At 39.1% G+C, this 65,672-nt stretch overlaps 2 protein-coding genes and 1 non-coding gene across 4 annotated transcripts; 2 read left to right on the forward strand and 1 right to left on the reverse strand.

The window, feature by feature from the left end:
- The first annotated feature begins 33,409 nt into the window (after positions 1–33,409).
- LOC141658248 (small nucleolar RNA R71) lies at positions 33,410–33,516 on the forward strand. The gene has a single exon (XR_012549144.1). It is a non-coding gene; the product is annotated as a small nucleolar RNA R71 (small nucleolar RNA).
- Positions 33,517–47,764: 14,248 nt separating this feature from the next.
- Positions 47,765–60,303, forward strand: LOC141657651 (pre-mRNA-splicing factor ATP-dependent RNA helicase DEAH7-like). 2 transcript variants are annotated; one of them, XM_074464947.1, is made up of 12 exons: positions 47,765–48,199; positions 48,882–48,971; positions 49,091–49,472; positions 52,821–52,982; positions 53,108–53,253; positions 53,412–53,506; positions 53,866–53,974; positions 56,177–56,248; positions 57,481–57,657; positions 57,741–57,802; positions 57,880–58,032; positions 58,504–60,303. In XM_074464947.1, the coding sequence occupies exons 3-12, from the start codon at positions 49,091–49,093 to the stop codon at positions 60,089–60,091; spliced, it is 2,946 nt and encodes a 981-aa protein (XP_074321048.1). In that variant the 5' UTR covers positions 47,765–48,199; positions 48,882–48,971; the 3' UTR covers positions 60,092–60,303. The 2 variants fall into 2 exon arrangements, with proteins under 2 accessions (XP_074321048.1, XP_074321049.1); XM_074464948.1 differs by lacking the exons at positions 47,765–48,199; positions 48,882–48,971; positions 49,091–49,472 and adding an exon at positions 52,584–52,673.
- Positions 60,304–61,639: 1,336 nt separating this feature from the next.
- Positions 61,640–62,690, reverse strand: LOC141655640 (uncharacterized). The gene is made up of 4 exons (XM_074462709.1): positions 62,562–62,690; positions 62,434–62,467; positions 62,223–62,333; positions 61,640–61,827 (listed from the first exon to the last, which is right to left on the reverse strand). The coding sequence occupies exons 1-4, from the start codon at positions 62,688–62,690 to the stop codon at positions 61,640–61,642; spliced, it is 462 nt and encodes a 153-aa protein (XP_074318810.1).
- Between the last annotated feature and the right edge of the window lie 2,982 nt (positions 62,691–65,672).

Consider the following 65,672-nt stretch of genomic DNA (forward strand, 5'->3'; position numbering starts at 1 on the left):
AACAAGGGTAAAGGTAAGGGCAAAGCTCCAGGCGACCTAAATGTAGGTAAGCCAAAGTTTAAGAAGCCAGGAAACGGTAAGAGTGGGCCCGGTGAGACTAGTGGCTCACAGGGCAAGGCAAAGAGCAAGGGCGGTGACATTGAGTGCCACCATTGTCACAAGACTGGACATTGGAGGAGGAACTGTCCCGTGTACCGTGAGGACATCAAAGCAGGCCGCGTCGTTCCTGTTGGTATGTCATCTTATATTCATATGATTGAGATTAACCATGCAAGTTTCGGAACTTGGGTACTTGATACTGGTTGTGGTTCTCATCTGTGTAATTATTTGCAGGACCTAAAGAACATCATACCTCTCGAAAAGGGTGATGTGGACCTGCGAGTCGGGAATGGAGCACGAGTTGCTGCAGTCTCGAAGGGAACATATGTAATCCAACTCCCTAGTGGTTTTGATTTATATTATATAACTGTTACTATGTACCCAGTTTATCTAAGAACATTATTTCTATTTCCGTCCTCGATATAGACGGTTTTGCATTTTCAATAAAGGATAATACCTATATTTCCTTTTAATGAAATGATTTACAAAAAGCGATTTCCATGAATGGAATTTACATCTTAGATCAAACCACGGAAGTATTACACGTGAATAATAAGAAATTAAAGGTTGGTGACAAAGATCAAACCTATCTATGGCATTGTCGAATGGGACACATAAATGAGAAACGCGTGAAGAAACTCGTCGATAATGGGACTATTCCCGCATTCGAATTTTCTACATATGGCACGTGTGAATCATGTCTCATTGGCAAAATGACTCGAATTTCCTTCAAAGGTGTTGGAATGCGCGCTAGTGACCTATTAGGACTCATACATACTGATGTTTGTGGACCTATGTCAATTACCGCTAGAGATGGCTATAGATATTTTATCACTTTCACGGACGATTTGAGTAGATACGGATATGTCTACTCAATGAAGCATAAAAGTAAGTCCTTTGAGAAATTCAAGGAATACCAGAACAGGGTTGAAAACCAACTGGGTAGAAAGGTTAAAGCACTCCGTTCAGATCGGGGTGGCGAACATCTTTCAAATGAGTTTGATCAACACCTTAAAGACGTGGAATCGTTTTGCGATTAACACCACCGGAACACCTCAATTAAATGGTGTGTCCGAACGGAGAAATCGAACCTTACTTGATATAGTTCGATCCATGATGAGTCACACGGTAGTGCCTGATTCATTATGGGGTTTTGCTCTTTTGTCAGCTGCTCTTATACTTAACCGAAGTCCGACCAAAGCTGTCGACAAGACTCCATATGAAATGTGGAAGGGAAAGGTACCTAACTTGTCCTTTATTCGGGTTTGGGGCTGCAAGGCTTATGTCAAGTGGAGACACGAGGATAAACTCGGCCCGCGATCGGTCAAGACATACTTTATAGGTTATCCAAAAGGAACATTTGGTCATTACTTCTATTCGCCTACCGAACATCGAGTTTTTGTTGCGGCTAGTGCGACGTTCTTAGAGAAAGAATTTCTCGAGAACAAGACGAGTAATAGAACCTTTGAGCTGTCGAAGATTCCAGAACCAACAACCGAGGAACGGATGGAGGAAGTTGTTCCTCCAACTGATGATACGGTTAATATTCCTGAGGAACCTAGGAGGTCGGGTAGAGTCTTTCATCCTCGGGACAGATACATTGGTATGGTCGAGGAGAATGACGTTTTACTCCTAGAGAGTAATGAACCCGCTACCTATAAAGGTGCTATGGTTTGTTCCGACTCAAAGCTATGGCTCGAAGCCATGCAATCCGAGATGGACTCCATGTATGAGAATGACGTATGGGATCTAGTTGATTTACCTAATAAGGTAAAACCTCTACAGTGCAAATGGCTTTACAAAATAAAGCGTTCTGTAGACGCGCAACCAGATACCTATAAGGCACGACTAGTGGCAAAAGGTTTCACTCAAGTGCACGGATTGCGATGATGAGATTTTTGCACCTGTAGTCATGCTACGTTCCATTCGGATAATCTTAGCGATTGCCGCTTTTCATGATTATGAAATTTGGCAAATGGATGTGAAAACCGCCTTCTTAAACGGTTATTGGGAGGAAGAGTTGTACATGGTGCAACCCGAAGGTTTCATATATCCTGAACATCCTAAGAAAGTATGCAAGCTTAAGCGTTCCATTTATGGACTTAAGCAAGCTTCTCGGAGTTGGAATCATCGTATCGACCAGGTGATAAAAGAGTATGGTTTCACTCGATCGGTCGAAGAACCATGCTTATATATCAAGTCGAGTGGGAGCAAGATTGTATTCTTGATATTATATGTCGATGACATACTATTGATTGGGAATGACATTCCTCTCCAATCTTCGGTTAAAGAATGGTTGAAGAACCATTTCCAGATGAAAGATCTGGGTGAGGCAAAACGCATATTGGGAATCCGTATCTACCGAGATTGATCACGACGGACGTTATCACTTAGTCAGGAGTATTATTTGGATAAGATTCTTGAGAAGTTCAGCATGACCAACTCCAAGAAGAGGAACCTTCCAATGACGTCTGGGATACAGTTGAGCAAGTCTCAGTCACCCACGACGCCTGAAGGGGTTGAGCGCATGAGTCGTGTTCCTTATGCATCAGCTATAGGATCAATCATGTATGCCATGATATGCACACGTCCAGACGTGGCATATGCATTGAGTATGACGAGTCGGTACCAAAATAATCCATGTACCTACGGAGGACTAAGGATTAGGTATTGACTTATGGAGGAGATACTAAGCTATGCGCAACCGGTTACGCAGATGCTAGCTTCCAAACGGATCGAGTTGATTAGAAATCTCAGTCTAGAGTCGTTCTTACTCTTAATGGTGCTGCGGTCAGCTGGAATAGTTCCAAACAGGAAGTTGTAGCAGATTCTACTATTGAGCCATTGAAGTATGATAAGCATGGAGGGCACGTTATTTCCATGAGAATTAAACGTGTTCCTGAGTTGTAATAGTTGATTATGAATTTGATACATTATCTTTTTCTTATACTATTTATAACTTCATCGTATTAATATAATATTTTGTTTTTCATGTGGATTGTACTGACAACTTTGAACGCCACAAAGTGAACTGAATTACATTATATTTTGTTTTGGTCCATAATCGCCTACAAGAGTTGATAACTCTGGCTATTATATTGTGCAGTCGGTTGATGGTGGGTTCAACGAGCCATAAGTCAAACTGTTGACTGATCGATCACAAATGCAAGATTATAACGATACCTCGTAGGACAAATTTTTGTGACAACGTAAGGGAGTCCTAAATGTTTAAAAACATTCGGTGCCAGGTCGTGGATAGGACATCCATTGTGTTCCTAGAGTCGATTCTTTTGACTATCGACTGTCTCTTGAGATTAAGGCAGTTTTTGGGTGACTTTGGTTTCTTTCTCACGGTCTGCCGTGAATCGGAGGCTAAGTAGATTTTTTCGGGTCATTTCATACTTGTGCTTACATCTGCAGGATTCGAGTTGAGGAAAATATCCAACCCTTATCAGGTATAGTTATTTCTCAGGGCCATCGAGGAGTTGTAACTGAAATGCATGGCCATGCTCAAATGTTGATTCGTTTATCAGTTAAGTTACTCTCTAGTCGGGGAAACCACTCTTGATAATGATCGCTTGTAAAATACGACCTTTGTGAATATGGATTTGCAAATTGTTTTACATTGAGTGGGAGAAATTTTAGGATATAAGAATCGGTTATCGCACATACACTTGTGAGGACAAGTGGGAGTTTGTTGGAGCTTGTGTCCTCCACAAATTAGTGTGATAACATTTGTAAATCTCTTACAGGTTCACAAGGGTATACTTCGTATTTTAATCAGTTGATTAACGATTACCTAATAATGTAGATACCTCGTTTCTGCACCTCCCGCAAACCACCCGGTGGTGATTGGGCCGCATGTTTGATACGCGGAACGATTTGTGACAGTTCGTAAGATTATCATCAAGTGATTGCTCAAATATTAATGCCTACCTCTTAGATGTCATCTACGTCCCGATACGGTCGTTTTGGCAGTAATTAGAGTACATTCAAAGTCCGGGTCAAAAACCGTCTCCATTTCCTGATAACTGTTAAATCCCGAGTCAGAATGTTCTGGAATGTTCCGGATATTTCTATTCCATATTTCATAAATTTTATCTTTTGGCAAATAATATCCCGTAATATTTATAAGATATTCGAATTATTTCCGTCCTACCATAACTCAAACGCGGAAATCTTTCTTGAGCGGGAGGAAACCTCCACGGGAATAAACGCGGCAGAGTGCGCCTCTTCCAAGAGACGCAGTGGCTGCTGCGTCTCTTCCCATGCCCTTTTCTGCATGTTTTACGTATCTTTTTCATATCTTTCCGAGATTCACTTCCAAAGAGTCTCCGAAACCCTAATCCCGTCGCGTGATTAGTATAAATAGGAGCCTTCGCTCCTCATATTTCTCACGCGAGTGTCCGCCCTTCTCTTCTCCCTTTGCATTCTAGACTTTGTTCTTACTTACTGGCGCCTACGTGCTTGAACTTTCGACCACGTAAGCTCGGATCTTCCGGTACCACCTCTCCGTTGCATGACCGACCAATTTGACCAACTACACTCAATCAACTTAATTAATCAATCGTTTTCCTCTTACGAGGGCACTTTCTTTGCATTCGCGTCGAGCATCACTAATCGATATCTTAGTCCTTCTCGTTCCGTCAACATGTAAGTCTGAGGGTGTATAATTCTCTTTATTTATTGTATTTATTTATTTATCATCATCCATTGTAAGGTTTATGTCGAAAGCACCATTAAAATCGATTTCTAAAACCCTTTGTTAAAACCTGTTTTTTGCGGATTTCCAGTAGATACCCGTCGAGAAAAGACGCAGCAACTGCTGCGCCTCTTCGAAGGAGCGCAGTTCCTGCTGCGCCTCTTCGTGAGGCTGCCGCAGTTCCTGCTTCTTTTCTTCTTCGTTTGTCCTCTGTAATTCGTGTCCAAATTCTTTCCTTTGTTTGTTTCGTCTGTTAATTCTTCGTCGTAATAGCATATAATCCACATGTATTATAATCATTCATCATGTTCATGTTTAATTTATCATAAATCCGACTTAAATCCTAAATAATCCAATATTTACGGGTTTTCGTCATAAAATTCAAACCCGGGTTTTAGGGATTCAATTTGTTCATATTGAGTTTCTGGAATTCGTCATTGATATAGTTTCATCTGTTTATTCGCATGTTCATCGCATATTCGTTGTATACCCGTCGTATTTAGTCTAATTGACTTATTTCAATAGAGGACTCATTAGTACTTCCTTCGTTTTCATCATAATTTCATGTAAATAATCCGTTTCCGATTCATCCCATCCATGTTTATCGCTTTTATGACCGTCATTCACATGTAATTAACCTATTAATCACTTCCATCCGAGTAAATATTTTAATCCATCATTAAATTCATCAATTCAAATTAACGATTTGCAGTTCCGGCTTCACAGCCAGAACTCACCCTTGGAACAGACGCATCAACTGATGCGCCTGTTCCAGGATGATTTCTGTCCCTGAACTCCGTTTCTGCCTTGACCTAGTTTGTTTAGACTACATATTAATTGACTATTATCCGTATTATCACTTTCTGTTTCGTTCGATTTATTTGTTTTCATTCTTTTATTTCTTTTTTCTCAAATTATCCGTTTTAAAGGTATTTTCGACATAAATCGCCTATTCCATTGTAATTAATGTAATTTTCATCGTTGTAATTTATAATTATTGTATTTCTTTTATTGCTTGTATGCTTTCACATGTAAATGAACATTAAATCCAACTTCGACATTAATTGTATGCTAAATTAATTGTTCACCGACTTAGTCTAATTCTCACATGCTAGGATTAAAACTTGGATGTTGCATTGCATGCATATAGCCGACGATATATCAAGTACGAATAACTTCCCTAATCATTAGTAGAGGCCGCTATCGAGGCGGGCGGGATTAGGTGTTCGATCAAAAGAGCTTCCTAATACGTACCCTCACCCCTTACTCCAGATCTCCGTGAGCACCCGTGTTCATTGGCATCCACGAGAGTCATTCTAGACATAGAATGCTAAGGGTAACGATTGCTTAGTGTTCATGTCACTACTTTGTGTCTTGACATGACACGAGGTATTCGAACGGTTCCAATTTCCCATAAAAATTGGTGGCGACTCCATACAAAATGCAAACGCTTGTTTTCGTTTCTTCACCAAAGCGCCCCGTGTGGGGCCCCCTGTCCACGGTTTGGCGACTCATTGGGAATATACACTTACGTGTAGCTAAGGGTGAAACTTGAACAAGGTTAGGGAATAAGTTTGTACAAGACAATTGTCGGTTTTCATAACTCGGTCTTCCTAGACTGTTTTACTCGGCCTTCCTAGGCCCAACCCAACCCATTCGACCGATCGTCCCGTCTAAACGGTCCTAATTCTTATTTGGGCCTAAGGATGGATAGCGATTGACGTCATCCATACCATGATGCTTACTCTTGTTTGTATCAAGGGCCTTCACTACTTGAGGAAATGGACTAGGAATCGGCCTTACTCTTGTTTGGCACGAGCCTCTCCACAGACTTCGGGTTTGATGGTTCGGTATGGCAACCCACCCTTTAAACCAAAACCCTTTTAAATGCACTCAGCATCCCGTTATAATGCTTGTAAAAATGTGTAAACCTTACGTGATCACCATTTCTAAACAAAATCATGACGAATTTTCAAAAATCAAAACCCAATTTCGAAAAAAAAAGGCCTTCAATTAGCGCAAAATCCGGTCAAAACTCTGTCCGTTTGTCGTGTCAAAATTCGGGCCACAAGCCCATTTCAAAACCTCACTTCGAGTCCACTCCTACAACTACACTACAGTTGACTAGGACACACATTTTCAAAGACCTTGTCTTTCTTCAAAACTCACTCAACACAAGTGGCACACACCCACTTCACGAGTCAAAACTTTTCCTCTTTAAGCAAGTGTGATAGATTGGTCGATCGTGTTTTGATTCGTCGCCGATCTCTTATCCAGTTTCCAAGATGCCCGGATCAAATGATGAAACGAATCTCCAGCAAATTCAAGATAGTAATGATCGAATCCTAGTCGCGCTAGCCCAAATGCAAGTTACCCAAGAGCAAACCTACGACCGCCTTGAGCACATCGAAAGCCGTATCTATGACGTAGAGGGAAGGTTGCCTCCCCTTAAAAGTGAAGTGCTACGTAATTCTGATGACGAGTCTAGGGATGAGAATCCTATCATAGGGACGACTGCAGCTGAGAAAAGACTCCAATACCTAGAGGAGCAATTGATGTACCTTAAGGGGGATGACATTTATAGGGAAAACAATCGCAAGTATGAAGCCGTCAATTCCAAATTGCCAACCAACTTTAGCATGACGGATATCCCTAAGTTCAAGGGGGATGAGAACCCTTTGAATCACATCCGCGCCTTCAAGGATTACATGTCTATCAAAGGCATCAAACCCGAGATGTTCTTAAGGATCTTGGGGATACGTACTCCAACACTCTAAAAAGGTTAATGAAGCAAGGTAAACTTGGAGTAAAACGTCAAGGACTTGATTTTTGGACATATAAGACTCGAAAACAAGAACTAACTTGAACAGAATTAGACTCAACAAAGGACTCGATTTGGACACTTAGATGGATTGTTTTAAGGACCAACAAGCTATATAAGGACACATTTAGAAGCTAATAAACGATTCAACCAAAGCAAGGCACGAAACAGCCTGTTTTGGACGAATATAAGATCCTAAATAGCTTGATAACTTTGAAAGAAAGCAATGGAAATAAGATTGTAACTTAAATGCTTATGAACTAAACATTCAAATAACAATTCCCACAATAACTTAAGGCAACAAAACAGAAACTTTGGGACTGTTTTGACACAAAACAATAACAAGACTCGGGATATGACTTGAGAAGATCACAAAGCAATCTCAAGACTCGGGATGTTGTTCAAGATCACAAAGCAAGAACTAATCCCCTTATGCACTTGGTCAGATCACAAAGCAAACCAAGATACACGACCCCAAACACTAAGTAATGGAGTTGTTCTAGCACTAAGCAAAGAACTAATCAAGGGTTTTGAGAAACCTCATAAAACTCATAATTTTCATTAACTCCAATCTGATTTTCTCATATGTCTAACTTGGTTTATATAGACCAAGGCTTACAATCTTGACCCTTGATTACAAGTTACATCTAAGGGCCACAAAATGAGCAGCTAAAAGGACATAAAAACAGCAGCCTAGGCCTCTTACAATGCTGAAATTGAAAATGACATAAAGCAAAGAAATGATAAAGTAAACTAATAGTCCAATCTTCCTTGTTTGTAGCTCAACTTCTTATTTATGATTATATGGACTGATTGGAGGCTTGTGGAACCGTGTATGACTCCTATTCAGCTCCCAAAAAGTCTCTTGAGCTTTGTTGGAACAAAAGAGGAAAGATTGATAGCGACATTTAGCTCATTGTTCAAAACCGGGTCCCCTTGTACCTTTGCTTTAGTTCTTCAAATAATTTCTGAATGGTAACCCTTGGAGATAAAAGATCCTACACAAAAACATCCTAAACTCACCAAAGATGTGAAATAGGGCGGTTGGAGGCATGACTTCTTAGACGGAATTGAAGTTGGACCTCGATTGTTGGTGGCGGTTCAAAACCGGGTTTGGAGAGCATCTTAGGAAATCAGACGCATTTTGGAAGAGGCATATCTCTTAGCTCAGGACGAATATCAGGGCCCATGATAGCTCATTTGAAAGCTAAGGGATCTAACTTTCACCTCCAAAAAGAATCAACCTTATACGTTGAGTAAATCTCGAGTTATTGAACTTTTAGTGCACGTAGGTCATCGGCTGTCCAGAAATGCGCAGTCTGTTTGCATCAGCCATATCTCAAGCTATAGACCTGATATGGAGGTGATTCAAAATCCATCGTTTTTCTAAGATCCCAAGCTTTCTAATGACATAATAATCATTGTATTTGCATGAGTAAAACTTGAGATATAGAGCTTGAAAGTTAGGCTTGATGTAATGACACTTCAAAAAGCGATGAAATGCATTCAATTGTGAACCGTTCCTTGGACTGTTTCTTTTGGCTTAAAAATGAATCACAATGCAACAAATTTTGTTGCAAACTCCCTTTCTTCAAAAGAATTTGCCCTCAAATTCTCGACATTGTCATCTTCAACCTCTTCACAATAAGACCACACACACCTCAAGAGATGGATTATCATGACTTCCTCCCGGATCATAGACTAGAATTGTGTATGGCAAGAGAGGTGTTGTTACTCTCTTGTCACCAAAGTTCTTGGACAAATCAGGCTCTAAGGACGTTTGAGGTTGCTCCTTACTCGGTTGGCATGCTCCCAAGATGTAGCTTTTGAAGCAAGAACCATGGCTGATGTAGGAGGTCGGATTTGGTACACTCGAGTATGGAACAACCCAAGACTCTCCTCTTGCTTTACCCTTGCTTGAATCCGAACAAGTTCCACCATTGAACATGACCATGGACTGTCCAAACTCCATGGTTTGAAGGCTAAGTAGTCCTTGGTTAACAATCACTTCTCTAGGCCCCAAATCAGTAGCTTGGTCATTATTGATGGCTCCATGGGTAAGGGTATGGCTACTCTCCTCCTCACTAGTAGGCTCATTTAATGAGTTGAAGGGGTTTTTGTTTCAAGACATGGGTTCTCAAAGATAGCACTACATGAGCTATTCATTTTAGCATAAGTGCTCATGACCTTTGGCTCAAGGGACTTAGACTTAGGACAAGCAATGTTTAAGCATGGCATGACAATTCCTTGGTCTAAACTCTCCTCTATCCCAACTGTTTTGGTTACCCCTAAACATTCCCTTTTAGCTAAAGCCTTATGGTTTTCAGGCCTTGCTAAGCTCTTCTCCACACACAAAGCCAACTCAAGAAATTCACCATATGAATGCATCATTTCTAATTTAATCCTCCTAGCAATTTCAGATTTCAAGCCATTGTAAAATCTGATTCCCTTAAGAAAAGAACTTACTTCATTGTCATACACAAAGTGTAATTCCTCAAATAATCTAGAATACTCATGAACACTCAAGGAATTTTGTTTAAGGGTCTTAAGTTCAACATAAATTATCCATGGTAGAAGAAGGTAGAAACTTTAATCTCATGTTCCTTTCAAGTTTAAACCAAGAACATATTCTACCCTTCCCTTCCATCCTCCTTGAAAATGTAAGAGTATTATACCACAACAAAGCAACACCCTTTAAAGAAGACACAACCAGTTTACACTTCTCTTTATCAGAAAAACACTTGTTCTCGAAATAGCATTCAACATCAAACAACCAAGACACAAATGCTCTACTGCTTTCACCATTAAAGGAAGGAAGTAATGGTGTGTTACCTTTGCTTCTAAGGGTAGGAGAGGAATTAGAACACTCATAGGGCAGGAGGTGTTCTCCTTGATACAAATCAAGAGGTTTTGGTTCCCTTGGAACCCCATGGGTGCTTGTTGCAATCCTTGTATGCACATCACCTTCATACCCTTTTGTTAGAGCTTGCAACTTCACCATAGCTGCTTTTAATGACTTGGAAATGGAAGCAAGATCACAAGGCTTCATCTTTGAGCATGGAACATAGGGTACAACACCAATAGCTACTGATTTTCCCATGAAAAATCAGAATGACAACAACTTAAGTAAAACTGATTTTTCAAGAAACAAACCAAAGCTTTGATAACCTCTCTTCACTCATTGGGTTGTTTTTTGTAGTTTTAGATGTAGTTAGGAAAGATGAACACTCAACCAAAGCTCTGATAACCAATTTGAACTAAAACTATCAGATTTGAGTTGATATAAGACACGAAATTCCCCAAATGACAAACAAAGAAAACTCAGCTTGTTTAGGACTCAAGGTATGACTTAATTCGAACACAAAGCAATGAATTAAGCCTAGGACTTGTCCAAGCACTTAGCAAAGGACTTATCCAACCTCCTAGCACTAAGCAAGGGAGTTTTATCAAGCACAAAGCAAAGATAAAGAAGAAAGAAAGCAGGTTGCTTCTTAGGGTTTTTTCATTCAAAATAATCTGATTTTGTCTAAGGGTTGTGCTTGCTTTTATAGGACAAGCAAGACAATCTCCTCCCTTCATCTAAGATAGCATCCTATGGCCACAAAAAGAGCTGCTAATACCACCAAACACGGCAGCCAATGACCTTACAAGAAATCAGAAAAGAAAAGGACATAAAGCATAAAAGATAGAAAGTAAACTAATAGTACAACAATCCCTTGTTTACTAGCTCAACTTCTTATTTATGATTATATGGACTGATTGGAGGCTTGTGGAACCGTGTATGACTCCTATTCAGCTCCCAAAAAGTCTCTTGAGCTTTGTTGGAACAAAAGAGGAAAGATTGATAGCGACATTTAGCTCATTGTTCAAAACCGGGTCCCCTTGTACCTTTGCTTTAGTTCTTCAAATAATTTCTGAATGGTAACCCTTGGAGATAAAAGATCCTACACAAAAACATCCTAAACTCACCAAAGATGTGAAATAGTGCGGTTGGAGGCATGACTTCTTAGACGGAATTGAAGTTGGACCTCGATTGTTGGTGGCGGTTCAAAACCGGGTTTGGAGAGCATCTTAGGAAATCAGACGCATTTTGGAAGAGGCATATCTCTTAGCTCAGGACGAATATCAGGGCCCATGATAGCTCATTTGAAAGCTAAGGGATCTAACTTTCACCTCCAAAAAGAATCAACCTTATACGTTGAGTAAATCTCGAGTTATTGAACTTTTAGTGCACGTAGGTCATCGGCTGTCCAGAAATGCGCAGTCTGTTTGCATCAGCCATATCTCAAGCTATAGACCTGATATGGAGGTGATTCAAAATCCATCGTTTTTCTAAGATCCCAAGCTTTCTAATTACATAAGAATCATTGTATTTGCATGAGTAAAACTTGAGATATAGAGCTTGAAAGTTAGGCTTGATGTAATGACACTTCAAAAAGCGATGAAATGCATTCAATTGTGAACCGTTCCTTGGACTGTTTCTTTTGGCTTAAAAATGAATCACAATGCAACAAATTTTGTTGCAAAACTCCAACCCATTGGACCTACTCCCGAACCCGAAAGGAAGTCCAAGTTTTGGGATGAAAATTCATACTGTGAATACCATAGGGGCAAAGGGCACGACACAGAAAAATGCTACAAGTTGAAACACGTGCTTCAAGATATGATTGAAGATGGTCGACTTCCAATTCCACCAGGAGGTAAGCCCAACAACACTCAGAATCCTCTTGGAGTTCTAGTGATTACAAGTGACGAATCTACCTTAGATTGCTCACACCTCATTTCTCCCACCGAAAATGAAATTCATGCAATTGAGAAGGAAAGGCTCTACTCTACTATCTCCCCTACCATTTCCGACTTCATCACATGGGCAAGGAGTGTAGATAGACAAGTGTGGGAACTAGAAAGCATGGTAACGACCTTGCGCAATCCCAACGCAATACCTAAAGAACGTGTGCCATTGATCTTCTCTCAAAATGCCACTATGCAAGAAGTAGTCACCGTGGTTGATAAACTAGTCGATCAAATCATACGACTAGAAGGTGACATCATGAGAATGAAGGAACTAGCTGCAGTTAATGGGGTTTGGGCCGATGATGATGAGGACGAATATCTCATTGAAAACTCCCTAGTCAAAGAAATAGTCCAAAATGGTGAAGACCAAGATGTGGATCACCTAACTCGTTCGGGTCGCCCATATCAAAGCACTACTCAAAACGGTCCAACCAACGTCATCACACCAAATGACAACGAAGATGACCCCACTGATCATTTGCTCAAGCAATTACAGAAGACCAAGGCTGATCTTTCAGTCTGGCAACTAGTGGCAAGCTCATTTCCACATCGCTAAGCTTTACTGCAAGCTTTGGCCAAATTGAATGTAGCACATAACTCCACTCCTGAAGATGTAGTCAACTTGGTCTTCCAAGAATCACCTAAGCTAAGTAATCCTATTACTTTCTCGGATGAAGACTTGCCACCTTTTGGCGCTAGTCACAACCTTGCTCTATACATCACTGTCATCTGTCTAAAGAAAAATGTGCCAATGACCTTGGTAGACGATGGCTCATGGTCAACGTCATACCCCTCAAAACGGCATACAAACTAGGCATGAAAGAGTCGGATTGGACTCCTACAAATCAAGGTGTTCGTGCATATGACGGTACGCGACGAAAAGTGGTAGGACTTGCTAGCCTAACCATTGCCACAGGACCAATCGAACGGAAGGTTAACTTCCAAATAGTGGACATCGAAGCTTCATTCAACATACTTCTGGGAAGGCCTTGTATTCATGCTTCCAAAGCGGTAACATCCACCCTTCATCAAAAGATCAAGATTCCACTAAATGGCAAAGTAGTGACGATCACTTCGTCACCCATCAAGGCAATAATCGAGAAGCAATCAAACAATCAAGTCCTTGCGGATCCCGTATACGAACTTGGGGGCTTCCAAAGTGTAAGTGTCATAGAAAGTGAGTTGGCACCCTTATACTATAATCCCTACTCTAACTTGGTGATCTAACTTGGACTAGGGTACAAAGCCACTAAAGAAGAGGTTCTCGAGATGCTCACCCAAGTCCAAAATCGCAAGCACGTGGGAGTACAAATGAGGCCATATCTCCCCACTTTAAATGGGTACTTTGTCCAAGAAGGAAGTTCAGAACTATTTCATGGATTTCCCGAACCTTGGCATTATCTTGAGAGGAAGTTAGCCGGAATCGAGATCTTTCACGATTGCTACTTCATTCCTCCAGAAACGGTTCCTACCGTCAAAACCCATCAAGCGCCTTGCTTAGACGAATAAGCTGTTAGCCTATTGTTTGGAGAAGATCGATTCGTTAGGGCCGCGCAGGATGAGATCATTACTATGATACTTCAGGACGATCGCTTCAACCCCACCGCGTTGATCACAGAAACCGACACAAAGCAGCAGAAAGGGTGGAGAAAATCTATCAAATGGACTAACAACCAAGGAAGACTCTTCAAGCTCACCACTGGAGAAGGAGAGATGTTCAAAGGAGAACCAGAAGACGACGAGTTCGAGTCGGAGTCGGAGTCGGAGTCAGAGTCAGAGCCTAGAGAAGTCATTAGAGAATCTACTCCTGTTGTCATCCCCACTCCCTTCGTTTCTCCTAGCTTAGCCTCGAGTAGTCACGAGTAGTTCGGAAATGCCCCACCATCGTCCTTTGCATGCCACCATGGATCGGTTGGCTTCTTTGTTTCAACTTTACTCAAATCTTAATATGAATAAATCGGGTTACGCTTACTCTTTGTGTTATCTTGAGTGCAATTCTGTTTACGATGATACGAGGATGACCAAGACCCGGACTTGACCAGAAATACCTCCCTACGTAGCCAAAGAAATACTACAGGAAGGGGAAGGGGGACCAGTAATAGAGGACACCGAACCCATCAATGTTGGAACCGAACTAGAACCCAAAGAATGTAGGATAGGGACTACCTTGAGCTCTACTGAAAGGGCCGATTTCATAGACCTCCTAAATGAATTCAAAGACGTTTTCGCTTGGTCCTACAAAGACATGCCAGGGATCGACAGGGATATTGCCGAACATAGGATTCCGATTAAGCCAGGTTTCAAACACAAAAAGAAAGCTTCGACGAATGAGAACAGAATGGGCTCTAAAGATTAAGGAAGAAGTTGACAAGCAATTCAAAGCCGGGTTCATCAAAGTTTCCGAGTATTCTGACTGGGTAGCTAACATAGTACCTGTACCCAAAAAGGATGGGAGAATCCGTGTTTGTGTTGATTTTAGGAACTTGAACAAAGCGAGTCCAAAAGATGACTTCCCTCTACCTCACATTGACATATTGGTAGACAATACTGCAGACCACGCATTACTATCCTTCATGGATGGATATGCGGGTTATAACCAAATCAAGATGGCCGTGGAAGATATGCATAAGACCGCGTTCGTCACCCAATGGGGAACATATTGTTATACAGTAATGCCGTTTGGATTGATCAACGCCGGAGCTACATACCAACGCACCGCAACTACACTCCTACATGACATGATGCACAGAGAAGTTGAGGTATACGTAGATGATATGATCGTCAAATCCAAGGAAAGAGAAGGACATATTGCGAACCTTCGCAAGTTCTTCGCAAGGCTACGAAAGTACAACATGAGACTCAATCCTCAGAAATGTACATTTGGGGTAACATCTGGCAAACTCCTAGGATACGTTGTTAGCCAACGGGGTATAGAAATAGATCCTTCCAAAATCAAAGCTCTGATCGAAATGCCACAACCTCAAACATAAAAAGAAATCAGAGGATTCCTGGGAAAAGTACAATACATAAGTCGATTCATATCAAAACTTACGATGATTTGTGAGCCTATCTTCAAGAAACTCAAGAAAACAGACCATACCATGTGGGATGATGATTGTCAAAAGGCGTTTGACCGAATCAAGGAGATATTGGCTAAACCACCAGTGCTCATGCCGCCGCAACGAGATCAACCTCTTGGTTTATATCTCACAAGAATGGCAAAAACCGCCATGGGTGCCATGCTAGCTCAAACCGTAGGAAGTGAAGAGAGAGCTATCTACTATCTTAGCAAGAAGTTCTTGGAGTACGAGTGCAAATACTCACAACTCGAAAAGACATGCCTCGCTCTTGTGTGGGCAACGAAGAAGCTACGTCATTATATGCTTAGCTACTCCGTCAAGATATACTCCAAAATGGACCCCGTCAAATACCTCTTCGAGAAACCCGTCCTCAACGGACGCCGGCAAGATGGACTCGATGCTCTCGAATTTGACCTCAAATATGTGCCACTGAAAGTTATAAAAGGTCGCGCCGTCGCCGAATTCTTCGCAGAAAATCCTATCAATGATGCACAAACCATAGATACTTGGTCATTTCCCGACGAGGACATACTCCAAACCGATGTAGACTCCTGGGACCTATACTTTGATGGAGCATCAAACTTAAAAGGGTTTGGAATAGGAGTGTTGCTCATTTCTCCTGAAGGTGAGCATACACCAATTGCTGTCAAACTCGACTTCGAGGTGACAAACAACGCCGCGAGAATCGACTTGTCTCATTGGACTACAAGCGGCAGTAAGCTTAGGCATCAAAAATCTCCGAGTACATGGGGACTCATCACTGATCATCAACCAAGTTACAGGATCTTGGAAAATCCGAAGCGAAAGCCTCGCACCCTATCAGGCTAGGATAGACCAAGTCGCTCAATTCTTCGATCACGTAACATACCTACACCTACCTCGGGAGGAAAATCAATTTGCAGACGCTCTTGCGAAACTTGCATCTTTGATAAATATGCCAGATCACATGATGGAAATGCCCTTGTGTATCGAACGACGGTCAGAGCCGGCTTATGTCCATCAAATCACCAATGAAGAAGAAATCGCACAGGAACCCTGGTTCCAAGCAATCCTGAATTTTAAGCTTAATGGTACCTATCCGCCGGATATGGACAAAAGGGGACAACGTGCTATACGCCTATTAGTTTCCCAATACATCCTGATGCAAGGAGAATTATACAAAAGAACACCTCTTGGTGTAGTCCTACGATGCCTTGATCATTCACAGGCACGAAAGGTGATGGAAGAAGTCCACGACGGAGAATGCGGTCCTCACATGAGTGGGCCCATGATGGCAAAGAAAATCACACGTTTGGGATATTATTGGACCACAATGGAATCCGATTGCATCAAATACGTGAGACATTGCCACAATTGTCAAATCTTCAGGAATGTACAACATGTCCCTCCTTCGTTGCTCTACACGATGACATCTCCTTGGCCATTCTCTGCATGGGGAATTGACATAATCGGGAAAATAACCCCAGCCGGAACAGGAGGTCACTGTTTCATTCTAGTGGCGATTGACTATTTCACCAAATGGGTAGAAGCGGCTTCCTACACTGGTCTTACGGCCAAAAATGTGGCCAAATTCATACAAAATAACATCATCTGTCGATATGGTTGCCCACATGAGATCATTAGCGATAATGGGTCACACTTCCAAGCTGAAACCGAGCAATTGCTAGCCAAATACAAGATTAAGCATCACCACTCTTCGCCCTATAGACCACAGACTAACGGCGCGGTAGAGGCAGCAAACAAGAATGTTGTCACAATTCTCTGGAAAATGATTGACAACTATAGAGATTGGCCAAGCAAGATACCTTTCGCCTTATGGGGGTACCGTACATCTGTCAGGACGCCCACTGGGGCTACTCCTTTCTATTTGACCTACGGAATGGAAGCTGTACAACCAGTCGAGCTAGAGATACCATCCTTGCGTATTCTACTAGAAAGTCAAATCCCGGAGGCCGATTGGAAGAGGGATAGGTATGAAGAACTCATCCTCCTGGATGAACGTAGGCTACGGGCCTTGCATAATGTCCAAACATATCAAGCACGTATCAAACGAGCTTTCAACAAAAGGGTTAGGCTAAGAAACATCAAAGAAGGAGACTTAGTACTCAAATCGGTTAGAGCTCTTTTGCAATAGACCCAAGGGGAAAATTCAAACCTAATTGGGCCGGACCATTTCTAGTCAAATCCATACTCCCAGGGGGTGCGGTTAGAATTACAGACCTAGATGGGAATGAGTTCTCCAACCCCACAAACCTTGACCAATTGAAACGGTACTATGCCTAGAATAGGACAAAAACGTGCCTCGCGTAAACCCATGTGTCGCTCTTGCGGCATTAAATAAACGGCCCCTGGCCAAGCTGAAATAAGCTAAATGTCACTGTGCTCTTGCATTTTGACAAGTTTGTCATCCTCATATCATCAAATAAACTAAATTTGCACCTCCAGAGTAAGCAAAAGCTCATGCTTATTTTCTATGTTCATTACAAGCTCTTACTTCGAACAATTATTCTTTTACATTTACTCGAACTACGCGCAAGGGTTTGATTTCGCTTTTCAAGTGAATACGTAGGCAATCCTTCACGGGATTCAACCCGTTATATCTAAAATGTAAATAGAAGGACATTTGCATTGCATTTGAAATTCGACAAGAATAATAAGTGGAAAATCTCAACGGTTTCATAACCATTTAACCTTTTTTATTTCATTCACTTTCTAATAATAATAGTAGTACGTTACATAATAAAAATAGAATAGGCTAGGATTCTAAAAATCCCTCCTTTTTATTACAACAATAATAATAATAATCAAATAATAAATAAAGACTCGGGCTATTCCTCCATTTTCCCCTTGCCCTTGTCATTCTTGTCATATTTCTTGTCACGACCTCGAGCCGGGCGCTCTTGCACCACTTCAGACCTAATCACCAACGGTCTTTCTCGAGGCCTAACTCTGCCATTCTTGCCAACCACCATTTCCGCGACAGGAGTAGTCTTTGATTTCTTCGAAGGATGAATGACCTGAAACCCAGCTTCTTCTTCTCCCTCTGTCAGATGCTTCTCCTTCTCTTTCTCTCCCTCGCGCACCTTGTAGTCAACAGGCTCGCGTTTCCTCAGTCTCTCGCGCTCTTCCAGAGTTGTAGCCTTTCTCCACCTCAGATAAGAGTCCGACACCCACAAAGCATTGGTGGAGAAGCTCAAGAACCACATGTTTCTTTGGGCCCATTTAATGGTCCACTCCCTCTGGCTCTCGGTAGTAAGCGTCATAGCAGTCTGCGGGACGGTGTCAAGCCTAGGGATCGTCTGTTTCAACCCAACTTGCCTCGTCAATCTCTCCGGGAAGATGCATACCATAAAATCCAATCCCGGAATGCGCACGGACCTAGTGGGATCCAAAGAAGACACTCCAGTGACAGACTTGAGGTGCCACCACGGTACGACCCACCTAATCAACGGACCATCGTCATTCTTCAGCTTGTTCTTCCAATAATCGCAGACCCGGGTAAAGTCCACCATGTACAACCGCGTCCTCATCGCAATCGAACGAGCATGATATGAAAGTGCATGAACTGGAGGCTCGATCAATCGGAGCCGTTCCATAAGCCAAACCTACCAAGAGCAGGTCTTAGACATCGGAAAAAAAAAAAAAAAAAAAAAAAAAAAAAAAAAAAAAATGATGTCTTTTACCCGCAAAATGACGGACTCCCAAGAACGACAGATCGCGGTTGGATTTTCTATTATCCAAACCCAAAATGATCTCTCTCCTAAGCATAAGCAAGTGGGCTCTGCGCGACTCCATTTGCTCAATAAGACCCAAAAGACGGGGATCACCTCTCAAATCTTCATCAACGTGTCCTTGGAAGACATACACGTGCAGCAAACAAAAGCCAAATGCCCTCCTCCTGGCAACATGAGAAACAGTAGGGTCGGCCCTGTTGATGAATCGGTCTACAAAGTCCAACATTCTCACGCCTTTCGGGGTAACTAAGCGGTCCACCTCGAGTCTAGTCAGTCTAAGCAAGTCTCTGAATTTGCTCTTATACCCTTGTGAAGTGGAAGGAATGGCAGGTAGATGTTCGGGGTCCCACCCACCAATAGCAGCAATTTCTTCAGGAAATGGGCAAATGTCACCTCCTGGGAATGCGAAAACATGATAATTCGGGTCCCAATAGTCAAGGCAAGCATCCAAGAACGGTTTTACTACCTTAATGAGTTTCAAACTCAACAAAGACCCAAGGTTATAAGCACCCATGTCGTGCTTCTCCATATTCGAAAACTCCTTGGTCCATTCCTTCAAACGGATCTCCAAAGTATTCATAATGACAATTTTCTCTTGAAAATTTATTTTGAGAGTTTTATGTGAATAGACGAGGAGGAGACGGAAGAATTGTGTGAATTAACGCCCCGTCGACGCTTCTATTTATACTAATTGCTGTTTCCAAAAATCCGCCAGAACGGACCTGCTTGGGAACAGGCGCAAAGACTCCGCGCCTCTTCAAAGGAACGCACTCTCATCATCTGCGCCTCTTCCCGATCTCTTCTGATTTCCGCGTTTGGATCTTTCCTAATTCTATAACGAATAATTTCCTATTCCTACGGGATTTTATTTTGGTAAATACGAGAAGTTTACCATGTTTCAAGTTTCCTAATTTGGCGGGCACGCATTTCGAGACGACATCGACAGTTCGCCATTTTACCACATGTGCACATTTTCATTTTAGGAAATACATTTCATTTTCATTTTTTTTTCCAATTCATCATTTTAGGACATAATTTCCATTATAATTCATTTATTTTACCAAATTTCGACACGTATATATTATTTTTTTCATTTATTTTCTTAATTTCATTTCCACATTTCTAACTTACAGATTTCTTTTTCTTTTCTTTTTAGGGGGTAACCCTCCCTACCGTCCGGTCATTTCCGGCAAATTTTTTGCTTTTCCTCGTGTTCTTTTGCGTCTCATTTTGCGCTGATTAAAGGCCTTATGTATATAAAATGTATGTTTTGCGTGACTTCTATGTAAATTTCGGCAGCATGACGGCGTAAACCGTTATCTACCAAACCTGTTCAAGAACTAACCTGCAGGTACAAGCAACACAACCCAGCAGCAAGGGCACTCAGGCCATCATATATACACCAAACAAAGCAAATGTACAAGCAAACTGGGGGCTTGCGCCCCGAACGAAGTCCAAAAGTACAAGCAAACTGGGGGCTTGCGCCCCAAACAGAGTTCAAAAATGTTTCAATATCAGATGTCCAAATGAAGTCCGCCTGTGAGTGTTTTCGGGCATTCGCTGCCGGTCCCAAGCCCGGATAAAGGAGGAGGGTTGCGGTAGGTCTGTGGCAGCCAGCATAAAAACTTCGTCACATTTTATGGACATGAATCGGAATTTGAACATCGTTGGGCGTCTCCTCGAAGCGACGCGCTGCACTTCTTAGACCGGGTGTAGTGATAAGTATGTGAGGTTGCTAGGTCGTCGCCCGGAGCGACGCGCCATCTTTACATCTCGGGGTGGTGTCAAATAGGCAAGGGTGCGCTACATCTTCTAGACCCGGGTGTAGTGAAAAATATGCAAGGGTTGTTAGGTCGTCGCCCAAAAGCGGCGCGCCACCTCGAAGTATGGGTGTGGTGTCAAATAGGTTTGGATCTAGGAAGCATGGTCAAGAGCGGGTAAAGAAATCAGGACATGACTTTAGGAAGGGTAGTAGGTTACGGTTTGGTACTTGGAATGTTGGCTCTTTGACAGGGAGATTAGCTGAGGTAGGGGAGGTTATGAAAAGGAGGAGAGTGCATATAATGTGTCTACAAGAGACAAAGTGGGTCGGAGATAAAGCAAGGGTGATAGCGCCTTGGGGTTATAAGCTTTGGTACACGGGTAAAGACAAAAGTCGTAATGGAGTGGGTATTGTCATTGATAAAGATTACATTGATGATGTGGTAGAAGTATCGAGAAAGAGTGATAGGATTATGGGTATTAAGCTTGTAGTCGGGGATGAGGTGGTGACGGTTATAAGCGCTTACGCACCTCAAGTAGGTTTGGATGCTTCTTTTCGACGAGCCTTCTGGGAAGATTTGGAAGAGGTTGTAGAACGAGTCCCTATTGGAGAGAAATTGATCATTGGTGGTGACCTCAATGGGCATGTGGGTACTAGTCGAGTTGGCTTTGAGAACATTCATGGGGGTTTTGGGTTCGGGGAGAGAAATGAAGCAGGAAGTGACATATTGGATTTTGCTTTGGCATATGACTTGGGTATAATGAACACTTGGTTCGAGAAAAGACATTCTCATTTGGTGACTTATAGAAGTGGAGGTAATGCTAGTCAAATTGACTTCCTTTTGGTAAGGAATGTGTGGAGGAAAGAGTACACCGATTGCAAGGTCATACCCGGGGAAAGTGCCGCAACACAACATAGACTAGTGGTTCTTGATTTTCGGGGTAAGAGAGACTTGAGGAAGAGAAAGATAACCGGTGAGGCACGGATCAAGTGGTGGAAGCTACAAGGGGGAAACCAACAAGCGTTTTTGGATAAGGTTGGAAGTAGCGATATTTGGTCGGATTGCGTGGAGAAAGATATTGATGCAACGTGGGATAAATTGGAGCATGTTGTAAAGGATTTGGCGAGGGAGGTATTAGGGGAATCTAAAGGGAATAGACCATCAAGTAAGGACACATCTTGGTGGAACGATGTGGTGAGACAAGCGATAAAGACTAAACGTGAATGCTATAAGGTTAAGGGAAATGCATGAGTGATGAAAACTTTGAAAAGTACAAGGAGGCTAGACGAGCCGCTAAAAAGGCCGTACGGGATGCGGGGGCAAAAGTTAACCAAGAAGTGTATGCCAGGTTGGACACGAGAGAAGGAGAGAAGGATATCTATAAACTAGCTCGCATAAGAGACCGAAAGACGAGAGATATTGGGAGAGTTAGGTGTGTGAAAGATATGGACGACAAGGTTCTGTTCGGATAACGAGATAAAGGCTAGATGGAGTTCTTACTTTGATAATTTATTCAATGGACATCGGGAACAAGGTTTTGGGGATGTAGAGGTAACACCAAGCATGGTTAATCGGGAATTTGTGCGTAGAATACAAAAGAGTGAAGTTAGAAAGGCGTTAAGGAAGATGGGGTCAAAGAAAGCGGAGGGACCGGATGGTATACCCATAGAAGTTTGGAGGTGCTTCAGGGAGAAAGGGATTGAATGGGTAACCATGCTCTTCAACAAGATTTGGAGGAGCAACAAGATGCCATCGGCTTAGAGGAAAAGCACTCTTGTCCCTTTGTACAAGAACAAAGGTGATGTCCAAGAGTGTTCCAATTATCGGGGAATTAAACTTATGAGTCATACAATGAAGTTATGGGAGCGGGTAATCGAGCAAAGGCTTAGGAGATATGTAGACATCTCGGAAAACCAATTTGGATTTATGCCCTGGAGATCGACTATGGATGCGATTTTTATCATGAGACAATTGATGGAATACCATCAGGACAAGAAGAAGGATTTGCATATGGTTTTTATTGACTTGGAAAAGGCATATGATAGGGTACCAAGAGAAGTACTTTGGTGGGCTTTGGCGAGAAAGGGTGTGTCGCGAAAATATATTGACCTCATAAAGGACATGTATGAGGGGCTAGTGCAAGTGTTCGCACTAATGTTGGGAGAACGGAAGAATTTCCTATTACCATCGGGGTGCATCAAGGTTCCGCACTTAGTCCTTTTCTCTTTGCTATAGTTATGGATGAGTTGACAAGGGATATTCAGACGACATCCCTTGGTGCATGATGTTTCTTGATGATATTGTGTTGATTGATGAGACAAAAGAAGGGGTGGAGAGAAAGTTGGAATTGTGGAGGCGGACTTTAGAGACTCGTGGGTTCAGCCTGAGCAGGAGTAAGACTGAGTATTTGAGGTGTCGGTTCACTAAGGTGGCGGGGTTGAGATCGACAGAGGCGGGGAGTATTATTTTCGATGGGAATGTTGTTGAGGGTTCGGATTTCTTCAGATATCTAGGATCTATTATTCAAAAAGATGGGGAGTTAGACGGAGATGTGACTCACAGAATTAAAGCGGGATGGTTGAAATGGAAGAGTGCTTCAGGGTTTCTTTGCGATAAAGATATGCCCCAAAGATTAAAGGGAAAATTTTATCGCACGGCAATTAGGCACTGCCTTACTACTTTACGGCTCAGTGTTGGGCCGTGAAACATTGTCACATTCAAAAGATGAGTGTGGCGGAGATGCGCATGTTGAGGTGGATGTGCGGACATACAAGGAAAGATCGGTTAAGGAATGAGGTGATTAGGGAAAAGGTAAAAGTGGCGCCAATAGAGGACAAGATGATGGAAAACCGACTAAGATGGTTTGGCCATGTGAGAAGGAGACCTATGGACGCCTTTTGATTAGGAGGCCGGAGACTTGGAGAACAGAAAAGGTCCCTAGAGGCAGAAGAAGACCGAGACAGACATGGTTGAGAGTGATAGAGCACGATATGAGAGTTCTAGGGCTTGAGGAGAGTATGGTGACGGAGAGGGCACAATGGAGGGAAAGGATACATGTGGATTTTTAGTATTTGATGTTTTTTTTGACAGATTTAGTGTTTTTATTTATTTAATTTAAAGAAATTAATTTATTTATTTTTCTCTCCTTTATTACACACTTTTCCAACAACCACTTTCTTATGGATTTTACATGGTTCATTCCGTATCCTTAACTCTATTTCGGTTTTTAAAAATCGTTTTAACCTTTTCTCTCAATTTAAATTTTAAGTTTTTATAAAAGAAAGACGGAATTCGATTCTAAAACCCCTAAGTTCACCTTGACTTTCCATTACATTTTCGTTCTCCCTTTTGTTTTTTATCTTCCCTTTTTTATTCGCATTTTGAGGCGTGCGTTCACCCATAGACGGTTCGAAAGGATGATTCATGTCAGCCGACCCCAAATCATTTTGGGATTAAGGCTCTGATGTTGTTGTTGTTGTTGTATCAGATGTCCAAATGAACAAGTCTATAAAACTACACGAAACTACTGCTGGGCGCCCTCCAACTCGGCAACTCTCGCCACCAGAACGGCGATCTCGGCGTCCCGAACCTCGAGCTCCCTCAACAAGCGAGCTGTCTCCTCCCGAGACTGGGTCAACTCTCGCTCCAGCTCGCGATCACCCTGTAAACAGCAATAAATTGGCTCATGTCAATCGGTTCAAGCAAGATCGAAAATCAAAAAAAATAAATCAAATAAGGTTCATAACTGACGACCTCGACCACCGACGAGTGCCTCGATGGCAGTAGCTCGCAGCCGGTTGGCCACCCTCCATAGCGCCACGAACCGGGACGGCACGACCTGCATTATCAAAAGAAATTCTCAGCGAATTGAGCAAACTCAATCAAATGTGTTCTTACACAAAAGGTCATACAAGTTGGAGGCTTACCCTCCGAATCGATCTTGCCCGATCATCTAAGCCAAAGATCCGTCACGGCTACGTCAAAGTCACGCAACTCGGAGATCGTCGTCCTCCCGGTCGCGTCAGTGTACTCGAGGGTCTCGGGGTACTCTGGGGGCTCGATGCCCGCCGCCTCAACCTCCTGCAAAGACAAAAAGCTCTCATTAATCGATGATCCTTCGTCGTAATTCTCAAAATCAAATCAAGAAAAAAAGTAAAAGATACTCACCACTACCGCCGATCGCCAACCTCCCGTAAAGGAACGCCGAGTAGTCCTCGCCAAAGCGAGAAGAAGGTCGTCACCACCATCGGCACCCGACCAAGTCCGCCTCCCTCTCGGCCTCGGAAGGCTCCCTAAACATCGTCCTGGGAGGATCGACGGGAACCGTCAACACGTCCCGAGAGCATTGACGAGCCAACCGCTCGCCCAAGTACCACACAGGACCCATCGACGTCCTCAACAGCAGTCGACTCGGGCTCCTAGGTCGAAGGATCTCAGCGACAAAAGGAGGCGCTCCAGCGTACTCCGCCCAAGGTCTGGGCACCCACTGCGACAAGATAAAGCACAGATCATTCCTATGATCAATTAAAAGCAAAGTATAAGAAGAATAAATGAATACAAATGGGATACTCACGCTGCTTTCACCAAGAGCGTTCACGTCCCGTCGGTAGACATTGTGAGAAGAACGCTTGCTCTTCGTCCGGCACATGACCCAATCCCTCACCACGGGATAGGCCCTCTCCAACGGCTCCGTCCTCTTGGGCGCGAGGCCCGGAAAGTAGGAGTACACCCACGCCTGTAAAACAGAATAATCAATGACGATCTTTCGTGATTTGATAAAGAAAGGAATTTACTTTAGTCTAAAGGAAGGTTCATACCTCCAACAAGTAGCCCAGTCCGACGGCGCGGAGAAGTCCCCTTCTCCATCAACTCCGGACGAACCATGGCCCTCATGAAGCGGATGAGGACCGCAAACCAAGATGACCCGGTCCCCAACGCCCTAGGGAACTCGGGTCGGAAAGGAAGGGAAGGAGCTTCGTCGACAACCTCTCGCCCTTGTCTCCGAGGTAAATCGAAGACAGAAACCACCAAAGCCACGGGCGAGCCCTCTCTTTCACCAGGGGAGGAGGAGCCGTCTCCCTCCCATCAATCGTCACCGGCGTCGGGGTCTTCCCCGCAAAGTAGTCTCGAATGTAAATCTTGGGTACCAAACCCGGACTACAACACCTTCGGCGACAAGTTCCGGCCGATCAATCTCTCGCCTCGGCCGAGTCCGCCCTCATGGCGTCTTCGGCCACACCATCTCCCCCGGTCCCACACGGCGGACCGAGAAATCATGACGTAATCCTCCAAAGTGACTCCCACCTCACCAAAAGGTAGGTGAAACGTGGAAGTCGTGTCCCAAAATCGGTCCAAGAAAGCGCGGACCAGGCTAAGGTTAGCCCGCAACTTCCTCTTCACGATATCCCTCCAGACCTGAACCAGAGGACCGAACGCTCCACGCTCGATCATGGCCCTCTCCTCCGCCGACAGCTGCTCGTAGTGCTCCATCGCTGTCGTGTAACCCGAGAACGACCTGATGTTCCCAGCCTCCTATTATGATTTGAAACAAAGATATCTTTAGTTTTGAATAAAATTTGAAAGAAATTTGGACAAAAAGAATGAAAGAGGACAGGTGTGAGTAGTGAATTCCTATTTACCAAGCTCTTCACCGTCCTGTAGGACAGGTGACCCTCTGCAGCCCACACGAGGTGTCTACTCTCCCAAGTCTCAGCCACGCAGAGCTCCTCTCGGTGACGACCTCCTCGCCCGACGTTGGCCCGTCTCGGGGCCTCCTCCTCCTCGACGGCCTCCTCCTCGTGAGCCTCGTCTCCGGCAGCCATCACCGCAGCGGTGAAGGCCTGCTCTAAAGCCTCCTCAACAGTAGTGGCGTCTATCTCCATGGGAGCTCTCTCAGAAGTAGAAGCCTCATCACCTGCAAAGCAAATTCAGGCCGCGTCACACGACGACGAGCCTTTGTTAAGGGGTTTTCAAGCCTTCAAAGCCCTGAAACTACTCCTCCCGTGCCATCCTTGGCCATGTTCCCATCAACCCGGTCACTCATACGATAAATTGGGTCAAGTCAAGTCCAATTCGAAGCCTGGTTCTGGGTTCGAGTCGGAAATTCGGCAGCATTTCGCTATAACGGTGATTATGCCCTAGAAAGGTGCCCTGAAAAAGTTGTCACAAACCAAAATTCCGAGATGGTAGGAAGTTTACCCATCGTTCAAGGATCCCAAATATCAAATTTCATCGCAAATGGGCAATCCTAAGGCTATTTTCGAAGCAATTTACGGTTCAGCTGTAAAACCGTCTCAAAATTCACTCAAAGGCTCAAAACTTGATGAAAATTCGAAGCGAATGCATGGTTGTGTTCCTAACACTACCTCCTATCCATTTCTAGTGTCAATTTGGCAAGGCAAATCCATTTGGGGGAAAAGCCCCAAATTTTCGATCAAAAGGGTCGAAAACCCTAATTTTCGCGGCTCAAAATTCGACAAATGTAGAAGATTAATGCAAGATCAAGACACATACCTCGATTAGTCATGTTTAAAGCAAGCTTTTGAATCAAACCTTGGCGGAAATGGTGAAGATTTGAGAGAGAAATCGAGTGATTTATGTTTCGAATGCAAATGAAACAAATGCCTCTGATTTTCGCGTTTTTACGCAGGAAAGCCAAAATTGGGGAAAAGACGCAGCAGGCGCTGCGCCTCTTCCACGAGACGTAGTTCTTGCTGCGCCTCTTCCTGCTGTTCCCTCCACATGGATTTTCAAAAATTCGTTATAAGTTCGTTATTTGTGGGCCTATCTTTGGTGCGCCTCTTCCACAATGCTATTCTAATCTCTGGGCCCATTCGACGATTTTCTTTCGTTCCGGCTCACATTTGTCCCCAGCGCAGCAGTATTTTGCAGTATTGCTCACTCAAGATTTCTTCCATGGCGATCAAGATGTTCCTAATCGTCAATATATTCCCCAACAAGAGTTCGCTTGAGACCGACGCAAGCAGATTCAACCTCAAGTTTTGCCGGAGTTCGCTTGAGACCGACGCGAGCGGATTCCCCAGCAGTTTCTACCGACGTCCTGCTGATTTCGATATTTATTCCTCACGGAGTTCGGCAAAGGTGTCATTCTCCGGAAGCATCTCGAGAAGAAGTCTCAGGTATGGTCTCTTCTTATGGCTGGCGAGCCTCCTTACGTAGTCTAATGGACTTTAAACGACCCTCCCCGATAGTCGACAGACTCTAAAATGTTCCCGACGACAGGTCCTTGGCTCAGACCCCTTGAGCCGCCTCGCGTCGCCATAGTCGTCGAGTTGTAATCTTGATTGACCTGATGGCTATACTTTGACTTTCGCCTTGTCCAAGCCTCAGTCAAAGTGGGGGCTCTGTAGATACCTCGTTTCTTCACCTCCCGCAAACCACCCGGTGATGATTGGGCCGCATGTTTGATACGCGGAACGATTTGTGACAGTTCGTAAGATTATCGTCAAGTGATTGCTCAAATATTAATGCCTACCTCTTAGATGTCATCTACGTCCCGATACGGTCGTTTTGGCAGTAATTAGAGTACATTCGGAGTCCGGGTCAAAAACCGTCTCCATTTCCTGATAACTGTTAAATCCCGATTCAGAATGTTCTGGAATGTTCCGGATATTTCTATTCCATATTTCATAAATTTTATCTTTTGGCAAATAATATCCCGTAATATTTATAAGATATTCGAATTATTTCCGCCCTACCATAACTCAAACGCGAAATCTTTCTTCAAATAGAGGAAAACCTCCTGGGAATAGACGAGCAGGAGCTGCGCCTCTTCCAAGAGACGCAGTGGCTGCTGCGCCTCTTCCCAGGCCCTTTTCTGCATGTTTTACGTATCTTTTTCATATCTTTCCGAGATTCACTTCCAAAGAGTCTCTGAAACCCTAATCCCGTCGCGTGATTAGTATAAATAGGAGCCTTCGCTCCTCATATTTCTCACGCGAGTGTCCGCCCTTCTCTTCTCCCTTTGCATTCTAGACTTTGTTCTTACTTACTGGCGCCTACGTGCTTGAACTTTCGACCACGTAAGCTCGGATCTTTCCGGGTACCAGCCTCTCCGTTGCATGACCGACCAATTTGACCAACTACACTCAATCAACTTAATTAATCAATCGTTTTCCTCTTACGAGGGCACTTTCTTTGCATTCGCGTCGAGCATCACTAATCGATATCTTAGTCCTTCTCGTTCCGTCAACATGTAAGTCTGAGGGTGTATAATTCTCTTTATTTATTGTATTTATTTATTTATCATCATCCATTGTAAGGTTTATGTCGAAAGCACCATTAAAATCGATTTCTAAAACCCTTTGTTAAAACCTGTTTTTTGCGGATTTCCAGTAGATACCCGTCGAGAAAAGACGCAGCAACTGCTGCGCCTCTTCGAAGGAGCGCAGTTCCTGCTGCGCCTCTTCGTGAGGCTGCCGCAGTTCCTGCTTCTTTTCTTCTTCATTTGTCCTCTGTAATTCGTGTCCAAATTCTTTCCTTTGTTTGTTTCGTCTGTTAATTCTTCGTCGTAATAGCATATAATCCACATGTATTATAATCATTCATCATGTTCATGTTTAATTTGTCATAAATCCGACTTAAATCCTAAATAATCCAATATTTACGGGTTTTCGTCATAAAATTCAAACCCGGGTTTTAGGGATTCAATTTGTTCATATTGAGTTTTAAAATTCGTCATTGATATAGTTTCATCTGTTTATTCGCATGTTCATCGCATATTCGTTGTATACCCGTCGTATTTAGTCTAATTGACTTATTTCAATAGAGGACTCATTAGTACTTCCTTCGTTTTCATCATAATTTCATGTAAATAATCCGTTTCCGATTCATCCCATCCATGTTTATCGCTTTTATGACCGTCATTCACATGTAATTAACCTATTAATCACTTCCATCCGAGTAAATATTTTAATCCATCATTAAATTCATCAATTCAAATTAACGATTTGCAGTTCCGGCTTCACAGCCAGAACTCACCCTTGGAATGCAGACGCAAGAATCGCTGCGCCTCTTCAGGGCGCGCTCTTTGCGCTGTTCCAGAGATGATTTCTCACACGAACTCCGTTTCTGCCTTGACCTAATTTGTTTAGACTACATATTAATTGACTATTATCCGTATTATCACTTTCTGTTTCGTTCGATTTATTTGTTTTCATTCTTTTATTTCTTTTTCTCAAATTATCCGTTTTAAAGGTATTTTCGACATAAATCGCCTATTCCATTGTAATTAATGTAATTTTCATCGTTGTAATTTATAATTATTGTATTTCTTTTATTGCTTGTATGCTTTCACATGTAAATGAACATTAAATCCAACTTCGACATTAATTGTATGCTAAATTAATTGTTCACCGACTTAGTCTAATTCTCACATGCTAGGATTAAAACTTGGATGTTGCATTGCATGCATATAGCCGACGATATATCAAGTACGAATAACTTCCCAAATCATTAGTAGAGGCCGCTATCGAGGCGGACGGGATTAGGTGTTCGATCAAAAGAGCTTCCTAATACGTACCCTCACCCCTTACTCCAGATCTCCGTGAGCACCCGTGTTCATTGGCATCCACGAGAGTCATTCTAGACATAGAATGCTAAGGGTAACGATTGCTTAGTGTTCATGTCACTACTTTGTGTCTTGACATGACATGAGGTATTCGAACGGTTCCAATTTCCCATAAAAATTGGTGGCGACTCCATACAAAATGCAAACGCTTGTTTTCGTTTCTTCACCAAGCGCCCCCGTGGGCGGCCCGCTGTCCACAAATAACGGTTGGCTTGCTAGAAAGTTTGACGTTATTATCATACAGATGGCGGTGATCAACTGGTCCCTAAAGGTCACACCTATAGGATGTGTTTGAGAGATGTGGTTATAGAAATATAATCACATTGATGCCTTATATGACTAAACAGTTAGTCAATGTGTTGATGAGACAATTATTTAATGAAGATTAAATAATATTAGTGGAGACGAATTAACTGTAAATTCGTAAATTGAATATAATAAGTTATATTTAATTACATGTATGTAATGTTAGCTTGGACGAATTAATCTGTTAATTCGTAATTAAATGTAATCGGTTATATTTAATATCAACAAGATGAATGTGTCATAGTGGTAATAGTGAGGGTACTCAAACCAAGAGGTCATGGGTTCGATCCTCACTAGATGACAATTTATATTTAACACATTTTTACATTTTTGGAAACCGAAAATAAGGAATTAAAAACTCCTTATTGTTTCGGTAATTGGGCCGGAAATTAGAGGATGAAAAATCCACCCTTATACACGGTTTAAGAGGGTGAGATGGGTGAATTCATTCTAACCTAATTTTTGCCCTAACTCAACCTTGCCTCCTCTCATCGGAAAGACACAAAAAACCTAAAATTAATCTGTTGATTTGGGGATCGATTCTAGCATAATCAAAGGGCATTTCTCATATCGTCTTGGGTGCAACTGATAGGCGAATATCTACTTTGATATTGTTCTTAGGCCGTATTTGCTAGGACCGAAGGTTATTTCTTAATCCTTTACAATTTTGTTTATGCAATTTAATTTTATGACTAGTTTCATCATTATAATTCGTTATAGTCCTTAAAATTAAAGGGATGTATACAGATAAATCCCACATGGCCTACCAAGAATGACACGAGAGCGTCTTCCCATAGGGATGTCCAACACAACAAAATCGGTAGGAATTGAAAGCTTGCCAATTTGAACCATGATATCCTTGAGAATCCCATTTGGAGATTTGATTGTTCCATCGGCAAGTTTGATTGTAATGGAAGTGCGGGCTAAGCTTGAAATATTCAACCTCTTCACAAGGGCAAGTGGTATGACACTCACACTTGCCCCTAAGTCACATAAAGCACTATCCACCTTTTGGTCACCAACGATACATGGAATTGAGAAACTCCCGGGGTCATCAAGTTTGATGGGGATTTCTTTAGATTTGACCACATTGCACTTCTCACTTGAGGCATCAAGCTCATGGCTACTAATGTCCACTCTTCTAAAAATGACTTTTTCTTGCTTGGCCAAAGAGTGTTCTTCTACCATCACCATCTCTTCTTCTTCCGGGTTCTTCTCAACTTCTACCATCACATTTGGTGCTTTCACAATTTCTTCAAGCACAAATTCTTCACTCATAGTGGTTGGTGAAGTCATAATCATCTCTCCCTTATCCGGGTCGACTTCAACATCCAAGCTTGTACCATGAATTGTCATTATTTGCTCAAGCACATAGTCTTCTATGCTCTCTTTTTCGGGTTCATGGTCAACTTCTTGGAATGTTTTCATAGCCATGGAAAAGGGAGTAGTGTAAGACAACTCCTCTTGACTTGGCAAATCAAATGACTCTTCTTTTTCCTTTTCAACTCCAACCATGATAGCATTAACTTCCTTTGACTTCATAGGGTCCCTTGGATTTTGCCCTTGTCTTAGAAACACATCCGGTGGTTTTTGAGAACTCATGAGAGCTTGGGAAGCCACCTTAGCTTCAAGACTCTTGATTTGTTGTTGGGTATTACTTTCCAAATCCCCTATCAACTTCACCAAGTTGTCATATTTATCATCTCCCATGGTATTGCTTGCTTGGGGTGGTGGCTCTTGGTTGAAGGGTTGGTTGGAAATTGGAAGAGAAAAGCCATATCCTTGATCTTTAAAGTTGGAATTTTGGTTGTTCCCTTGGTACCCTTGATTGAACCCTTGATTTTGCCCTTGGTTGTACCTTTGATTATTGTTGTATCCTTGATTGAACCCTTGATCAAACCCTTGGTTGTCTTGATTACCTTGGTTTCCTTGATAAAAGTTTTGATTACCTTGGTTCCCTTGGTTACACCTATAATCTTGGTATACTTGAGATTGGTTGGCAAAGTTTTGGTTGGATGCTTGATTGTTGTTGAACGAGGGCCTAGGTGGACGGTTGGAGAAATTGTTAAATGCTTGGAAAGCGTTCACCTCTTGCACATTGTTCCCATCAATGTTGTTGTAATGATTATTTGCACATACTTCATAAGTGTGACCCATCCCTCCACATGACTCACATGTTGATCTTTACATCACTTCCTTCATGGATGGTCCATGAGAAGTGGTAGTTTGATTCACTTGGTTCACTTGCTTCTTCTTACTCAACTCTTCAAGCTTTTTGGTGAGCATATCAAGCTTAGCATTAGTCTCCACATTCACTAAGAATTCGGGAGGGTGCTTGCTTCTTCTCAAGACATTCACTCTTGTGCCATAATTTGCCTCGGAGTCCACCATTTTCTTAATTAGAGTCGTGCCCTCCTCTTTACCCAAATGATCGAATCCCCCTCCCGCGGAGGCATTCACCATTTCTTTTGTCCTTGGGAGCAAAGTTTGAAAGAAGGTTTGAGTCACGTACCAAGCCGGGATCCCATGATGAGGGCAACTAGCAAGTAGATCTAGGTACCTATCCCATGCCTCTCCTAGGGACTCTCCTTCCTCTTGTTGAAAGGTATGAATTTCGTTCCGGAGCATAGCGGTCTTTGATGATGGATAATACTTCTCTAGGAACGCCTTAGCTAAGGCATCCTATGTAGTAAATGTGTCCGGAGGGTGCACATTCAACCAACGATCTGCCTTGCCCGTTAGAGAAAATGGGAATAACATCATCCTTAGTGTATCCTTGGACACCCCATTCTTTTTCATCATAGAGACCTTCCTCTTGAACCTCCTTAGGTGAGCATGAGTATCTTCTTCAATGTGTCCTCCAAACAAGTCTTTTTCAATTAGGCCAACTTGAGCCGGGTGCATCTCAAAATTGTTTGGAGCCAAGATGCCAAAATTGATGGGGTTACAAGCATCATTATGGTTTGGACGGTTATGGTCACGTAAAGCCATTGGTGGTGGTGGTGGATTTGGTATATGAGAGGTTGGTGTTTGAGGTGGGTTATTTGGAAGTTGGAAGTTGTGAAATGGATTTTCTAATGGAGGCTCAATTGTAATGTTTGGTTGTTGTTGAGTTGTGTTTTCAATGAGAGGTTGGATGGGTGGATTTGCTTGGTTTATGGTTGCTTGAGAAGAGGTTATAACCCTTGCAATGGTCCTATTCCTTAAGGCTCTAAAAAGCCTTTCGGGATCGGAGTCAAAGAGCAAAGCTTGTAGATTCCTCCTAGGCATAAAACTCGACAAACCGTAAGACTCCTAGTGCTTTTACACACTAGGGTAAGGCAAAAAATCACACACACTCTACAAGAAGCACACAAACTACACAAACAAACAAACAACAAGTAAAGACTAAAGCTAGAAACTTCAACTAACTAAGCATAACCTAACGCCATCCCCGACAACGGCGCCATTTTGATGTAGGGAATTTGTCGTCATTTCCCAATAAAAAACAATTTATAAAGAACCCAAATTAAGTAGTATAATTAGGATGTCGAACACAAAGATGGCGGGGGTGTATACTTAGTCTGTTTAACTCCCAATTTAGCCTAATAATGAAAGAGGTTTGATTTATGATAAACTTAGATGCAAATAAACTAAATGAGATTGTAATTAATCAATATGAGAAAGACTAGAGCTTTCGGGTTCACTCGGGTCATTGGGCATGAAACAAGGCAAATATGAGGAATAAGTGATTCAATTAGTCAAGGAATTATGCCTAATGTCTTAGGACACCTAGAATTCGTTAACCCACTATCGTATGATTAACTAAAACTCGTCACACTCATGCACACAGATCATCCAATAGTCTACACACCAAGATTGTTCATCCACTAGTATAGACACCAAGACAACTAAACATGTGAGAAAATACTCAAACTTTCATAGGAGCAATTCTCTGAAACACTTCATGTGCAAGAAAGTGACAACCAATAAAACACCCAATTCCTTATAATTCTAACCCAAAATCGTACCCATTATAGACCCGAGATCCCCCTAAGCCCTAGAGGAGAACTACTCACACATGTTTAAGGATGAAAAACTAACAATAACATGGAACAATACACACACAAACATGCTAAACATAATAAAGATAGAAACTTTGAATGAAAACGTTAAGTAAAGAACATAAATGTAAACAAATGAAAATAAATGCAAATAAAAGATGAGAATTATACCTATTAAGAGGAAAGTAACAAACTTGGATAATAAAAATGGAGGATGAATGTCTTCTTCCTTCAAATTACACCCCAAAACTAAATGTAAACTATTGAGAAAATGAAAAACTAGCATAAACTAGAGAATAATTGAACTATTATTGAAGAAAGATTGCAACTTTAATTAAAGGAGAAATTTTAGAGGAAAATTCAATAAACTAGGGTTCTTGAGTTACAATATAGAGAGACTAGAGAAAATAAATCTAAGGTAAACTAATTCTAATTCTAATGTGTGGTGTTATTTCTAATGTGTGGTATGGTATATGGTAGTGTATGAGAGGGTTCTGTTTTATACTCCTCTAATAATAATATCACTAAATAATAATAATAATAATAATAATAATAATAATAATTATAATAATCTCACCAAACACTCCCACCCAACGCATATACACGACTCAAATCAAAACAAAAGGGGAAGGGGGAAAACGACAAGACACAAAAACGCAGCTACATGGGTCTCAGCCGGCTCACCGGCCGACGGTGTGTGACCGGCACAAAACCCGCTGGAAAATTGAGGTGAAATTGATAGGATTTTGAGCCGATGAGAGATCGGCAGACGGTTGACCGGCTGAGAACCATCTTGAGATTTGTTGCAGGTTGGGAGCCGGTTGGCCGGTGGCCGGTGGGCCGTTTCCAATTTTGATGATGAATCATGATGATGGAAATGAGTCGTGGTTGCTGGTTGTTGTGAGTGGTGAGCATCGCGGTGGTTGTTGATGGTTGCTGCTGCCGAGTTGATTGTTGATGGAGGTGAATGGTGATGGCGGTCATGGTTGTTGGTCGTGGGTGATGAGTTTCTGGGCTGCTGCTGCATTGAAGATGGAGGTGGGCTGGGTTGATGCTTGACTGAGGCAGAGGACGGTGAGGTGAATGACTGATGATAGAGATGGTGATGTCGGGCTGTTGCAGCTGAACTCAGGCGAGGTGCTGGTGAGCATGATGAAGTTGGACGGGATTGATGATGAATGGAAGAGGTGCAGGAGAGTGGAATTGGTGGTTGAATTGTTGATGGTGAAGATGCAGGGGACGTGGATGAAGGAGGTGATGGGGTGGAATTTGTGATGTAGCATTCTTTGTTGATGACGGTTTCGACTTTTGTAAAGTCAATGATTGACTTTGGATTTAACTTGGTTTATTTGATTCGCGCTTTGCTCTTTGACCCGTCTTATTTCCGCCTTTCTCAATGTACCTATAGGATTTAATAACGGAAGCAATAATCAAATTCCGACAAATATATATACAATTATTCGCGATAAATAGGATTAAATTATTAAATACAAATTAAACTAATAAATGAGCTATTTAACGATTAAGGCACACAAAATCGAGTCGGAATAAGGTATAAATGTGAGGTAAAAGCTACCAAAATACTACTCATCAACTAGCTACAAATAAAGCATAATAAAGACTACCCAATAGCATGAGCACCAAGACGGACCGAATGCATCAAGGAGATGTTCTAACTTTCATTAAAACTCATCAATAAACACTTCTAAAACCATCTAATAGCACAATGCACCAAGGTAAGCCAAACATGTTAAGGTAATGTCCAATTTTCATTGAGGCATTTCTACAAACACTTCAAATGCATTAAGATTAGAAACCACATAATCACCCAATTCAAAAGGTTAACAGCCCAAATTCATCCCCTTAATTACCCAAATTCCCCCTAGACCCTAGATTAGACTACTCACACATGTTTAAGGATGAAAAACTAACAATAAGATAGAACAATACACACATAAACATGCTAAACATAATAAAGATAGAAACTTTGAATGAAAACATTAAGTAAAGAACATAAATGTAAGCAAATGAAATAATTGTGAATAAAAAATGAGAATTAATACCAATAAAGAGGAAATGAACAAACTTGGATAATAATGGAAGATGAATTTCTTCTTGTCTTCCAAATACAACCCAAATATTAAATGTAAACTATTGAGAAAATCAAGAACTTGCATAAACAAAGGAAGAATTAAACTAATAATTAAGGAAAGATTACAATTTTTTATTGAATGAAAATGAGAGATGAAATATTAGGGTTCTACAATATTTAGAGAGAAAGATGAACTAAGCTAGTCTAATTTCTAAGGTAGTCTAATTCTCTATCTCCAAAATGGTAGTCTAGTTTGTGGTGTAGTTTTATACTAGTCTAATAATAATCTAAATAATAATAATAATGATAATTTAATAATAACATTAATAATATTAATAATCATAATCTTAATCAAAAGACCCGACTATTAACAAAGACAAAAAGGAAGAGGGGAAAACAAAGAAAAAGATGCACCAAGGGTCCTTTGCGTCGTCACCAAAGTAAATCGTTGGCACCCAAATGAACGTGAAGAAAGAGCAGCAAAATCAAGTGGGGTGTGTGTTATGTCGGTCACCGATCATTGCGGGGCACCGTAGAGGGGACAAAATTGATGCGAGATTGTTGATTTTAGTGATGTGTGCGGCAAGACGGCTCACGGTGCCTATGCTTGAGCGAGACCTTCACAAAAAGGAGGAGAAATGGGTGTGTTCTGCCGGTTGAGGGAGTCGGTACCGTTTGTGGTACCGGCATAGAGAGCAAAGCTTCATAAAAAGCTCAGTTTCGATCCCGAGTCAAAGATGGCGAAATTGATGGTGGAAATGATCAGGTGGTGGACGAGGTGTTGGTGCATGTGGTTGAATGATGGATTGATGATGGTGAGCACGAAGGGAGAATGGAGGTAAATGTGGTTAAGGGTTGTTGTTTTGCAGTGCAGGTGCGGTGATGACAAAGGAGATGCGGGTGTTGCTGCTGGTGTTTTTTGGGTTGTATTTATGGAGGTGAACGAATGGAGGTAAGTTGATGGTGAATGTGATGAAATGCAGGGGAGGTGTTGATGAATGGAAATGGCGGAAATGATGAAGTGATGACGGAGTTGGACGGTGGTTGTCGAGGCCGCAAGTGCGAAATGGAGGTGACATGGTGATGGTGATGAAATGTCGGGATGGTAGGGATGCACTTTTGAACAATTGAAGGTCAAAGGTTGACCTTAATTCCCCTTTTCTTTTGTCTTGTAGCTAGCTTTGACCCGCTTCATTTGTTTACCTCTCGATTTTCAGTCTTTATTCCTACAAAAATTGAAATAATAAAGAGCAGTGCCAAATTCTTTAATAATAACAATTATTCGCAATAATATTCATAATATTAATTATTTATAATTAAATAGTAAAATGAGCTATTAATCGATTAGAGCACACAAAATCGAGTCGGAATAAAGTATAAATGAGGGGTAAAAGCTACCAAAATACTACTTATCAGTCCCCCTAAGTAAGTCCTCTGGAATTCACTTCTCACATTACAACCAAACAACTTTTTCCCATTTTATGTGATTTATAAAATCATGGGATCTCTTAATTCCTTGGAACTTCAATTCCCTTAGCGAACCAAACGACCCCTAGAAGTAATATGCATGACTGCTAGCAAAGGTGTGGCATGAACCTATCAGTTCCCTCTAGATGTGCTAGAAAATTTGTGATGTTTTTGTTTACAAAAGCCAAGCCTTTATTAATTTTTTGGTTGTGCTATGAAGTTGGTGCACTTGGAGTATTTCACTATTGACGGTTTCCTTGATATGGAATATGTTAAGATCTAGACGGAGATAATTCATAAAGGTAGAGATTTGTATTATTGATGTTGTGAAACTTAGGATAACAATACATGTATTTATAAAACGGAAATCCAAACCCTAATACTCTAAACCCTAGACGATAGCCGGCGGCCCTAATGGGCCTAATATCCTAATACTCTTCCGCAATCGTAAAGGCAATACATTGTACGAACTTTACGATTGGAGAAATACAAGAAAAACATTAAAAAAAACGTCTTCATCTCCTCATCTTGATCTTCTATCAAAAAAATTTCTCATCAATCTTCTTCCTCTGCACAAGTTGGTTGGTAAAGGTGCGTATAGGACTCGCCAGACAAATTTTGGTGCGTATGGGACTCGCCAGACAATTTTCTTGCGTAACTCGCCAGTTTTTTCAGTTCAGTGCTTAACTCGCCAGTTTTTTTTTTTTTTAAAATACCAACTTGATTAAAGAAAAAAAGATTTCTTAGATCTGCATTGAATTGAAGATAAGAGAAAAATGTTTTTTCTTTTTTTGGATCCGTTGAAAAAAGGAAAGAAGAGGATCTGGGTTGAAGTTTTTCCTAAGTTCTCACCAATACTGCTTAAGGAATAGCATTGTACGTAGATTTTTTTTTTATTGATTTCTTAGCTAGTTTTAATAATTGTGATTGAGAATCCTACCGGTGGGCGTTAGTAAATTTTCGCCCACCGGCAAGAATGCGGAAGCGATTTTAGAGACCTCAAGAACGAGGCTCTGATACCATGTTAAGATCTAGACGGAGATAATTCATAAAGGTAGAGATTTGTATTATTGATGTTGTGAAACTTAGGATAACAATATATGTATTTATAATACGGTAATCCAAACCCTAATACTCTAAACCCTAGACGATAGCCGGCTGCCCTAATGGGCCTAATATCCTAATAGAATAGGTCATTAAATTTGTATATGTATAAATGATTTTCATTTTAGTAGATTGATCAAAATGAGAAAATAATGCAAAATCATTTTAGTTCCAATCTTTTACATTACTAACAACTAGTTTTACACCCGTGAAAAATTGCACGTGTATGTTTTTAGGAAAATGTAGTATAATTCATTGTTATTAACAAAACATAAACGATATAATTGGGTTGAATTTATGTGTAAAACAGGGCCCTTCTATTAACCTGTATGCCATATAATTAGAAAATTGGCCAAAGTTTTTAAGCGGTCCAACAACGACCAAAACCTATAGCTCCCTTAAACAAATTAATAAGCTCCTACCAAGCCGTACTCCATACAATTTTTACGAACATTCCATCTTTCATGTATCAATGACGATAATTCAAACAATTAACTTTTAAATTCTTTTAAATAGTTATCTGCTTCTAAACATGGATCTCACACATTTTGATCCAGGTACATGGAAGATTCGCATCCAAGTCAGTCTTAGACTCTTAGACGTAGATCCCCCCACATCCAGTCATTGTTATATATTATAAATGTTAGAATTATCGCCAATGCGATTGACATTTGTCGAATTTATTCATTTTTTAATCAGATAGATTTGTAATTTTTTCAATTGATTTGATTTAATTTTTTTTAGTGAAAGAGTGAAAATGAGATGAAAAGTAATCCACTATCTCAATCTATACAATATAATTAAAAGGTTAATGTGACATGACAAATTAAATGTGACATGGTAAATGTGACAAGGCAAAATTAAATGTGACATGGCAAATTAAATGTGACATGGCAATATCATAATACACATATTATCAATCTATACAATATAGTTTAAAAGACTACATAAAACATTAAATTTTCCCTAAAAAAACATTAAATTGTATTCCATGAGCCATTTTTACAATTAATTTGTATTTTGTATTTGATTATATAATATTTGTTTAGTGACAAATTACAATACAATATTGACATTTTGACGGATAATTCTTACTAAAAAAACACACATTGGATGATAATTGAGTTAGTGTCCTACCAAAAAAAAGTAAAAGCCTATTTGGGGAGGTGTATATCAGTTATAAATAATTTTCTAATAAAAAAAATACCACATGAACACCGAAACTTTGACTATTTCTAATATAACACTGTTTATTTTTAATGAGACCATTACAAGTAACTAAATTACCCTACAAAGTAATATTTATAAATTTTTGGGATCAACTTAAAAATAGTTTAAGTATTTGTGACTTAAAAATTGAGAAAATATTGCGGTCATACAAAAGAATGGTCTTAAGAAAAAAATTATCTTTATGTATAATTTAGAACATGATCAACACAAATATTTATTATAAAATTTATGTCATAATAATGAAAGAAAATGATACTCAAAAGTCATGAACTTTGCTCCATATTTATGCGTATATTAAATTTGATAATAAGGAAAAAGGATGTTCAAAAGTCACAAAAAAATATCCTCAATTTTTTATAAATTTTTGATGGATGACAAAATTTGTGAGACAAAAAAAAAATCTATGACATTAAATGCAAATAGCATAATAAACATTAAAATTTGGCCCTTTTAATTTCAAGATAAATTAAACAACAATTTAAAATCAAATAAAATTCATACTAAATTAAAAATTTCTACTTTATTATTAGAATATTCTAAGAAACAGATAAATAACACATAATTCTAATTTTTTGTCATTTATAAAATAATAATGAATTTTTAAAGATTAAGAGCAAATAATAAAATACTTAACATTAAACATTGACCTTTTAATTTTGCAAACTAGAATAGGTTTAACGACAAATAAAAATTTACATCACTCTAATTTTAAACTGTTTATATGTGCAATTCCCTCTTAAATCTTATTGCAATAAACTTGCTCAATTTCATTAATTGGATACATATATAAATCTATAAATATAATTTATAAATAAAAAACAAGGTCAAACATATGCCATCTTTTACTTTCGTAAGATAACTCCCTAAACAATTCTCATGCAATATGGATTTTGTAAAAAAAACAAAAAAAGAAAAAAAAACAAACCTTTTACATTTCATTTCTCCTTACTCTATATTTATGTCTATATTAAATTTGCTAATAATGAAAAAGAATGCTCAAAAGTCATAAAACTTTGCTACATATTTATGTATATATTAAATTTGACAATAATAAAAAAAAAGCCAAAAGTCATAAAACGCATCCTCATTTGGCTATAAATGTTTGATGAAAGACAACATTTGTGAGCCAAAATAAGCCAATATCTTTTTGCCCCGTCGCCAAAAGAATTTTAAATATGTGTCAATAATCTTTCTTATCATTTTATCAGCATCAAGGTAAGTGTATTAAGCTTTTAAATTAATAATTTGTTTATTTATTTTAAAGTTCCATTGGTTATGAAGTACTCTTCACATTTTTAACCTTCTCATATATGTTGTTTTGTTCCATTTAGGGGGTATCAAGATTTGTGGAGTTGTGCTATTCAAAGGTAAATACAGTTACTTCTTTATGATTTAATGCCCTCTTTTTTTCATTATTTACGGAAAAACATAAAATAATAACGATAAGGTTAATATTGCATAAATCAAATTCCCTCATTTTGCTTGTTATTAATCACTCAGTGATTTTTCTTTTTGTTTTTGTAGGGATATTTCATTGGAGAAAGAAGACTATATGAACAAGAAAATACTAGAATTGTATAAATAAATACTCCCTCCATTCCACTCAATACTATATTATAAACTAACTACAAGATTGACAACACAAATTGAATATGAATGACTAATTGTTTTTAGGTTCATAAATTTTTTTTAGGATTTCAGAAAACTTTCAAAGGTATTTATTTAGGTATGTGTTACTTTTTTATTCATCATTTTTCCTTTGAATAATAGCTCTCATAGAATGAAATTGGAGTTGCGAGGATCTCAATCTTATTAACATGTTAGATAAAAAATCCTATTGACATGAATAATGGTTAAATGTAAATTATTATCTAATAATTATGGGTACATGTCATATCATCTATCTAATGTATATATACAAAATATATAATGAGATTGCAATGAAATTTGTAGTAGGCTACTATATATTTAACTCATTTTATCATTTATGCAAAAAAAATTAAAATTTAGGATTTTTGAGTAATTGATATAGATGATATACTAAGACTAGCATTTATTAAATTTCATAACTATGTTACTATAAAAAAAAATACTCCCTCCTATTCACTATTTTTTTCCCTATTTCCTTAAACGGATTATTCAGATTTTCTTCCCCTTTCTTATTTTGGAAACTTTTACTCTTATTTTATTCATTTATCTCTCCTATTACCAAACCCCACCCAACTTTTACTCTTATTTTATTCATCCCTCTCTCATATCACCAAACCTCACTTAACTCACAATTCCTTATTTAATTCCTAATTATTCATTCATCTCTCCAATCCACAAACCCCACCATCTTCCTTTATTCATTTTTTAATCATCCCCTAAAATCTTGTGCCCACATCAAAGGGGAAGAAAACCCCGAATAGGAGGGAGTATAATTTATGAGATTTAAAATATTGAGAAGATAAAAAACCATATAATCATATATGTTTTAAGCTCCTTACATTGTGAGATTTATCATTCTCAAAAAAAGAAAAAAAAAAAAATAATAATTCAACATTATGCATTAATTTGCCCTTTCATCTTCACTTACTAACTTTATTTATCCTAAATGACAAAGAGACCTTCAAACTTTCACTTAGAAATTTTAGTACAAAATATATACAATCTAATTAAAAGGCAACCTTAACCATTTAATTTTTTTTACATGGGTGCCATGAATTACTCAATTAATTGATGATTTGAAGGTATTTTTTTGTTTTTTTAAAACCACATGTTATTAGTATATTAATCAAAACAACAACTAAAGTACAATATATAGTTTAATTGTCAAAGAAATAAGGCGTTAACTAACTAAATTTTATGTATTTCAAGACTACATTTTTTAAATGGATCAACTAATTGCTCGGACAAATATAAACAATACAATAAAAACAACAAAACTAAAACAGATAAACCCGTGAATTTCACGGGTCACAAACCTAGTTATCATTTGTTTACCTTTGATTAAAATATCCCTTAAAAATATAAAAAGTAAATAAATGACCGATACTGAGGGAATAAGATTTTAAAATTAATCCCCCAAAAGAAAAAAAAAGAAGATTTTAAAATTAATGGAAAATTTAAGAAAGTGGGGAAAAAATGCATAACTATGTATAGTATTTTGTCAACGGTTTATAACAACCCCTATAATAAAAATCATCTACTCGATATAGTTTATGTTAAATTTTGGCCTGCTATATATTGATCAAATACAAATAATAACATTGAGACCCAACAATACCACAACTCACTTAAATATCAATATCAATTATATTATTACCTTATGACAATCTCACTTTGTCTATGGATACCACACTAACCTATATTCAAGCACAAATCCTTGTTTCAGACTGATTATTTTCGTCTTTTAAAAAAACGGAATTTTGTGATTCATTATTTAAAAATCTAAATAATTTCTGAATTTTGGTTAACGTATTATGTTAGGTTGGGGATTGTTGTAAAAATGATGATAATTGTTTTGTTCTGTTGTGAAGATTTAGTTTACAAACAATGAAAAAAACTAATTGCAAGGCAGAAATAAAGGAAAAGAATACAAAGGGCGGTGGATAATTGTTTGATTTGTTTGTGTATGATGGGAAGTTAACAATCTTATCTTTATTAATTCAGAAGATAATACTCAATCCAGGACGTGCCACATCATTAATACAACCTTTTTTTTAATTCATGTTATGGTGGGACCCGTTAGTGTGCAAAGTATTTTTTTCTTCAGAATTCCGCCAATACAAACATGCGACAAAATCCGTCTTAGAACAAATACTATGAAATAATACTATGGAATAATTTTATACATTCCGAATAAATGAAATTAATGGCATATAAGCGGTATGAATTACAAATCGGAATAAATGAAACTAATTACAAATTATAGAATTTACATAATTTTACAAAAATATTGAATAACAATAAAATTACATAATTACGAGAAGGATTTATATTTAATTACGGGATTGAATTACATATAATGCGAATAAATTACAGGCATAATTTTTTAAAACTAGATAGTACGATATATTTAAAAAGAAAATCATGACGGAGTATTTACTTACAGTTAAAAACTCGGCAACTTAACTACTAGCCGCGCACACCGAAAATGGTAAGTGACACTGACAATGATAGGCTACCAAATAAATTTACTCTTCAACAAACGTCGAGAATGTTCATTTTCAGTTAGATCACTGATTTACATTAAACATGTAGATCCCTAATATAGAACTATTAGATAATTACAATAAAAATGTAAAAATAAAATATTCATCAAAAAACATTCATACCGTCCTAAATACATCCCGTGTAAATTGCACGAGTTTAAAACTAGTTTGCTAAAAAAGCAAATGTGTGACGTGGTTTAACCTCATGGCTTTAAATGTTTGTGTTTTAATAAATATAAGATTATAATTTTTTTTGTTATTTATCAATTGTAATTTGTCGTTATTTAGTGTAATATAAACTTGATGTAATTTATGGTTATTTGATGTAATGTAATATAATATAATAATATAAAAAATTCATATAATAAACTATTCATTATTCATAAATAGTTTAACTTTATTTGTTAATAAATATTTAAGTCGTTAAATTATGATTAATTTATTTCGTTAAAATCATAAATCATAAATGTAATATAAAGAAATATTTCCGGAAAATTTTCCGAAAAAAATCATAAACGTAATCATTTATGTACAAAAAGTTACGTACAAAACATCAACAGCGGCAGTTTTTTAAAAAATAATTCCTTTACTTTTATGTGGGTCCCGCATTTCATAATTTTATATAAAAAAAACTGTATGAGATGACGTGGACGCACATAAACTCTCTAAATGATCTTGTATTTATGAAGATAAGATACTTTCTCAAAACACCCACCTAAAATACTGATTGTAATTATTAATTTTATTGCCTCTTAGGCTTTGATAATGCTCCGTAGTTTGTATCTTGATAGATTTGATCAGAGAGTTAACATAACAAATACGTAACATCACTAAATATGCCAACACAAGAATAAATACTAAGCCAACTAATTTTTAAATCTCAACCACGAGAATAAAAATGCAACTAAATTTTAACTCATTATAAAAGGAGGAATCCGAAAAGAGCTGTGCATTACTGCAGAGATACAAAACTAGTTAATTAGTATAAAGATGTTAATTATTTAATCTACACAAACATAACATGAGTATATTATGTTTTGAAAACTATTAAAAGGTAAATAAATCTATCTAGATTTTCAAAAAATGTAATATTTCATAATTCATTAGATTTGTAATTTAATTAGTAACTAATAATGATTGCTCTTAAATAATATTCTAATCTAATACTTCAGATTTATTTATATATATAACTCTAATACAACTAGATAATCAACTAATATGATAGTAACACCTAGGGCTGGGCATTGGACGGTCTAGACCGGAAAATTGGACCGGACCGGTTTGGGCGGACCGGAACCGACCCGGAAAAATTCAGGTCCGATCCCCGGTCCACTGTTTTTCGCAATTCAGGTTTCCGGTCCGGTCCGGATGAAAACCGGAATTTACCGGTCCAGACCGGTTATACCGGATTTTACAATTTCTTATTTCTGATTTGGGCTGGGCTCTCAAATCTCATATATGTTATACACTTAAGTCACATTCGCAAAACACAAATTGTTCTATAAGACGGTCTCTTAGTATAAGACCGGACCACTTATTAAAAGGTCCAGAAATTAAAACTGAATATTGATTCTGTATTTCTTTCTGTATGCGACCGTCATCTTATTACTAAAATAAAAAACCAACATTCCCAAGGAAGTAAGGGGGTGTTTGGTTGGAGCATTTAGAATGGATTAGAATGGATTTCATCCATTCCAATGTTTGGTTGGCCCATTTTGGAATGGAGTTAGAAACCCAAGGGGTTCTAATTCCACCCCAACCCCCTAGAATCTCATACCTTAGTTTCACCCCATGATTCTAAATCCATTCCCCCCATATACAAACCCTAGAATAATAGAAAACAAAAAATAAAAAGAAATACAACATTACATTTTACGAAGTCTTTCTCTGCCATCTTCTATTCTTCATTTTTTTTTCTCGTGTTTTTCATTGTCAATACTTTTCTACCTTTTTTTATTCTCTTTTTTTTTCAATACGAAAGTGCGATTAGTGTGACTAATTGCAATGTTATCCCATCATAACAAAATGATTAGCAATATAATCATCATTGATGATGATCATACATGCTTTGTACGGCGATTAGTGTTTTGAGTATTTGCGGATTGATCATTACAGATGATCATCATAAAAAGTATGATTTATTGTAATCATCAGAGTGATAGATGATTATATTGCAATTTTTTTGTTTTTAATAATTCAAGAATATTTTTAATTTAGTCGTATTGATTTTTTATCGATTATTTTGAAGTTTTATTTTTGTTAGTATCTTGTATTAGTTACTTGAAATTATAAATAATATTGTAGGTATTATTTATAATAAAAAAAAAAAACAAAAGGATCCGAATCCATTCCAAACGTGAACCAAACAAGCATTAAGAGGTATGGGGTTCTAACTCCATACCCATATGGAGTTAGAATCCACTCCATTCCATTCCTAATGTTTGAACCAAACGGCCCCTAAGACACCACGAAGATGCCACCAACGACGACTTCCTCTCCGGCCGCGCAACTCACTGTATTGTCTACACAGATATTTGACTCAAACTCATATTTTTAACATAAAACATTAGGATTTCAAACTAAATAGAGTAGATATCAAATTAAAACCGTAACATAAATAAAGCAAAAAAATAAATTGAAGAGTTTTCATCGTAATTACACCAAGTTTCCATGTTAAAATTTTGAGTTTTGAAATTAAAACTTTATAATTAAAATTTGTATATGGAGCAAATAAACAAACTTTCTAAGGTAAGGGTAAATCTACCTTCAAAAAAAAAAAAGGTAAGGGTAAATCACAAGCCATAAATTTTCAACATAAAACTCAATGTTCTCCATTTACGAAAATACGAAATCAAGCTGTGGTTGGCGTCGAGGAGCCGTCGACAATGATTATGGATCTTTACCTTTGAGTTTTAATTGATTGGTGGAGGCAGAGAAAGGAGCAAAAGACGGTGATTGGAACGACAATCTCGAAAGTGGTGAGGTAGCGAAGTGCTAGAGCAGTAGGGGTGGTGATACGGTGTTGTCCTATGCCATAGGACGCTCCTATAGGAAAATTACATTTCACCCGCCGTTCTTCACTTCATCCCTAATTCCTCTTTAAAAAAACCCTAATTTATCTTCTTCTTCCCTGATTCCTCGATCTAGGTCCGTCCTCAATCAGTTGTCACTCAATCCTGGTAAGTTCTCACTCAATTCATCTTTTCCTTTTCGTTTTTATGACCATAATTTATAATTTCATTTGTAAACTCAGATGCTATTTGTTTAGTATTTTATGTAAAATCTATACTTGTTCTGTTGAATTTGTTTAGTACTTTATGACCATAATTACAATTAGTGTATCATACAATCAACTCGAATTCAATGAGAAGCAAAAATGGGGGACTTAGTTTCCCCTTTGGAAACTGATTCGTCTTCTCTTAGATGCCCTCATTGTACCTCCACCACCAACCTTAATTTTGCCTCTTTGTTTATGTTTCATTTCAGTACTCTAATAGTCTAATGATTGGAAGAAACTTACTTATCATTTATCTATTCATTTAGTACTTTATTAATTCTTATGAAATGACTATTGGTAGATCTAGTCACATTATTCTCTTTTCCCCTTTTTTAGTCTTTGAAATTTAATAATAATTAGCATTTTGAGGTTTATTGAAACTGTTTACAACAAATTCCTTCACATAGGATTGGTTTTGTATGTTCTATACAAGTGAAGTCGCCTGATTGTTTGAATAACCTAAATCCAACATTTTCCAATGATGCAAGCAATTTCTACGACTAACAACTTGCATTCCTGATTCCGTTTTCCATATGCTTATAATCCAACACAGCTTGTAATTGGTAAGCTTTACTGTCCTTCAGGTGCACAGGTGAATACTACCCATTTCAACGGGTAAAATTCATCTCAAACCGTCATTTGGAATCACGACGTCAACACAAAATTCTCGTAATGTAAGATATTTTTCTCTTGATTTATTTCTTTAATAGTCTGTGTGGCTGTAGTTCTTGGACCATTGCTAATTTGTTTCTGATCTTATTTTTTGATGTGATCTTATTTGTTAATGTAATAGATGTCGAGCTCCAAATCCAAAGCTTTCAATAGCACTATTCAATCTGATGAAGCAACAGATTCCCCAATGGTGGACGTTTTGGAGGATGAAACGCAAGAACAGGAAACAAATGAGTCACGAGGACGAGTGATTCCTGGAGGTTACAAACCACACCCAACAAAAATGCCAAAGGATGGACGTCGCTATATTATACGGAAAAATAAAAGGCGAGCACCTTATTGGGCAGACTACACTGACTACTTGGATGATAAAGACCATCTAAGGGCCGAATGTAATTTCTCTGAAACCGCTACATTTGCAGCAGATTCTAACATAAATGGGTCAAAAAATGTGAGTCGACATTGGTTTAGTTGCTCAAAGAATCCTGCTAATAAGAGTAAAGGTAAACAATCTCACTTGGTCTTTGATCCTTTATGTAGTGATCATGAGGTTAAACTGAGCTATAAAGAAGTTACTGTGGAAGATGTTAGGAAAGCGTTAATATTCATGATCATAATTGATGAGCTGCCATATAGATTCGTAGAGAAGCCTGGGTTCAGGTATTTTATGTCAGTTGTCATGCAAGCCTTTCACATTCCTTCTCGTAAGACTGTAGCGCGAGATTGTTATCAGCTTTATCTTGATGAAAGAGCTAGTCTTAAAGCTTTTCTTAAAAATCTTGCCAAAGGATATGTGTGACCACCGACGTTGGACTTCAATTCAAAAGAAAAATTATATGTGTCTTCTTTGGACATTTTATTGATGATAACTGGAGACTTCAAAAAGAATTTTGAATTTTTGTCCAATCGCGAGTCATAAAGGGGAAGCAATTGGCAAAGTCATGAAGATTGTTTGAATACATGGGATTTAGGTGATAAACTTTTTACCGTCACAATTGATAATGCAAGTTCAAACGATGTTGCTTGTGCTTATTTGAAAAAAGGTTGTGAAGAAAAATGGTGTCATTAGTGAAGGAAAGTATTTGCATATTAGATGCATAGCTCACATAATCAATCTTATTGTTTGGGATGGCTTAGAAAAACATGGGAAATACATAGATAGGATAAGAAGTGCAATTAAATATGTTTGTAATTCCCCTGCCAGAATTCTCTTGTTTAGAGAACAAGTGGAAAAGTGTAAAATTGATTGTGAGTTGGAATTGACTCTTGATTGTCCTACACGATGGAATTCAACCTACGACATGTTGGAGAGAGCTTTACACTATAGAGTTTGTTTTGGTAGGATTAGACTTCCTGTTGAGTTGGAAGTGGGATACTTGGGTCCTATTGTTGATGAAGATTGGGATAAACTTGAAAAACTTGTTGTTTTCCTAAAAGAGTTCTATGATTTGACTAAACGGATCTCAGGTTCATTGTATGTAACAAGTAACTCTTTGTTCTTTCAAATTGCTCATACTCATGATTTGCTTAATAGTTGGTTGGCTAACAAGGACACCGAGTTTCAGACAATGACAATTAAAATGAAAAAAAAGTATGACAAATATTGGGGTGAGGTGGATAAAATGAATATGCTCATCTATTTGGCTGTGATTTTGGATCCAAGTTTCAAATTCATCCTAAAGAAGGAAAACGTCAAACTTACCGGGCGTGCTCCTAGATCCTTCGTGCCTAGTTCGTTTTCTTCCATATTCACCACTATAGTCTCTTTCATATCGTCCTCCACTTGAGTGTCTCTCATATCGTCCACCATTGTACTCTTTCTCGGACCGCGTGCTACTAAATTCCCTCTCATACTGCCCTTGTCTAGCATTATGACTCCACTCTTTGCTATCACCATCATGTCTACCCGCTCCCATTACTCTTTCACTCCTAGAGTCTCGTCTAGTGTCATTCCCGTCGTAGCTTGAATACTTACTTTCTCGAGAATGATGCTTGTCATACTTATTAGTAACTTCATCTTCTCGAGTTACATTACTTTCTAGAAAATAGAGACCAAAAAAATAGTTAGAATACATCTCACTTGTAAAAGTTGCACTCGTGCAAATTCCTACGCCTGCCTTAAGCATAATGCATCAAGTTAATACTTCCAGAGGGATTAAAAAAAACTAAAGAAATATGAGGAGAAAGGAATCCATCCTTCCTTCCAGATGAACAGAACAATTGAATGCAAATGTTTCATTATAGATACATCCCTTCACACATATCCCAAACATGACAATGAGTTGTTTGGATAGCAGAGTAGGAGGGAAAGGGAGGGTAGAGGGATAGTGGGAAAGATAATGGAGGGGGGAAGAAGGGGATGGGGGATATAGTATGGGTGTTTGGATATAACTTCTCTCCAGATCTTTTCTATGGTGAAGGAGGGAAAATGGATCCCTCCTAATCTCTCCTCCTTCTTTTGCTAATCAAACAAGGGATTTTATATGCCTTGTTCCCCCTCCCCTTCCTTCTCCTCCAAATCCCCCAAACAAAACAAGACCTAAATGTAAAACATCATTTCCAGGATACCTAATATGTTGCTCAAACTCTTCGTATTAGTTCGCATACCCAAGTCTCTCACATAACACTCACTCAAGCATGACGCATGACACTTCCAGACACCTCAAAAAGAGCCATAAATATGAAACTTTTCTATGAAATAGCCAAAGTGAACACTAGGACACGTATCCGTATCAAGTAATCCAACCGAGTCTAAGTAACATAGTAGAAAAGAACTCATATATGTGAGGGGAAGCACAAGCAAAAAACAATAGCAGCAGCATCACGATATCTTTTATTCGGACGTCGTTTATCAGCTTTATGTGCATTCTCCCCAGCTTCATCAACAACGGTCACAACAGACTTCTCTTCCTCATCAAGGGAAGCGGAAAAAGAAGTAACTCCCTCTCCAGGAACTTTAAAACCACCACTAACGTTTAATCCTCCCCGCTTGGCCAAAGCAAGTGCATCTAAACCTGATGAAACTTAACATACCGGTTTCAATACAGAAGGTTGTATTTTCTAGGTCTTATTATTGCTAATTTTGCTAAAGCTTCAACAATTTTTATATACAATACAGTTGAGCAGTAGTACCAAAAACAGCTAATTTGAAGCTACTACAAAATAATTAGCAAAATCAAGTGAAAGAGAAGACGGATAAGCGTACCAAGGCGGGACTTCTCCGGGCGTTTAAAAACAACACGGTCTTTTCCAGCAATCCGCCAGCAGTGGATTGCTCGCCTTCCATTGTCACCATCATGCTGTCGATATCGGCTTTCTGTAATACGATTACAGAATAATCAAATACACACTAAGTAGGTAGGGGGGCAGATGTCACTAAACTATATATATAAGGTGGAAAAAAAGCTTACTAACCTCCATGAATGACGTAGTGTTATAGGGCGGAAAAATTGGAAGCTTAAGCAAAAGTGGGGTTGAGATCTTGAGCAGCTTAAGCAAAAGTAGTGTTATAGGGCGGAAAAATTGGAAGCTTACTAACCTCCAGAAATTTGCATGAGTGCAACTTTTACAAGTGACGCGGTCCGAGAAAGAGTACAATGGTGGACAATATGAGAGACACTCAAGTGGAGTATGATATGAAAGAGACTATAGTGGTGAATATGGAAGAAAACGAACTAGACACGAAGGATCTAGGAGCACGCTCGGTAAGTTTGACGTTTTCCTTCTTTAGGATGAATTTTGCAAGTTATAGTTGTTAGCAACATCAAGAACAGTTATGGATGCAAAGTTGTGCATTATTGACTCTCTTTTCACATTTTTTGAAACAACTAAGTTATGTGCACGCTTTGCAGGCAGATCAGACTGGGATGATGGGAGATGGGAATGGGAGGATACTCCACGCCGAGATGGTCATCATACTTCTAGCAAGAGGTATCAGCCATCACCGTCTCCAATGTTGGTAGGGGCATCACCGGATGCTAGACTGGTTTCTCCTTGGCAAACTCCACGTTCCGGTATGGTTTCTTAAGCAAGTCGCTAGATCGTTGTTCGAAACTGTGCAATTAAAATTGTCGTAGAGTATTTTGTTCTCGCTATTCTATGAGTTTTGAAGTTCACATTTGTATTGAAACTTGTGTAGGTGCTTATTCTTCCCCTTGGGATCATGTGGCCCCATCTCCTGTACCTATCCGTGCTTCTGGCTCCTCTGTACGATCTTCAAACTCTCGGTATGGAGAAAGGTCAAATCAGAAGAGAGTTGCGGGTGATGTTTCAGTAAACGTAGGGGTATGATGTTTACAACCAACTATACTTCTGTATATCAATTTGTGCTATTTTAGACTAGCTTCTTTTGGCACAATTTTCTCTGTTTTCATACCAATGTCATTTGTTTTCTTTAAAGGTTTTTTTCTCATCACCTATTTTATTGTTTAAACTTATTCTAGGATATTGATGGCGATAGGAATTCGGTGGCTTTGGAGCATACTGAGATCACAGATAGTATGCGCATGGAGATGGAGTACAATTCAGATCGTGCATGGTGAGTGAAGCTTCCACCATATTTGAGTTGTTTCATCTGCTATTATCTTTCTCCTTCTGTGATCACAACCTTTCTAGGCTTGATTTGATGTAGTTTTTTCTGGTTGGTCTTCTGTTTGAGTTTAATTCAACGGCTTAGCATAATTATCTTGTATGGGTAAAAACCTTCTTAATCTTATATAAAGATTGTAAACCCTTGTTCGGCGTCATTAAAATGAGTTATATGTTGAATGAGAAAAATACAAAATTCAATTAATGGTTAGGACATTTCGATTTTCGAGTAGCAAGGTCACTATTGAGGGGTGAAAAAATAAATTTGTTGATGAGATTGTTCTGACTTTGTGTTTTAAATTGGCAAAGGTATGACAGAGAGGAAGGAAGCACAATTTATGATGCTGACAGCTCATCATTTTATCTTGGTGATGACACTACAAACCAGAAGAAAGAAGTGGAATTGGCCAAACGACTGGTATGTCCAAGACTTCATGTCATTTCACAATATTTTGTGTTGATTATCGTTTGGTTTCATATCTTGTATTTAATATTTTCATCTTCTAAACAAGGAGTATCTTTTGTCTTGATTATGTTTTCTTCATCAATGTTATTTGTAGGTTTTAATTAATTATCTGTGGCCGATTAGATTACGTTAAAGTTGCTTAGCATAAAAACCTTGTTACAAGAGGTATGCATGTTGTGGTTTTTTTTTTCTAAACAAAAAAAAAATAGAAAAGAAAGTTTATGATATGTCTCTATGTCCTGTTGCTGTCATCAAAAATTACCATGCATGATTATTCATGAAATCTCTTGAAAATTGATTTATGCTTAGTTGAGTCCATTTTGGATTTGATGTCAAAGTCTCTTACTTTGTTCTCTTCATTTGTGGTAAAACTTGAAATGCGTGCGTGAAATTCTACAGCAAATCATGTTCTCTTCTCTTTGAAACCAAGTGACCTGTAAATTTAAAAATCCCTCTCTGCAAAAGAAAAGAAAAGCCTGAAAAGCAGCGGAAGACGCTCGTCCCCAGGCCTGGACGCTCGTCCTGAGCTTCCCTTCAGGTGGTGTTTAGTTCTGACACGAAATCCGAGCGGATTGCTGCCCAAGACGCTCGTCCAGGGAAAGATGCCCGTTTTCTTAGTTGGACGCTCGTCCTGTAGGATACCTGAAGAAAATTTTGAGACTGAACTGGAATCTGAGCGGATTCTGAAGAAGCCGCTCGTCCAATTTCAGCCACTCGTCCCAGAAACAATAGGCTCGTCTTTTGTCCCTCCCAGAAGAAGCAGGATCCCTGAAATGAAATCCGAGTGGTTTTTTATTTCGAAGCTTGGACTACCTGAAGAAGACGCTCGTCCCGTCCATGAAGACGCTCGGATTTCTGCGTTTTCATCGGATTATCCACCAAGGCCCGACCCGAAGCCGCTCGTCCCACCCCTCTTTTCTATAAAAATACCCCCACCATCCCTCATTTCCTCATCTTATCCAAACAAAATCCACTCATATTCATCTTCAAACACTCCCTTCTTAACAAAAACCAACCAAACCCTAACTTTCCCAAATCAAAAATGATGAACCTCAAGGAAAAAGCCAAGAAGCTTGTTGAAGCCGCTACCAAGAAACGCATGGGCTCATCTTCTTCATCCCCTCAACAAATGATGGTACCAAGAAACTTTCATCCCGTGATAAGAAGAGGGGTGGAGCAACTTGAGTACTTTCCGAAGGTACTCTTTACATCCGATGGCCACCGTACTAAGTTCGTCAAGTTGCTAGGTAAGCATTACGAACCGACTCAGTTTATTGACACTAGGGTGTTAGAAACCCTAGGTATAAGGTACCAAAACGAATGTACTTTGACAGTTTGTGGATTGGGAAATGATTCCATGCCCATGAAGAGACGTACCTCAGCCTTACCTTGGAATTTTTGAGTAGTCTTCGTATTGTTTCAAACACAAGGAACAATGTTGGTATGGACTTCCGGTTGTGCAACCTTAACCATAGCCTATCACTTGACCAATTTGCTCAAATTTTCGGTCTTATTTTACCAACAAACAACATCAACAAACCCTCCGACTTTTATGTGGACCTAGTATGGAAGGCTATTTACGGAGGAATTTCATTCACCAAAAACAATGCTACACCTTTGCTATTCAACACCCGGTGATTCACATCACATAACGTTTCGTAGCTGGCACCATTAATGGGAGATATGAGCAAGATAGGTGCACTCTCGTGCTCGAGGTTAGTCGGTAGTGTGTATGGTGGTGGTGTTGATGGATGCTGGTTTTGGTTGTTGGTGGTTTTGATAGGTGGTTGAGGGTGGTCAGTTGAGATGATGTTGAATTGCGTTGGGTGGTCCGGTGGTGTTTTGGTGTATGAGTGAGATTAATGGGCTGGTAAGAGGAAATGGTGAGGGTGATAGGGTGTAGATGGTGTTGGGTGGCAATGTTGTATTTTGGTGTATGAGTGAGAGTAGCGGGCTGGTAGGGAAAGGCGAGGGTGGTAGTGGTAATTTGGTCAATGTTCCACTTTTCTTAATAGTGGTAGAATTGAGATGGAAAGGAAAAAAAACTGTAGAGAGTTTATGATCCATAGATAGTGATAAATATTTGGTATTGTGGTTCCTGGTTTGGTTTGCTGTTTAAATTTTGTCACTCATTTTTCATTCTCTGATGTACAGCTCATTCGTGAGAATCAAGTCATAGTCGTCATTGGAGAAACTGGCTCAGGGAAGACCACGCAATTGACACAGGTTTGTATGGGCCTGTTCTTCTTTTGTCTGGGTATCATGTCTTTGTATGTACACTGCATGGCCATACTGAAAGTTAATGAAACAATCAAGGTTTGCTAAGTCTATTGAATGTCGACAATTTGACATGGATGGAAAAAGTTATTATTTTATTTTTAGAGTAAATTATCAATTACTCCCTTTAAAAATCCAATTTTTAAAATTTACTCCCTTTTATACTTTTTTTCAAAAATTACATCCAAAATATTACCAAAGTTTATAAATTGCTACCAAACCTCAACATTTGTGTTTTTATGACGAAATTGCCCCTTATCAATTTAGTTCTCATGTTACTTATCAAATCTATCTCAATTGCCGCCCTTCAACCACCACCTAGTCAACCACCAGGCCACTAATCTCCACCACGAACTACCACTATCACCCACCCTCACCCCATCTCCTGAACTCGTCGAAATCCGGCAACCCATCGGCCATCCTTTAACGTCCAAACTAACCCTCCTAAACCTGGTTTGTGTGAGTCAATTCGGTTTCAAACACGATGTAATATTTTCTTAAAGGGGTGAGCTAATAATGTGAATGTCTACAGAGTTGGCGGATATGTACTGAATTTGACCATTGTACAACCAATTGAAGTATGCCTCTAATGCTACTTGCAAAGTAAACTCCACAATCATTATGAAAGTCGTGTGCTATACAGCCATTGAGCTTCTTAATATAAACAATAATGTTAATTAGCTTGCTCTGATTCCAAATCATCAGCAATAGAAAACACACTGCGTTTGAAGGATGGGTCGCCTGATTTCGGCGAGTTCGGGGACGGGGTGAAGGTGGGTGATTGTGGTGGTTAGGTGGTGGAGATTGGTGGTTAAATGGCGGCAATTGAGATAGATTGATGAGTAACATGAGAACTAAACTAATTAGGGGTAATTTCGTCATAAAAACACAAATGTTGAGGTTTGGTAGCAATTTCTAAACTTTGGCATTATTTTGGGTGTAATTTTTGAAATTTTTTATAAAAGGGAGTAAATTTTAAAAAGTGTATTTTAAAAGGGAGTAATTGATAATTTACCCTTATTTTTACCAAATGTCTGGGTTTGCTAAGTCTATTCTTCTTTTGTCTGGGTATCATGTCTTTGTATGTTCCACCTTTCTTAATAGTTTTGTCTTGCAGCTAAACAACCTAGTCCTAAACTTCATTGTTGATTGATCTTAGTAATTTTACTACCATCTAACAGTATTTGCATGAGGATGGCTACACTTCATATGGTATCGTTGGATGCACACAACCCAGACGTGTCGCTGCCATGAGTGTCGCAAAAAGGGTTAGTGAAGAGATGGATACTGAATTGGGTGATAAAGTTGGATATGCTATCCGCTTTGAAGATGTTACTGGACCTAACACCAAAATCAAGGTTACCATCTTTTACTAGAATTTCTTCTAAGTTGTTTTCCTTTTATTCTAATTTGTGTATTAACTCTCTTTTACAAATCTCAGTACATGACTGATGGTGTGCTCCTACGTGAAACATTGAAAGATTCCGAGCTTGAGAAATACCGGTATGTTTCAGAATTTCAGGAGCTTGTGCATGCTGTTTAACTGTTGACTTCTAATGTGAGATTATTTATTCTTCCAGTGTCATTGTAATGGATGAAGCACATGAAAGGTCACTGAGCACAGATGTTCTATTTGGAATTTTGAAGAAGGTGGTAGCCCAACGTCGAGATTTCAAGCTCATTGTAACATCAGCAACTCTGAATGCTGACAAGTTCTCGAGTTTTTTTGGAGGGTAATAATTATTCTCCTTCACTAAATATATGTCGCTTAAGTGGTTTGGTTAATTTTAGAAATTTACAATGCCTAGGGTCTAGAATTTCGTATGATTTTATATTTACTTCAATTGACAGAAGTTGATTGTTTAAACACAAGAAATGGAATTTCCCGTAGGAATACTTACCTAAAGAGGACTAGGCAAGCATTCTCTTCAATTTTTGAATTTTTGACGCCCAGGAATAGTAATTCCACTGTTGATATGTTTTTAGCGGGTAACTAAATGACTTCTATTTTTTAACCAAAAAAAAAATGACTTCTATTTTTGAATTGGGATTTGTTGGTTAGTTCGGTGTCAATGGCATGAGCCAGTGATCACTAACTTCGGTAGATTTTTTTTTTGACAGCCTTAGAGACTTCTTCATGGTTTCTATCTTTTCTTTACAGAATATGAACTCACCATATATCTCATATGTTTCTTTTGTTTCAGTGTCCCTATTTTCAAAATTCCAGGGAGGACATTTCCTGTAAATACCCTGTACAGTAAAACACCTTGTGAGGATTATGTCGAAGGTGCCGTTAAACAGGCAATGACTATTCACATAACTTCACCTCCTGGTGATATCCTCATTTTTATGACCGGACAAGATGAGATTGAGGCAGCCTGCTATGCCCTTGCTGAGCGCATGGAACAACTAGTCACTTCTACTCAAAAGGCAGTTGCCAAACTTTTGATATTGCCTATATACTCCCAGTTGCCTGCCGATCTTCAAGCAAAAATCTTCCAGAGAGCTGAGGACGGAGCTCGGAAATGCATTGTGGCCACTAACATTGCGGAGACCTCTCTAACAGTGGATGGGATCTTTTATGTCATTGACACTGGTTATGGAAAAATGAAGGTCTACAACCCGAGGATGGGTATGGATGCCCTCCAAGTCTTCCCGGTAAGTCGGGCAGCTGCTGACCAACGTGCCGGACGAGCGGGGAGAACCGGCCCAGGTACCTGTTATAGACTCTATACCGAAAGTGCTTATCTAAATGAGATGCTTCCTAGTCCAGTGCCTGAGATACAGAGAACCAACCTTGGAAATGTGGTCTTACTTCTTAAATCGCTCAAGATCGAGAACCTGCTGCACTTTGATTTTATGGACCCACCTCCACAGGAGAACATTCTCAACTCAATGTACCAGCTTTGGGTGCTGGGTGCACTTAATAACGTTGGGAACTTAGCGGACCTCGGCTGGAAAATGGTGGAATTCCCGTTAGACCCGCCCCTAGCAAAGATGCTCTTAATGGGTGAACAGCTGGATTGCCTCGACGAGGTGTTAACTGTCGTGTCCATGCTTTCGGTCCCAACCGTCTTTTTCCGCCCTAAAGACCGGGAAGAAGAGAGTGATGCCGCTCGGGAAAAATTCTTCGTCCCTGAGTCTGACCACTTGACTCTTCTTAATGTCTACCAACAATGGAAAAGCAATGATTATAGGGGAGATTGGTGCGGTGACCATTTTCTCCAAGTGAAAGCTTTGCGCAAGGCTAGGGAGGTAAGATCTCAGCTTCGTGATATTCTCAAGCAGCTGAAAATAAAACTTACATCTTCTGCTGATTGGGATGTGGTTCGGCAAGCGATTTGCTCAGCCTATTTCCATAACTCCGCAAAGCAGAAGGGGATTGGGGAATATGTTAACACGAGGAACGGAATCCCGTGCCATTTGCACCCGAGTAGTGCTCTCTATGGGCTGGGTTACACACCGGAGTATGTGGTTTACCATGAGCTGCTTTTGACCACTAAAGAGTACATGCAATGTGTCACGGCCGTGGAGCCACAATGGCTGGCCGAGTTAGGGCCAATGTTTTTCTCAGTGAAGGAGTCCGACACGTCGTTGTTGGAGCATAAGAAGAAACAAAAGGAGGAGAAAACTGCCATGGAAGAAGAAATGGAGAATTTGAGGAAGGAACAAGCAGAAGACGAGAGAAGGAAAAAAGACAAGGAAAGAGAGAAACGGGCAAAAGAATTTCAGAAGATTGTTATGCCTGGTCGGGCCTCCACTTATTTGAGACCCAAGAAAATGGGGTTGTAAGACTTGTAAATGTGTAGAGATGTGCGACAGATTCGTAGTTTTGCTGTACGAGCTCATATATGGTTATTTTTATCATTCGACCTTAATACTAGGGAATAGAGAGTTAAAATTACTGGGAACTGTACTTGATTTTGTACCTTTTCAATGATCAATGAGGATCATACGCTTATACGAGATATCAGCAATAAGTACAGACTTTTGTTTGTGTTCAAGCTTCCAACTCGCGATTTCACGATGTAATTTTAGCAATTGTAGATTTGGAGTTGCAGAATACACTTGTACAATTAAATAAAAGGTTATCTCATCTGTGGGGTTTTATTTACTTTGTTAACGTAAAATCACCTATAAGAAGAGCAAGTCTCTGAATAGACCGTCTCACACTTAATTTTCTGTAATTTTTGTTTCTACTTTTAGTCCTAACCCGTTTGTATCTCTGTATCTATCATACATTCATAATATATTTTTTTTTTCACCCTAGGTATATTGATCGCTTTACCTCTATGCTAATTCAGTTATATTCTGTGTGTGATGATCAGTCTTTGTTGCAGTGTTTCTGTCTAATAGCTTTAAAATAGTATATGTTGGATGTCTAGGAACAAGGACGAACGTATGCTAAATTTTAAAAGAAAAAAAGCTCATAGTCGGGTTTGAATCCTCGAGGTGGAGTTAGTGATTATTGCGACGGTCCCTTTAAATAAAAAAAATACTAATTTATTAATAGCAATAAATGAATGATTTTCCTATACAAAAGGATCATCTTATATATAAGACCGTCTTATTCTAGAATTTGTGTACGGAACAACCCAAATGCTCTTCTATACCTTGTTTCGATTAATTTAGTACCAAATGCTTACTAGAAACTGATGTCTTCTCACTAACAAGGGTCAAGAATCAAGATGCCCAGGTATTGCCTGAAGAAACGGATTCAATTGGAAAAGGATGGATTACAGGAGTATAAAAGTAGAGACGGTCCTCTTATGTATCCTTGACTTGATCCCGCTACTAAACTTTGCAGTCTTTCCAATTGCGATAAGGTTCAACCTGTGGACTCTATAACTCGAAGTGGATCATGGATCAGACACCAGCAACATGGTCGTATCCAAATAGACCGAGTTTGAATCAGGAATAAACGGATAAACTGTTAATTAAAATAGGGTAGTATCCGCCGAGACCTTGATCCAATGGTGTTTAAAATAAAGATGCCGATCTTAATTTTAAACGAGATTTGAAAATACCGTTCAAAACATTATACTTGTCTGATTAATATGTAATACAAAACAAACTATTTATACTACTTCTAAAGACTCCTAATCGACGTACTATTTCACGCCTAACTAACTCCTATTGACGGTCGAAATCGACTCTTTATTCCTACCGCCAAAATATAAATGGCTTTGTTAATTATTCTTAACAATTAATAATCCTAATAGATAATAATTATTCCTACTAAATAAAGTTAATCAAAAATTAATCCTAGTTGAACTACGGATCCATAATCAGATCCATAATCGTATCAGTACAACTCAGATTTGTGCTTGATAAGACGAGCTATTGGCGCTTGACAACAAGAGAGAGCTTTTTGAAGAAAATAGGGCACATTTTCATGCTAAACATTATGTCTTCCCTCATCCATTCTGGAGTCACAGTAGAAAACGTCCCCAAGGAGAAAACATTGTACAATAGCTCTACTTCGCTAAGAGCAGGGTTGTTTACCCATGTCAAACTGAATGTATAGCCTGCAATAACCCAATATACACCGGGTTACATCGAAAAGGGCAACATGGTTCAAAAAGAAATTCTTGTCGAGAAAACATGCGTAATCATACTAATCAATCATGTCAAATGTTAGAACATCATTTACCCAAAAACTTGTGGGGTCTCGAGATCTCAATACAGTGCAAGAAATTACAGAGTAGTTATTTTGATAAATCAAATGCGACTAATTTTACATCATACGACTGACAAGACACATCAGAGGTGGTTTCGCTCAGGGTGATATTTAGCCCCTCTTCCGGATGCCAAGCCAGAATGTGGCAAATGGGGCAAGGGAAGGAATTGATGATAAATGCAAGTCAAATAAATCTGCAAAGATCTCTTTAAAACCCCAAATGATAACAAAAGTATAGATTACCACTGGGTGGATGAACAATATTCAGACACTTTCCATCAGGTTGATCAGCAGCGGAGACTTTCATGCTAATCAAATATTCGAGAAGACCTTGGAACATGCATTTACAAGGACCTAAACAGTGACACAATGCAAGGCAGAACAACAATAAAAAAATGGCAAATTAATGATTCATAACATGAAATTGAACATGATTGGAACTTCATGGGCAAACCTCCATTCACGACGATAATCTGACAGCACTTTGTCTGCATGTCCACAAATTTGAAATATTCAGAAGATGAAAAGAGAATCAGTGTTATGAAAAATGGGACAACTAACAAATGTCTGAAAAGTATGTACTTTGGAGGGATCGCTTTTTGATGGATCTGTCGACAACTCCTTTCGCCCTGATAAATGAACATCCCTGACAGCTGGACTACTTGTGGCAGGGTCAGACTTTTCTAATAACCTAGCACGTTTCCTAGTCATTCTCATGGGTGTTTCGTCAATTTGACTGTGAGATGCAGTGGGGCTACGACGGTTACTGTTTACATGTTGCTCCTCATGTTGGTCACTTCTATTGTTAGAGACAATCCTCTCAAATTGCAGGTTCCATAATTGCTCCACCTCTAAAACAAATTGTTAATAATCTGCAGAAATCGTAAGAGGAACGTTCATAACATCACCCATGCATATCCTATCAAGTCTAGGCATTTAAAGTAGTACCATCCTCATCCCAATCGAGTTAAGAAAAATAAAGAGCTTGTTGTTATACAATACAGCAGTTACATACGTACGAGTATATGTCTTGACAACTTAAAACATTGAAGGCAAAACATTTCTGCATATGCAGCAATGTATATATGATCATTTAGCAATGTATATATGATCATTTTTCACTAGAACATGATGAACGACATTACTTTGAGAAGATTTTCATTTGTGGTCTACATGACCACATCTTAACTAGAGATATACTCCAAATACCATAATAATAGCATCCAACAGTATTACGCCTTCCATATTGTCACTGCTTGCCTTTGGTGGTGAATCAAGACCGCCTTTTTCTCCTAATATACAATAGTCACATATTTTTCGTAAAAAAGATTCTGAAAATAGTTTTGATGAATCAAGCGTTACAAACTTGACAATGTACCATCACCAACATGGCTACATATATATGCATAAAAGTCAAAAGCCGATAATATAAATGGGAGGGGGATGGTCAATGACAGAACTAAGTTAAAAAAAATATGGTGTCCAAATGTATGCATAAAAGTAAAGAAGATGTCACATCGTTTAAATTAGCTAGGAATCCGTACAAATTATGTACCATAAACTCCAATGTTATGTATTCATATACCTCCCATCATCCTATACATGTCAGACTACATGCATCCTAGAACACACACGCAGGCGCACAAACAAAGAACATTTTTGCAGTTAAATGATCATACTTTTATGTTTTTCCTCCTTCAAACGCTCCTCAAATCCGTCAAATTGTTGATCCATAGCACTTCTGCAACGAAATAAAAGAGAAATGTCACAAGGTAAGCACTTTACAAAATCCATGCTCAAACTTTTTCCTATAAAGAGATTGTCAATAGCTTGGACTGCAAGTATCTCACCGATACTACTTCATTCCGTAATTCATCGATATTTTCAGACAATATCTTGTTTAAATTCGTCAAATTCTCTATGTATGCCTTGGCAACTTCAATAATTAAGAAAACAGTTAATTCCCCTCTGTTAGCTTCTAAGGTGAATACCATAATAAGCCATCTGATTCAAATAACTTCACCGATGACAAAATTGAGCAAATAACCAGAATAATTCAGTGACATAATGAGAAGTTAGAATTACCAGAAACGTATTCGCTGCACTCGACTTCCTGCTCATGGTTAATTTGCGCCATTTGATTCTCCTTCGTCGACTACTTACAGAAGTATATTATATATAAAAAAAACTATCATTAATCACACGGAATTCGCAAAGTAAATTATCTCTAAAACGGCCATTAATGAACATGAGACAAATAGAAACAACAAATCAATAGTCTTGCTTAGGACCGTCTTGAGTTTACTAGTTAATATATCTAACATTAAATGAACCCCATAACACAAAAATAACTTAACACTATCAAAAATTACATCTATCTATCATAGTTGATTTTAAAAATTTGCGGTTTTTTAAAACAATTTTCATATCCTATATACTCCCTCCACTCACCTATTTTCAAATTTCATTTCAATAAAATACTCCTCACATATATTAGAGAAATGGAGTGCAACTTATGTGTGGAGGGAGTAATATATAAAATAAATTTATTATGAGATTACAACAACAACATCAGAGCCTTAATCCCAAAATGATTTGGGGTCGACTGACATGAATCATTCTTTAGAACCGTCCATGGGTGAACGCACACCTTAAAATGCGAAAAAAATAGAAAAGGGAAAAATGAAAAACAAAAGGGAGAGCGAAACATAATACAAAGTCAAGGTAAATTTATAGGTTTTAAAATCGAAGTCCGGATTTTTTTTTATAAAAATTTAAAATTTAAATCGAGAATAAAAATTAAAACGATTTTGAAAACCGAAGTAGAATTTAAGGATCTGGAATACCTTAAAAGTAAACCAAGTAAAATATATAAGAAAGTGGTCGGTAAAAAGAATGTAATAAAGAAGAGAAGAACAAATAATTTTTTTCTAAAATTAAATAAAAACACTACATATGTCAAATAACATCAAATACTAAAAATCCAAATGTATCCTTTCCTTCCATTGTGCCCTCTCTGTCACCATACTTTCCTCAAACCCCATAAATCTCATATCATGCTCTATCACTCTCAACCATGTCTGCCTCGGCCTTCCTCTACCCATATGAACATTTTCTGTTCTCCAAGTCTCTAGCCTCCTAACTGGTGCGTCTATAGGTCTCATTCTCACATGGTCAAACCATCTTAGTCGATTTTCCATCATCTTGTCCTCTATTGGCGCCACTTTTATCTTTTCCCTAATCACCTCATTCCTTAATCGATCTTTCCTTGTATGACCGCACATCCACCTCAACATACGCATTTCCGCCACACTCATCTTTTGAATGTGACAATGTTTCACGGCCCAACACTAGGAACCGTAAAGTAAGGCAAGCCTAATTGTCGTGCGATAAAATTTTCCCTTTAATCTTTGGGGCATATCTTTATCGCATAAAAACCCTGAAGCACTCTTCCATTTCATCCATCCCGCTTTAATTCTGTGAGCCATATCTCCGTCTAACTCCCCATCTTTTTGAATAATAGATCCTAGATATCTGAAAAAATCTGACCCCTCAACATCATTCCCATCGAAAATAATACTCCCCATCTATGTCGATCTCGACCCCGCCACGTTAGTGAGCTGACACCTCAAATACTCGGTCTTACTCCTGCTTAGCCTAAACCCACGAGTCTCTAAAGTATGCCTCCACAAT

This window comes from Silene latifolia, chromosome 5, assembly GCF_048544455.1.
Source record: "Silene latifolia isolate original U9 population chromosome 5, ASM4854445v1, whole genome shotgun sequence".
NCBI lineage: Eukaryota > Viridiplantae > Streptophyta > Magnoliopsida > Caryophyllales > Caryophyllaceae > Silene > Silene latifolia.

Coding starts and splice junctions, on each gene's coding strand:
- LOC141657651 (XM_074464947.1), top strand. CDS start 49,091: ATGTCGAGCTCCAAATCCAAAGCTTTCAATAGCACTATTCAATCTGAT. Junction 49,473..52,820: donor TCCTGCTAATAAGAGTAAAG/GTAAACAATCTC, acceptor CACGCTTTGCAG/GCAGATCAGACTGGGATGAT. Junction 57,658..57,740: donor GACCTAACACCAAAATCAAG/GTTACCATCTTT, acceptor TACAAATCTCAG/TACATGACTGATGGTGTGCT.
- LOC141655640 (XM_074462709.1), bottom strand. CDS start 62,690: ATGACTAGGAAACGTGCTAGGTTATTAGAAAAGTCTGACCCTGCCACA. Junction 62,468..62,561: donor CAAAAAGCGATCCCTCCAAA/GTACATACTTTT, acceptor GTGGACATGCAG/ACAAAGTGCTGTCAGATTAT. Junction 61,828..62,222: donor TATTGTTCATCCACCCAGTG/GTAATCTATACT, acceptor GGGTTATTGCAG/GCTATACATTCAGTTTGACA.